The sequence below is a fragment of the Anopheles marshallii genome, chromosome X, assembly GCF_943734725.1.
Source record: "Anopheles marshallii chromosome X, idAnoMarsDA_429_01, whole genome shotgun sequence".
NCBI lineage: Eukaryota > Metazoa > Arthropoda > Insecta > Diptera > Culicidae > Anopheles > Anopheles marshallii.
In genome coordinates this window covers 15,676,250-15,748,338 of record NC_071325.1, presented here as the reverse complement: position 1 = coordinate 15,748,338, position 72,089 = coordinate 15,676,250, and the positions used below count along the sequence as shown (strand labels likewise).

Here is a 72,089-nt window from a genome sequence, read left to right as displayed (position 1 = left end):
TCTGTTGCGGACGAGGTGGAGAGGTTTCAACTTTCGGACACAGCGTTTTCGGTTGGAAGCTATCGAGCCTTACCTTGGGTAGGGGGACTTTGATAGTTCTAAAGACGCGAAATAAGAGACTCGATTTACATGTCTTGACTCAGACAGCTTCGGTCACAGATTCACTCTCGTGCTCTGATTCGGACTGTAGGTCGAGCTTGTGGTTTATTTTGGTTCCTACGTTATTTGCGAGTTTTAGGTCGCCTGATGGGTATGCCGTTACTCTAAACTGTTAGCATATGTTTTTCTACAGATATGCTACAACGGATTTCGGATTTCTTTCTTTCTTTTTTTTAAAGGCGAGATGTAGGATTTAGTTTTCATAATCGTTTATTATGTTATACTGTAATTCGCACAGTCTGGCGAATGCTTCCCACCGACTCAGCTCTCCTACCTTGAACTCATCCAGCATGCGGTTCAGCTCCTCTGCTGAACGTCTGAAGTTCTCTCGAGCTCCTCGGAGTGCCGCTATCAGCACTGTTCCCGCCAGCTCGATTTACTCGTCGCGAGTGGGGCCCAACCTCCTTGGGACGTATTCTTCCCACCTATCTTGCTGGTCTTCCTCGTCTCGTTTCTCGTCACCGACTTCCTCATGGGCTGGAATGACGGCGGCTGGCCCTTCTTCGCCTGGCTGGTCGTCTGTTGACGGATACTCGGTTATTACTGCCCAGCTCATTGCTGCGTCCCAGTCCGCGTCCCTTTCAGCAACTCTATGGTTATTCTGCATCGTGGTGGTCTTCCTGTCGTTATGACGCTTGCTGGTTGAATGATTATTCCAGGTGCCATTTTTATATTGTGCTTTAATCACACACACCCAAAATGATTCATATTAAAATTGTCAACACTACTGATTTTTACCGATTAGTCCAACACTTTTCATATTGTTTTATTTTCACTTTTCGTTCTCCTGTGCACTATTTTTGTACACATATATTTTGGTGCACGCGTATTGTGTATAGGCATATCTGCTGTGGTACGGGTAGTAGCGCTGCATTAATGGTCCGTTGAGTTTCATTTTTTTTATTTTTACACTGTGGATGAGTTCTGCAGCTCTAATGCTCTCAACGTTTGCTTTCTAAGAATTGCTTAGTAGGCTTTCCATGGAGCGAATAAAAGTTGTCCTATGCATGATAGTACAATTAGCGACAACTTCCAATCATGATTATCATGTTCTTGTTTATGATCCTCCAAGATATTCCTTATTTTCACCTCGGCATCCCCGTAAACCTACTTTTTTTAAATGAACAAGACTGTATATGCATGAAACATCTCTCTCGCGTGTCGGTTACACCGCTTTATTGATATAATATCTGATGGTTACTTTTTGTATAATTGCTTAACTTACTTTCAATAGTTCGTTCGCTATTTTTGTTATAGCCAAGATGTTTGTAATTTGTTTTCCGGTGTTTTGTCTATTGGTTTCGTACGATTTGTAGGTTACTATTTCAATTATTTATTCACTCCATTGGTTTGGTTCGTAGTCAAAACAAATTGATTTGTAGCTAGCTTTCTTACACAGTCATTGCATTGTATCCGATCGCGGTGCGCTGTTCGATGCCCACAATTCATTATTGTTATGTCTTACTTTGCGATGGTTACATTTGCATAAATTGTGTCACCTATGGTGCACCGTTCGATCGAGGTGCGATCGATAGCTGTGTGTGATAATGTGTTTAGGTGTTTCCAGCTAGTTTCTGGTCCTTCATGAAAGCCAAACATAATAACAGCTCCAGCCCTTATCAATGCAATACAAAGGAGGAACTGCTACTAGCGATGTCGATATTTACGAAACATTCGCCAAAAGATTTTCCGATGTTTACCAACCGCCAACAACAGACTCCACATTTATCAATCACGCCATCAGCAACGTCCCTTGTAGGTTGTATGAACTTACAGGACCTCAACTTGAGCAAAAATTCAGTTAAAATAGCACTGGCGAAACCAAAATCTTCTAACAAACCAGGTCCAGATGGCATACCGGCAATAGTATTGAAATCTTGTGCAGATGCTCTCTGTCCAATATTGCTACAAATATTCAAGCTGTCTATCGCAAATGAGATTGTTCCTGCGATTTGGAAAACATTATGGATGGTACCGTTGTATAAGAAAGGAGACAAACATCTCGCTTCCAGTTACAGGGGTATTACTTCCTTATGCGCATGCATTATAGTTCTGGAGATAATAGTTCACGAGTCGACCCTGTGTGCTTGAGCCGGCTACATTGCAAAAGAACAACACGGTTTTATACCCAAGCGTTCCACCTCGACAAATTTGGTGAGATTTGTATCTGAGTGTGCGAACTGCATGGACCAGGGTATACAGATGGATTGTATCTATACAGACCTAAAGGCAGTCTTCGATAGTATATCCCATGAAATACTACTCCGTAAGCTCCATGTGTTAGGGTTCTCCATCAAAACCACGGCATGGTTGAGCTCATACCTCCGAAACCGCACATATCGAGTTCAATTTGGTCAACATACCTCTCGTCCTTTCACCAGCACTTCAGGGGTTCCGCAAGGAAGCAATCTGGGACCGCTTCTATTTATTCTGTTTGTCAACGATCTGTGTGCTGTGTTACCCGACGGTTCCTACTTTCTGTACGCCGATGTCGTGAAACTGTTTATATCTGTTAAAACTACCGACGACTGTGAGAGACTACAGCATGCTGTTACTGTTTTCAACTTATAGTGCGTCCAGAATTTATTGACGGTTTGTACGGAAGTGCTTTGTGATGTCTTTCACTCGGACGCGCTCACCTGTGAGGTACGACTATCAGATAAACGGATCCGGTGTAGCAAGAACCAAAGAAATGCGTGATCTAGGCGTTTTGATTGACGAAAAGCTGACTTTTAAGCATCACTATGACAAAGTTCTCAACCGCGTTTCTCAACCTAATAGAACATTAGGTTTACTGTTTAAATCGACGAGGGGCTTTAATGACCCACATTGTCTAAAATGTCTGTATTGCTTGTTGGTTCGCCCGTTATTAGAATACTGTTCAATTGTGACTTGCCCGTATACTATTATATCTATAAAACGACTTGAGACAGTGCAGAAAAGGTTTACAAGATACGCCATTAGAAAGCTAGGTTGGGCAGACGGATTCTCGATACCACCCTATAAACAGCGTTGTCTTCTTCTGGGCATAGAAACATTAGAAGTCAGGCGCAATAGAGCTCAGGTTATCTTTATCGCAGGGCTACTACTAGGCACCATAGATGATCCGTCGTTAGTAAGTAGCATTTCGTTTGCTGTCCCGCGATCGGTATCTAGACACCAACAAATGTTGCATGAACCCCGCACTAACACAGTGTACGGTACTAACGCTCCAATTAAAGCCATGATTAGGCGATTCAATCAATGTTCGTGTCAGTTCGATTTTACGATGTCTATGTCCCAATTTAAAAGTTCTTTGCGTTTATTGTAAGTTCCTCGTTAATGTTCTGTACGATCCTCGTTAAACCGTTCTCGGTGGACGAATTATTTAATAAACATTAAACATGAAACATCAAGTTGCACTTTGAAGTTCAATCTGTCATCAAGTATAACCCCAAGGTTACAAATAAAATAACACTTAAAGAAACATTAGAGAGTTGGTTACTAAAAGAAATGAGAGATTGAGTATAGGAAACGGAGATTATAGAACCTTTATCGGTAAAGAGACGGAGGAAATTGAACGAACACCAAACAGCAAACGAATCAACAAAGCATTGAAGAATGACACAGCCTGGAAATGTAGAAATAGGAAGAAAGGTTTAATGTCGTCAGCATATAGGAGATGACCAGGAGATGACCTTGAAGACACTACAGATGTTGTAGGGTACGGCCTACTCCGGAGAGAATTTTTGGTATTGGAAGAGGATGGGAGAGGTGAGAGGAGTGGTCGTTGGACACGCCGAACTGACCGCCCTGGATAGAGAGGAAATATGGATGGCCGTTGGACACGCCGAACAGACCGTCCTGGGAAGAAGGAAGGAGGAAAGGGTACGAGAGTGGTTGTTGGACACGCCGAACTAACCAAACCGCAAGAGGGAGGAAGGAGGAACCAAAAATACTAGCAAAGATATATAAATACACCGGGGAACGTATATGAGTGTCTGTAAGTCGCTACCCGCCAAGGACTCCTTACAGATTCAAACACTAGGTGTTTTAAAGGATGTAGAATTCAAAATAAACTCAGTCTCCAAATCTTTGCTTTCTATTTCTCTGTTTTTTATTTAATTCGCATGGTCTACCCACTGACCATGGTAGTGCGCTAGTAGCGATACATTACATGCAAATTTCTAACTTTTTGAACCCAACTAGCAATTCTTACATTGAAAACCTTCCAACTGTTTTCTTTAAAGGTGTCGAATCCGACACATAGATGGCGCGACTGTACTAATGAATACGAATACTGAACATTTTGCCACCTTAAAATTGACCAATTTTAATTTCTCCTTTCTAATGTCGGAAGTACGCATATTTTTAGAATGTTTCTCGTCGTTGTGGTGCCTTTACTTGTACGTAATGTAACTACTCTAACACGCCCGTCCTTTCCTGGATGGCATTCAACAATACGTGCCATCGGCCACCGAGTGGATGGTACGTTATCCTCTTTGATAAGAACGAGAGCGCCAGGGATGATTAATTCCTTTCCAGGATTCAGCCATTTGGTACGAGTTTGGAGCTGTTGAAGATATTCACGGTGCCATCGATCCCAGAAACTTCTCATCAGTTGCTGCACGTGTCGCCAATGGTTCAGTCGATGCTCGGGAATATGTGTGACATCAACGTCCGGAATCTGATGTAGCGATGATCCAATCAAAAAATGACCTGGAGTGAGCGCCGTTAGATCCGTGGTGTCGTCATTCATCGGGGTGATGGGTCGAGAGTTCAAACAACACTCGATCTCGACCAGAAGAGTTGCCATGTCCTCGAACGACAGCGTTGATGATCCCAATACTCGCAACAGGTGGTGTTTAGTCGATCGAACAGCTGCTTCCCACAATCCTCCGAAGTGAGGAGCTCTAGGCGGGATGAACTTCCAAGTGATTCCCCTTTCTAAAGTCCACGTCTTTATGGCATGTTGATGATCTGAGGAATGAAAAAGTTTGTACAAATCATACAACACGTGTTGCGCGCCTTTGAAGTTGGTCGCGTTATCTGAGTGGATTTCGGATGGAATACCACGTCGAGATATGAATCGTCGCAATGCTGATAGAAAGGCCTCTGTTGTTAAGTTGGACACTAGCTCGATATGTACGGCTCGGGTCACAAAGCAGACAAAAATAGCTACATACGCCTTTGTGGCTACGGCTCGACGATGAGGACCCTTTACCATTACTGGTCCACAGTAATCTATTCCAGTTATAGAGAATGGGCGTGCTGCTTGAACTCTTCCAGCTGGTAAGTCTGCCATTATCGTTTCTGTAGATGTTGGGCGAGCACGAAAGCACGTATGACACTGATGGTAAACCTTTCGAGCCACATTTCGTCCTCCAATAATCCAGTACCGTTGACGGCTGTAACTCAGCATGAGCTGTGGTCCTCCATGGAGTAAGGAGAGATGAAAATGTTGCATGAGCAAGTTGGCTAATGGGTGACCATTTGGAAACAAAAGAGGATGTTTCATATCTTCATGTAGTGAAGAATGCTCCAAACGACCTCCTACTCGTATGATGTCATCTGATCCTAGTTTTGGATGAAGCCACTTTAATTTTGATGAAGCGGAGACTGGCTTGTTTCGTTGTAGCATTTGTATCTCGGTGCTGAAGCTATCGCGTTGAGCAAGTCTACACAAAGCATCTTCAGCTTCCCTCAGATCTTTTGTGGTCAATCCTTTGCTGTGATATGAACGACGTTTAGCGCAACGGTTCATGAATTGACAACAGTAAGCGATGATTCTTCGCAACTTGGAAAAGGATGAGTATAGACTGAAGATAGGGTTAGGTGTAAAGTTTGTTACCGTACATGCGACCGTGGATGCTCGTTGTTCTGCTTGTATGTCTTCAGTACTTGCTGTAGGGGATGAATTGGGCCAGTTCTCCTTGGGCTGGTAAATCCATGGTGGTCCCTGCCACCATAGGGAATTTTTTAGAAGGTCAAGATTCAAACACCCTCGTGAGGCCACATCAGCCGGGTTATCGATTCCGGGTATGTGACGCCAAGTACATCCTTCAGTGTTTTGTTGTATTTGTGAAACCCTGTTCGCAACAAATGGTTTCCAATTATTCGGAAGAGCTCGAAGCCAGTGAATTACAACCATTGAATCAGTCCAAAAAACTGTAGGAGCCGTTATTGGTACTGATTTCCGTAGCCGTTCATACAACTGACTCGCCAAATGGGCTGCGCACAACTCTAATCTTGGAATGGAGTGTTTGCTCTTCAGTGGAGTAACCTTGGTTTTGGATACAAATAAATGCATGGTTACCTTTCCAGTGGCGTCTTCGTTGCGAATATAACAGCATGCGGCATATCCCTTTTCGGAAGCATCGCAAAAGAAATGAAGCTGCTTGTTTACCGATGTTCGGCCAACCGCTACTCGAGGAATTTGATTACTTTGCAAATGTTCCAACTGAGACTGAAACTTCATCCATTCAATCTGCATCGAAACAGGAAGTTCATCTTTCCATCCCAATGGCTGAGCCTTTTCGTTGGTGAGACTCCAGACTCGTTGCATGAATTGCTTTGCCATGGCTTTAACAGGGTCAATTATTCCTAGTGGGTCGTATATTCTAGCTATGCATGAAAGGACCTTGGTTTTGGTGATGGCTTCAATTGTCTTGGGAATGTTGAACTTAAAACGTAGTGTGTCAAATGATGGATCCCAAACGAGCCCGAGCGTGGCCAAAGCTCCTTCACTGTCAATGCTTGAAAACGGACTGGTTGCCAGATTTTGATCTTCAATTTCTGAAAGTATTACAGGTTCATTAGATGCCCATTTTCGTATAGCAAATCCTGCTTTGTTGCATAGCTGTTCCATCTGGTGTTGCAAAATGTGAGCTGCTGTAGTTGTTTCTTCACCGGATACGAAGTCGTCTACGTAGAAATCACGAAAACGGGTTGCAGCAATAGGAAATTCTTCAGCATGATCTTCGAAGACTTGTTTTAACGATCTAATTGCTAGGAATGGAGCCGATGCTGTTCCGTAGGTTACAGTGTTCAATTCATATTCTTGAATAGGATCATCTGGAGATTTGCGCCATAATATTCGTTGTAGAGATCGATCCTCAGGATGTACCCAAACCTGTCTATACATCTTGGCCACATCTGCTGTAACAGCTACAATCTGTGTTCGAAATCGTAGAAGAATTGAAAAGGCGTCTTCTTGGATGGTTGGCCCAACCATCAACGTATCATTTAATGATACTCCAGATGTAGTGGCACTTGATGCGTCGAATACAATTCGACATTTGGTGGTGGTGCTGTCAGCTTTGAAAACTGGATGGTGTGGGAGATAATATGTTTCCTTTGCTGCGTCGATGGTTTCTACTTTACTCATGTGACCCAAGCGTAGGTACTCATCCATGAATTCAGTATATGCGCTCCGAGTATCTGGATCTCGTTGCAATCGACGCTCGATCGCTAAAAACCGTCGTAAAGCTATTGGTTTAGACTCACCTAGAGTTCCAACTGAATCAGGTTTGCGCGGAAGTCGTACCACATATTTACCATCATCATCTCGTGTGGACGTTTTGGTATAGTGTTCTTCACACAGCCGCTCCTCTACGCTCCAGCTTGGAGAATCACTGATATCTTCAATGGAAAAGAATCTTTTCAGTAGATTATCGATGTTAGTAGATTGCATTGCAACAGCGCACATGGTTGTGGTCGAGGGAAGGACTGTTGCAATTCCACTAACTATCCATCCAAATTTGGTTGCTTGTAATGTAGGTAATCCAGCTCCCAATGATATTCGTCCATTCTCAAGAAGATCGAAGAAATATTCCGCTCCCAGAATCATGTCAATACCGCTAGCAATATTGAACGACGGATCAGCCAACACACATTCTTTGGGTACCTTCCATTCACGAACATCAAACGATTCTCGCGGCATATCTATTGCTGGCTTCGAGAGTACTAAAAACTCTACTACGGTTGAAAATGATGACAATCGGGAACAGATTGTTGCGTGAACTTTATGCTTTACGTTGGTGCCTGTGCTGCCACCAATCCCTGTCAGAGGGATATCAACCGATTGACATGGTAATCGCAATAACTGCGCCAACCTACCAGTTATAAAATTAGCTTGAGAACCACTATCAAGTAATGCTCTTGCTTGAGTTTTAGTTCCATACTCGTCTATTATATATAGCAGGACTGTTGAAAGTAATACAGTCGTAGTTGTCACATTATTCACACTGAATGCCACGGCACCAGAGCTTGGTTCGGTAGATGTTTGAGTTGGTAAGCTATTCACTTGGGTTGGTTTGGCACTTGATTCTCCATGCACCAATGTATGGTGTTTGTGCCGACATATACGGCATGTCCATTTCGATGTGCATCTTTGTGTCTGATGGCCTACACCAAGACAATTAAAACAGAGCTTTAATTCAATAAGTTTTGCCCTTTTGGCTGCATTGGACAATTCTAAGAATGCCGAGCATTTGTGAATATGATGCGGTTCTTTGCACATAACACAAGTGGGCGAGGTTTTAACAACTGCAGCGGTGTATGCCTTGGCACTTGATGATTTGCCTCTAACTTCAGGCACACACTGTTCTAGGACTTCACATTGTCGTAGAATGAATTCCATGGTAGAATTCAGCTCAGGAAACTCACCAGCTTTAATTGTACGTTCCCATAATTTCCGAGTTTCCATGTCAAGGCAGGACACTAAAATGTGCGTTATTATCAGATTACTAGTATTATCGATAGGTTTGTTCATAAACCGTAACCCATCCACGTGGGATTTACATTTTTCCATAAGATCTCGTAAGCTTTTTGCTGATTCTTTTTGAACAGGTTTCAACTGCAGTAGTCCACTGATGTGCTTGTCCACGATTACTCGTGGATTTTCGAATCGATTTTCTAAGATTTCCCAAGCACTTTGGAAATTGTTGTTGCTTATGATGCTTGCATTGAGAATGCCTGCCGCACTGCCTGTCAAAGCGTTATTAAGATGATGTAATTTCACTGCATCTGATACATTGGACCGTTTCATCAGGTCGCAAAATATTGCCTTGAATTTGGGCCATTGTTCATATTGACCATCAAATTTAGGAATGGGAATCGATAGCTGCGGTTGTGATGTCGTAGCAACCTCTCTACTTGTAGTCGGTTGCACATCAAATGCCTCCAATTGTGCGGCAGTGGTGAGATATGCTGATTGGAAAGCTTCACCTTCTTCGATGTCATTATCTAAACCTTCTGGAAGCAATTCGATGATTTCTTGCATGATTGATCTTTGCTCATGCTTCATTTCCTCAAGCGTTTTTAAATATATTCGAGAAGCACCGCTTGGTAATGATGAAGTTTGCACGTCTGCCTTCATCTTCGACAATCTTCTTTGCACCGCCTTATGCTTAATGCGAGCTACTATTACCGCAGTAGGTATAACTTGTGATGGAGCACTTATTGCTGAAGCATCTATAATTTCTTCAAGAAATCCTTTGACGGATTCATCTTCCTTCGTTGGTGAATGTGTGATCGGCATTATGATCTCTGGATGACACTAACAGGTTTGATGCACTTGAAGAATCGGGAATATGACACTTCCCCACACTACGATGAACCCTGGAGATTTTTGGACGATGATACACGTGAAGGGTTACCACGACGGCCCCTTGCTCTGTGATGTACACGGGAGGGTTACAACGACGGCCCCTCGCTCTACGACGCACACTGGAGGGTTATCACGACGGCCCCTCGCTCTGCGATGTACACTGGAGGGTTACCACGACGGCCCCTCGCTCTGCGATGTACACTGGAGGGTTACCACGACGGCCCCTCGCTCTGCGATGTACACTGGAGGGTTACCACGACGGCCCCTCGCTCTGCGATGCACACTGGAGGGTTACCACGACGGCCCCTCGCTCTGCGATGTACACTGGAGGGTTACCACGACGGCCCCTCGCTCTGCGATGTACACTGGAAGGTTACCACGACGGCCCCTCGCTGATGTGACGAACACTGATGACGGGTTAACCAGGCGATCTCCTTGTTGCTCGCCGAACACTCGTAGTTTGATGCCTCGGCACCTTGTTCACGATTACTTAAGGGTTAACACGCTTTTTATTCGACACGCGGTTTACTTGCGAACTATCCGGTTTACTTGCGAGGCGCGAACTATCCGGTTTACTTGCGAGGCGCGAATTATCCGGTTTACTTGCGAAGCGCGAATTATCCGATTCGAAGGACCAAAATGTAGGGTACGGCCTACTCCGGAGAGAATTTTTGCTTTCTATTTCTCTGTTTTTTATTTAATTCGCATGGTCTACCCACTGACCATGGTAGTGCGCTAGTAGCGATACATTACATGCAAATTTCTAACTTTTTGAACCCAACTAGCAATTCTTACATTGAAAACCTTCCAACTGTTTTCTTTAAAGGTGTCGAATCCGACACATAGATGGCGCGACTGTACTAATGAATACGAATACTGAACAGATGTCATTGATAACCAAGACAAACAAAAGAGGACTCAGCACACTACCTTGAGGCACATCCGACGAGCAAATTAAACTTCTGGACAAGCTGGTACCAAGCTTCACTCTATATGAGCGGCCTTTTAAATATGAGGATTGCCAACCAACAATCGAACTGCTAAACCTGTTTTAAATAACAGTTTGAATATTTTGACCAGTAGGAGATCGTGGAAAATACTATCAAAGGCTGCACGATAATCAGTGTTAATCACGTCCACCTGTAATACAGCCTCGAAATTACGAAACACTGCGGAGACAAAAGACAAGTTGTAGTAGTACGACCAATCATAAATCTGTGTTGATTTAAGCTGATAGCAGAGCTACAGCAAAAGTTAAGGACTGGATACATAGAGAGCTCAATAGTTTTTTTTTCCAAAACGCATGTTTGAGTAATACCACGGTAGAAATTAAATTCCGTCGCCTGATTTGAAGATTGGGAAAAGCCAGCAGGTTTTCTAGATAGCAGGAATCTACTTCAGTCGACAGGGACGGATTAAAGATTTTAGCAAGGTATAGAGAGAGAGTTTTACCTGTGGTGCGGAGAGGATGGTGATATTCTTGTTTGTATAACGTTTGGGCAGTAGAATAGTCTCCTATTGCGAATTCGTACCAAGTCAAGTGCACGTGTACCGAGTCTATTGACCAATAGAGATCTTTCAATTGGTGCTATTCTGGCACCGGTACTGTCTTGCAATAAGATCGCTGTGGATTGTTAGTTCTCGCACCAATTCTTTTGTGGGAATTGCATTGATGGATGCATCTACGACGTTTGGTTTTAGCGTACATTTTAGTTTGCATATGTGTGCAAAATTGTATTAAAACCCAAAAATAGTGCGCAAGTGGGAGTGTGAAACGGTGTGTTTGCAGTTGCGCGACTAATTTATAAAAAGTTCCTTATCGTACACTCCGGATCACCGCTAAAGTACGGAGAAAGTAAAAAGTACCGCTTAAGTAACGCTTCGGACCCTTTCCTGGCATATTTCCCGGCCTCCTACTTCGCTCACGGTTAGATCGGCCACTGTTTGTTTGTACATGATTTTGAAGCCTGGGGCTGTTTATTGCAATTTTTGTTTAAATGTCTTTATATGGGAACATGGGAAATCGTCAAGAAGAGATTTTTGATTGTTTAAGACTGTATAGCAGATATGAAACAATAAGACACTGCACTGAGGTTTGAAATTTCTACGAAGCAAAATACCAGTTCGTCGTTCTCAGCTATGTGTGTTGTGATAAATGACTGCAATTCTTCTATGATGTCGTGATGTTCTGTTCTTGATTTTGGAGCATCAGATCGATTTTATAAGTGTGAAACCGTTGAATTGAAAACAGGTTTTTGTCTGTAATATTGATCTCGGTTACACAGTAAAGTTGATCTGTCGGTGGTACGTACTGAAGGAACAGTATTCGAAATGACCAAGTTCATAGAATCTGTGAAACGATACAAGTATTTGTACACAGTTGGGGAAGACATTGGTGATGAAGAAATGCTAAACTGTTGGAAAAAGGCGTCCAATGAAACCAGAAATAGTGTGGCTGACTACCAGCAAACTTTTTTGAAGCGACTCGAAGCATACGCAAGGTTTTTAGAAAATAACAATCCTAGCGATATGGATTGAGCTAAGATGCAAGAAATGGAATTTGTGCGGAATAATCTACCAGAGCTGTTGGAGCGTATGCGGCGCATATGTGGCGGATATGTTTTGGGCACTGAAAACACTCTTCCGATCACTGCAAATAGTGACGAAGCTATCAGCGAGGCGACCAAGCGGGAAATTTTAGAAACGATAACAAATCAGGACGTTCCGCAAACGCCAGTACCTTCAGTGCCGCCGAAACGGCTCCGCTGTGGATGACAAGGAATACGCATATACAATACGTGCAGTTGATGGAAGCTGTCAAACGCCGCAGGACTCATGTTTGCTAAGTAAAGCAAACAACTTTAATCTGCGAACAGAGCAGTGCAATGCCGATGGAAGTTTGGATCATTTGCAGCCCAATTTAAAAATGTTTGGTATGTTTGTATTGTCCTGGCATCCTACGGGACGTTAAACAGCTAGGCTGCGTCGGCCCACCGACGAGACAAGTGACGGGGGAAGAGGCCTTGCAAGCCACCCCCTGTACTACCGCAAGGAACAGTCACCAGTGTAAAATACCGAATGGACCAAACGACGACCGACCTACGCTACGGAAACGGACTAACTATTGGAAACTCGGGACATGGAACTGCCGATCCCTCACGTTCGCTGGGAGTACCCGAATACTCGCGGACGAGGTGAGGGCCCGTGGCTTCGAAATAGTAGCACTTCAAGAGGTGCGCTGGAAGGGAGTGATGGAGCGTCCGTATCGCAGCGATTGTATGATCTACCAGAGTGGTGGAGATAAGCACGAGCTCGGTACGGCGTTCCTCGTCTTAGGTGAGATGCGCAAGAGGGTGTTCGGGTGGTGGCCGATCAGCCAAACAGAATGTGCAGGTTGAGGATACGTGGCCGTTTCTTCAACCTTAGTATCATCAACGTGCACAGTCCGCAACCTTGGGAGCACCGATGACGACAAGGACGATTTCTACGGGCAGCTGGAGAGGGAGTATGATCGCTGCCCCAAACACGATATAAAGATCGTCATGGGGGACTTTAATGCTCAGGTCGGACGAGAGTGGTGGATTTTGGAGCATCAGATCGATTTTATAAGTGTGAAACCGTTGAATTGAAAACAGGTTTTTGTCTGTAATATTGATCTCGGTTACACAGTAAAGTTGATTTGTCGGTGGTAGGTACTGAAGGAACAGTATTCGAAATGACCAAGTTCATAGAATCTGTGAAACGATACAAGTATTTGTACACAGTTGGGGAAGACATTGGTGATGAAGAAATGCTTAACTGTTGGAAGAAGGCGTCCAAAGAAACCAGAAAGAGTGTGGCTGACTACCAGCAAACTTTTTTGAAGCGACTCGAAGCATACGCAATGATTTTAGAAAATAACAATCCTAGCGATATGGATCGAGCTAAGATGCAAGAAATGGAATTTGTGCGGAATAATCTACCAGAGTTATTGGAGCGTATGCGGCGCATATGTGGCGGATATGTTTTGGGCACTGAAAACACTCTTCCGATCACTGCAAATAGTGACGAAGCTATCAGCGAGGCGACCAAGCGGGAAATTTTAGAAACGATAACAAATCAGGACGTTCCGCAAACGCCAGTACCTCCAGTACCGCCGAAACGGCTCCGCTGTGGATGACAAGGAATACGCATATACAATACGTGCAGTTGATGGAAGCTGTCAAACGCCGCAGGACTCATGTTTGCTAAGTAAAGCAAACAACTTTAATCTGCGAACAGAGCAGTGCAATGCCGATGGAAGTTTGGATCATTTGCAGCCCAATTTAAAAATGTTTGGTATGTTTGTATTGTCCTGGCATCCTACGGGACGTTAAACAGCTAGGCTGCGTCGGCCCACCGACGAGACAAGTGGCGGGAGAAGAGGCCTTGCAAGCCACCCCCTGTACTACCGCAAGGAACAGTCACCAGTGTAATATACCGGGACATTCGGGACATGGAACTGCCGATCCCTCACGTTCGCTGGGAGTACCCGAATACTTGCGGACGAGGTGAGGGCCCGTGGCTTCGAAATAGTAGCACTTCAAGAGGTGCGCTGGAAGGGAGTGATGGAGCGTCCGTATCGCAGCGATTGTATGATCTACCACCACTCTGGTGGAGATAAGCACGAGCTCGGTACGGCGTTCCTCGTCTTAGGTGAGATGCGCAAGAGGGTGTTCGGGTGGTGGCCGATCAGCCGAACAGAATGTGCAGGTTGAGGATACGTGGCCGTTTCTTCAACCTTAGTATCATCAACGTGCACAGTCCGCACCTTGGGAGCACCGATGACGATAAGGACGATTTCTACGGGCAGCTGGAAAGGGAGTATGATCGCTGCCCCAAACACGATATAAAAATCGTCATGGGGGACTTTAATGCTCAGGTCGGACGGTAAAAGGTGTATAAACCAGCGATAGACAACTTCAGCGTCCACCAGCTGTCGAACGACAACGGCCAGCGCCTTGCCAATTTCGCCTCCTCCAAGCGCATGATTATCCGCAGCACCAACCTAGCTTCAGCTACTGTTAGTTGGACGACCTATAGTACGAAGGTACTTCGGTCGCGTACGTTTATTGCGAAAACGTATCCCTTTCTCGAGACTCAAAAGATTGTAACTTTCGAGGGTTACTTCAGAGAAGACCAAAACGCAGTGCGTCTCGGGCAAACATCCGTTCTCGAACCCTTGTTGGTTACAACCAATTTTCAACCAAGACTAAACGCTTTAGACAGGCGGAGGTTTCTTTCAACGGATTGCTTCGGAGAAGACCAAGTGCAACTTGCATCGGGCAAACATCCGTTCTCGAATCCTGTCAAGATCTCTACCAAATCAAAGACGAAGTCGATCGTTCTGTGTCTGGTGTGAAAAGGATGATTTATTCTAAAATTTCGTTTCTTCTATACTAGTTTAATAACAATGTATTGGTGAATGTAGTATTGTAACATTCAAACGTGTTGGTGAAGCCGATCGTGACCCTCTTTCCTACGATATTCTCATGTTGATCCTAAACATATAATTAGCCTAAAGTCAAGTGCTATTTCGTTGATAAACGATCAAGGATTCAATGTTTACTTAAACATGTGTTAGGCATACATATCCTGGCCGCTCAACAATTTGTTTAGACTGAACGAGCCTTTTTTTATGGCCGATCCTGAAAACGTTCGTTACCTAGTTTTATGGCTTGACCGATTGTAGCTATTGCATTCGTGTGCATTATTGGTTCGGTTTATTACGTTGCTCTTGCCTTTGCGCTATTTTTCCCATTAACTTATGCTCGTACGCTTGTTTCCGTTCTCATGAATTGCGCCTTTCGATGTTCTTATGTTTATTTAGGCAAACGATAACGATCCCTTCACAGATTACAAGTTGAACGCATTGTTTTCAAATCAAAATGAGTTTCATAACATAAATTTCGTCTCGTTCTCAACATTCCGCCCTTCGTAAAATTACAGTTTTACGCAAATATAGAGACGATGTCCTAGGAGAGGGAATTCTTACTAAGATTTTCCAACTTAATATTGAGATGATAATGCTTATTTTCTGAATATTAATATATATATAAAAAAAAATAAGATTTGATATTCGTCTGCGCGCAATCAATTTGATGATGATTCACAATAGGTTCAGCAGGTGATTGCCTTGAACAACAACGGCAGTTGTTGAATAGCTACTGTCGATGATCAATTGACGATTTTCGCTGAACAGATGCTGCTGAAGGCAGTGACGAATTCACATTTAAAATTTTTTTCAGGGATTCATCTCTTCGTTGACCATTAAAAGCTGATTGATTGGATACAACGCTGTGTCCGTCTTACTTTGAACGATCTTTCCTCGGTACTGTTTCGGGGCGATAATGTCCTTCTCGCTTTCGATGAAAACCGTGCTCTCGTGCAATGTAGTTTCGTTTACTTGTTGTTTCATGTGGCTTCGATGTGACAAGAAATTTGTTAGGGAGACCCAAAATGATGCAAGTAACTGCCATCCAATGCCGTAAATGTAATAAAGAATGCGACCATGGATTATTGCGTCGATAAAAAACTTTGTTGCTCTGGTGAAGATGTAGATTCCTAGGGCTGTGGACGTTATGTTACCCAGCAACGTTGACCACGATATGAATTTAGTCCAGTATTTCGCAAAAGCATTATCAAGTACCTTTTCTGTTACTAATGCGTCGAAAGAAAACCCTTGAAGATTGGGATGTTGACCGGCAATGATCTTGTATAGTACCGATGATGCACTCTTCTTATCGCCTTGTTCGTAGACCAGATTCTTCATCTTTTCGAGGCTTTCTGCGTCGTACACCTCACTTTGCATGAGACTTGGTAGAGGCGTATATGACCAGCTCGTAATGATGTCAGTAGTTAACTGCTTCGGTGGAGTAGTTTCTCGAAGACGTTGATCAGTAGTGTACCATCTCCCTCCAATTGTAAACTTGGCTGGCAGTAGTGGTGTACAATCTATTTGTGTACCTCGTAGTTCTAGCATTCTTGTCACTGGTGCCATAAACATAGAGCGATTGTCGTACCTAACTGGAATTTCTTGCTAGCATTCATGTTTACTCTCGTAGGTTACGAAAACTGGTTTGCATTCGAGAATATATAACACTTCTGCCGCGACTACTGCGGTTTATCCGGAACGTTTTACCAAATTTGAAACGAACTCGCTTGGATTGAGACGGGCGAGAGTTAATTTGGTTTCCATTAACGCCTTATCGATCTTGCACATCTCGGTCATTACAGTTGTGTAAACTTCATTTAGTCGTTGTCCGAGGTAGCTTTCGAAGAGGGTAATTTTGGGGTTAAAATATGTGAAGAGATCGAGATTTACGCCATTGTTTGCTCTTCGTTTAAACGGTGATTGATAACCGTCGAACTCCAGGATGAATATTCTCGGATGATCAGTAACATAGCTGTTAAAACCGCATATCTTTGTTGTGTCGCGTGCTCTTATCGAAAACATGTGTTCTTTAGTCAGCAAGGTGTATACAGCGTTATATCGTTTGTTGAGGTTGTCGTTGTCGAACTCTTGTTCACTGTACCTTCATAGATGACCTCAAATTCTGTCTGCTCACATTGTTGTCTTAGATTCATTGCCCATGTAATATAACCGAATTCATCATCCAAACACCACCCAACTGTGTAGGTGCATATAATCCTATTTCGAAGTGTCACTTGATCGTTCTCGATGTCCGCAGTTGCCATTTAGTCGTACATGCTGATCGCGTACTCGTAATACACCAAAGCGTCTTCCCAAGTGTACGCTGTTGTTCTGTAGACTCCGCCAGTGCAGGATGAACCCTTCACGTTGCCGATGAAAAGCGCCTGCCCCCTGGTAGTCTGATTGCGTCGCAGTTCCCTAACCTTATAATCAATTGAAAGTGAAATTTCGCCTAACGACTGAGATTTTGCATTCATCGGGAGTAAACTCTTTTACGATATAAGCATATCCATTTTTATAATCTGAGGTATGAGATAAAGCTCTGCAGTGTCTAATCGAGCGTCTGATAATTATCTTACATTGGTGAACGTGTACTAGAGATTTTGGACTTCGTTGTAATACCTGAATTCGAGACTCCTTGGTAGTAACATTTTTATTGGGCGGTATGCATGATGCTACGCTCATTAAGAAGTAGCTGGTGATATTAATGTCGTTATTGGCGCAATCATAAACAATTAACCCTTCATAGAGTTTCCAAATGCCTGACAACAAACTAATAATAGTAACATGTAAATGAAGGCCCAGGAGTTTAATGTTATGGATTTAAACTGCTGACTATTATCTCTTATTTTTGTATTCAAAGGTCCTGCTCTCCTTTTACTGGCCATAATATAGTTTGTTGTAGCAGCCATGTTATCGTGTGCCCATGTGCAAGGAGCTATTTTTCTCTTTTTTGTCTGCCCTTTCTTTAAACGTCCTTGAAGAGGATTTGTATTTGTTAGAGAAATGTCATTGTGGTTTCCAACGAAGTTTTCTTTTTCTTTATTTTTTTCAATAGTATTCGTTGTCTCTACTTCTTTAGTATCATCCTTGGACCCCATATTCGTAGATTCGATTTTATTGTAAACATTCAATATTGCTAAACTGGTTACTGGTCCTGCTCTCCTTTTACTGGCCGTAATATAGTTTGTTGTAGCAGCCATGTTATCGTGTGCCCATGTGCAAGGAGCTATTTTTCTCTTTTTTGTCTGACCTTTCTTTAAACGTCCTTGAAGAGGATTTGTATTTGTTAGAGAAATGTCATTGTGGTTTCCAACGAAGTTTTCTTTTTCTTTATTTTTTTCAATAGTATTCGTTGTCTCTACTTCTTTAGTATCATCCTTGGACCCCATATTCGTAGATTCGATTTTATTGTAAACATTCAATATTGCTAAACTGGTTACTGGACGATGATAGATACCTTATGAGGTTTTAACCTTAGCAGATCTTACTTGTCTATACTTTCCTTGGTGTATTTCCACTACACGTCCTTTTAACCACGTACCCTCACGGATCATCATATTGTGATCGGAATGTGATCCTGTAGTATTGTTTAGCTTGCCATAGACTAACCAACCCAATCTCGTTTTCATACCGATTGATTCGTTTGGTTTTCCATACCTATGCTCCAGCCCCATTAGCAAATGATTATGGTTCAACCCTATCAAAATCGTAGGACGAACATTTTCAAAGTTCTGTATTGGAAGCCTTTTTAGGTGAGGGTATATTTTGCTCATTTCGTCGTAGCGTAATGATTGAACTGGCAATTTCAGTTCTCTTATAGTTCTTACGTCTTTTAAACGATAACCCTTTTTATTTGCACCTTTAATAGTCAATCGTACCAATTGACTAGAATCTTGGATGGATTTAATTTCTTGAGCCCAATTTAGCTGAAGCGGTATGTTTGGCCCTGTTAAATTTAACTTGCTTGCAATGTCTGCTTCTATTAATGTTAATGAAGAACCTGGGTCCAAAAATGCGTAAGTCTGAATAGACTTATCACCATTTATCAATCTAACCGGTAAGGTTTGATAGTGCGTTGACCATATCATTCCAACCTCATGATGGTTATTTACCTGCTCAGCTTGTTCAGTCTGTGCAGTTTGTCTTACATGAAGCATCTTATGATGTTTATTAGTGTACCCTTGTATTCTGCATGGCTTAGCGGTTCTACAATACTTGATTGTGTGTTCGTTTGATGACAAGCAACCCAAACACAACCGTTTCTCGTTAGCAATTTTCACTCTTTCTGTAGGAATTTGCTTAACAAGCGCATAACATTTAACCGTCTCATGCGGTTTGATACATATTAGGCATGTTTTATTCGTGCCCCTTGCCTGGTTATTCTTTTGATTCATGGAGCGTTTCTGCGAGGTTCCCTGTTCATGTAAATTAACATTCCCCTTTTGGGTATGAACAGAGATCGTGTTCATCATTTCTGCCGTTTTGGCAAAAGGTCTCAACCATTGGCATAATTCTTCAATGTTTTGGACATCTAATGACGATGATGCGGCTGCCATATGCTCCGCTCTCTTCACTTGGATATGATGCGGTAGTTTGGCCGTTACATCCATAACCAGTCTATGATCGTTCAAGTATGCTGGTCTGTTCATTATGTGTACGTTCTTGACAAGATTTTCCAATGCACTTGTCATTTCCGAAACAACGTTTTTTGATTCTTTTCGTATCCTCTAAAGATCCTTTAGCAACTCGAAGTATACTAAATCTTCCAAAGTCTTCGTTCAAACGTGTAATTATCTCAGGAACATTCTCAGATTCCATCATTAGTTGCTGAACGCTCTTATACGCTACTCCATGTAAGACTTGTTTCAGTCGATTCAAATTTTCTATATTAGAAAATTCTCCTTCTTTCGAAGTATCACCAAAAGTTTTCTTAAAATTCGGCCAATGTTTAGGATTGCCGCCAAACCTCGGCAACTGCATTAGTGCTTGCCTTATTAGAATTATTTCAATGTGTGATGATTCCGGTTTAACACTAACAAGGTTTGAAGCAATCTTTCCAATAGGTTAGCAATCTTTCCAATAGCGAATCAAATTTTTGCCACCTTGTGCTTGACTGCTTTTGAGACGATAAATCTCATAAGCTATTTTTTGACACTTGGGACCAATAGAATACTCACTGCCACTTGGTTTACGTGTTAACTTCACGCAATCAAGGTGAAAACATCTATCACATTATGAACATTCTACCGAAAGAAAGAAACACGATGTAAAGGTGGCTTCGAAATAGTAGCACTTCAAGAGGTGCGCTGGAAGGGAGTGATGGAGCGTCCGTATCGCAGCGATTGTATGATCTACCAGAGTGGTGGAGATAAGCACGAGGTAGGTACGGCGTTCCTCGTCTTAGGTGAGATGCGCATGAGGGTGTTCGGGTGGTGGCCGATCAGCCTAACAGAATGTGCAGGTTGAGGATACGTGGCCGTTTCTTCAACCTTAGTATCATATACGTGCACAGTCCGCAACCTTGGGAGCACCGATGACGACAAGGACGATTTCTACGGGCAGCTGGAGAGGGAGTATGATCGCTGCCCCAAACACGATGTAAAGATCGTCATCGGGGACTTTAATGCTCAGGTCGGACGAGAGTGGTGGATTTTAGAGCATCAGATCGATTTTATAAGTGTGAAACCGTTGAATTGAAAACAGGTTTTTGTCTGTAATATTGATCTCGGTTACACAGTAAAGTTGATTTGTCGGTGGTACGTACTGAAGGAACAGTATTCGAAATGACCAAGTTCATAGAATCTGTGAAACGATACAAGTATTTGTACACAGTTGGGGAAGACATTGGTGATGAAGAAATGCTAAACTGTTGGAAGAAGGCGTCCAAAGAAACCAGAAAGAGTGTAGCTGACTACCAGCAAACTTTTTTGAAGCGACTCGAAGCATACGCAAGGTTTTTAGAAAATAACAATCCTAGCGATATGGATCGAGCTAAGATACAAGAAATGGAATTTGTGCGGAATAATCTACCAGAGTTATTGGATCGTATGCGGCGCATATGTGGCGGATATGTTTTGGGCACTGAAAACACTCTTCCGATCACTGCAAATAGTGACGAAGCTATCAGCGAGGCGACCAAGCGGGAAATTTTAGAAGCGATAACAAATCAGGACGTTCCGCAAACGCCAGTACCTCCAGTACCGCCGAAACGGCTCCGCTGTGGATGACAAGGAATACGTATATACAATACGTGCTGTTGATGAAAGCTGTCAAACGCCGCAGGACTCATGTTTGCTAAGTAAAGCAAACAACTTTAATCTGCGAACAGAGCAGTGCAATGCTGATGGAAGTTTGGATAATTTGCAGCCCAATTTAAAAATGTTTGGTATGTTTGTATTGTCCTGGCATCCTACGGGACGTTAAACAGCTAGGCTGCGTCGGCCCACCGACGAGACAAGTGACGGGAGAAGAGGCCTTGCAAGCCACCCCCTGTACTACCGCAAGGAACAGTCACCAGTGTAATATACCGGGACATTCGGGACATGGAACTGCCGATCCCTCACGTTCGCTGGGAGTACCCGAATACTTGCGGACGAGGTGAGGGCCCGTGGCTTCGAAATAGTAGCACTTTAAGAGGTGCGCTGGAAGGGAGTGATGGAGCGTCCGTATCGCAGCGATTGTATGATCTACCACCACTCTGGTGGAGATAAGCACGAGCTCGGTACGGCGTTCCTCGTCTTAGGTGAGATGCGCAAGAGGGTGTTCGAGAGGTGGCCGATCAGCCGAACAGAATGTGCAGGTTGAGGATACGTGGCCGTTTCTTCAACCTTAGTATCATCAACGTGCACAGTTCGCACCTTGGGAGCACCGATGACGATAAGGACGATTTCTACGGGCAGCTGGAGAGGGAGTATGATAGCTGCCCCAAACACGATGTAAAAATCGTCATGGGGGACTTTAATGCTCAGGTCGGACGGTAGAAGGTGTATAAACCAGCGATAGACAACTTCAGCGTCCACCAGCTGTCGAACGACAACGGCCAGCGCCTTGCCAATTTCGCCTCCTCCAAGCGCATGATTATCCGCAGCACCAACCTAGCTTCAGCTACTGTTAGTTGGACGACCTATAGTGCGAAGGTAATTCGGTCGCGTACGTTTATTGCGAAAACGTATCCCTTTCTCGAGACTCAAAAGATTGTAACTTTCGAGGGTTACTTCAGAGAAGACCAAAACGCAGTGCGTCTCGGGCAAACATCCGTTCTCGAACCCTTGTTGGTTACAACCAATTTTCAACCAAGACTAAACGCTTTAGACAGGCGGAGGTTTCTTTCAACGGATTGCTTCGGAGAAGACCAAGTGCAACTTGCATCGGGCAAACATCCGTTCTCGAATCCTGTCAAGATCTCTACCAAATCAAAGACGAAGTCGATCGTTCTGTGTCTGGTGTGAAAAGGATGATTTATTCTAAAATTTCGTTTCTTCTATACTAGTTTAATAACAATGTATTGGTGAATGTAGTATTGTAACATTCAAACGTGTTGGTGAAGCCGATCGTGACCCTCTTTCCTACGATATTCTCATGTTGATCCTAAACATATAATTAGCCTAAAGTCAAGTGCTATTTCGTTGATAAACGATCAAGGATTCAATGTTTACTTAAACATGTGTTAGGCATACATATCCTGGCCGCTCAACAATTTGTTTAGACTGAACGAGCCTTTTTTTATGGCCGATCCTGAAAACGTTCGTTACCTAGTTTTATGGCTTGACCGATTGTAGCTATTGCATTCGTGTGCATTATTGGTTCGGTTTATTACGTTGCTCTTGCCTTTGCGCTATTTTTCCCATTAACTTATGCTCGTACGCTTGTTTCCGTTCTCATGAATTGCGCCTTTCGATGTTCTTATGTTTATTTAGGCAAACGATAACGATCCCTTCACAGATTACAAGTTGAACGCATTGTTTTCAAATCAAAATGAGTTTCATAACATAAATTTCGTCTCGTTCTCAACATTCCGCCCTTCGTAAAATTACAGTTTTACGCAAATATAGAGACGATGTCCTAGGAGAGGGAATTCTTACTAAGATTTTCCAACTTAATATTGAGATGATAATGCTTATTTTCTGAATATTAATATATATATAAAAAAAAATAAGATTTGATATTCGTCTGCGCGCAATCAATTTGATGATGATTCACAATAGGTTCAGCAGGTGATTGCCTTGAACAACAACGGCAGTTGTTGAATAGCTACTGTCGATGATCAATTGACGATTTTCGCTGAACAGATGCTGCTGAAGGCAGTGACGAATTCACATTTAAAATTTTTTTCAGGGATTCATCTCTTCGTTGACCATTAAAAGCTGATTGATTGGATACAACGCTGTGTCCGTCTTACTTTGAACGATCTTTCCTCGGTACTGTTTCGGGGCGATAATGTCCTTCTCGCTTTCGATGAAAACCGTGCTCTCGTGCAATGTAGTTTCGTTTACTTGTTGTTTCATGTGGCTTCGATGTGACAAGAAATTTGTTAGGGAGACCCAAAATGATGCAAGTAACTGCGACCATACATTATTGTGTCGATAAAAAACTTTGTTGCTCTGGTGAAGATGTAGATTCCTAGGGCTGTGGACGTTATGTTACCCAGCAACGTTGACCACGATATGAATTTAGTCCAGTATTTCGCAAAAGCATTATCAAGTACCTTTTCTGTTACTAATGCGTCGAAAGAAAACCCTTGAAGATTGGGATGTTGACCGGCAATGATCTTGTATAGTACCGATGATGCACTCTTCTTATCGCCTTGTTCGTAGACCAGATTCTTCATCTTTTCGAGGCTTTCTGCGTCGTACACCTCACTTTGCATGAGACTTGGTAGAGGCGTATATGACCAGCTCGTAATGATGTCAGTAGTTAACTGCTTCGGTGGAGTAGTTTCTCGAAGACGTTGATCAGTAGTGTACCATCTCCCTCCAATTGTATACTTGGCTGGCAGTAGTGGTGTACAATCTATTTGTGTACCTCGTAGTTCTAGCATTCTTGTCACTGGTGCCATAAACATAGAGCGATTGTCGTACCTAACTGGAATTTCTTGCTAGCATTCATGTTTACTCTCGTAGGTTACGAAAACTGGTTTGCATTCGAGAATATATAACACTTCTGCCGCGACTACTGCGGTGTATCCGGAACGTTTTACCAAATTTGAAACGAACTCGCTTGGATTGAGACGGGCGAGAGTTAATTTGGTTTCCATTAACGCCTTATCAATCTTGCACATCTCGGTCATTACAGTTGTGTAAACTTCATTTAGTCGTTGTCCGAGGTAGCTTTCGAAGAGGATAATTTTGGGGTTAAAATATGTGAAGAGATCGAGATTTACGCCATTGTTTGCTCTTCGTTTAAACGGTGATTGATAACCGTCGAACTCCAGGATGAATATTCTCGGATGATCAGTAACATAGCTGTTAAAACCGCATATCTTTGTTGTGTCGCGTGCTCTTATCGAAAACATGTGTTCTTTAGTCAGCAAGGTGTATACAGCGTTATATCGTTTGTTGAGGTTGTCGTTGTCGAACTCTTGTTCACTGTACCTTCATAGATGACCTCAAATTCTGTCTGCTCACATTGTTGTCTTAGATTCATTGCCCATGTAATATAACCGAATTCATCATCCAAACACCACCCAACTGTGTAGGTGCATATAATCCTATTTCGAAGTGTCACTTGATCGTTCTCGATGTCCGCAGTTGCCATTTAGTCGTACATGCTGATCGCGTACTCGTAATACACCAAAGCGTCTTCCCAAGTGTACGCTGTTGTTCTGTAGACTCCGCCAGTGCAGGATGAACCCTTCACGTTGCCGATGATAAGCGCCTGCCCCCTGGTAGTCTGATTGCGTCGCAGTTCCCTAACCTTATAATCAATTGAAAGTGAAATTTCGCCTAACGACTGAGATTTTGCATTCATCGGGAGTAAACTCTTTTACGATATAAGCATATCCATTTTCATGATCTGAGGTATGAGATAAAGCTCTGTAGTGTCTAATCGAGCGTCTGATAATTATCTTACATTGGTGAACGTGTACTAGAGATTTTGGACTTCGTTGTAATACCTGAATTCGAGACTCCTTGGTAGTAACATTTTTATTGGGCGGTATGCATGATGCTACGCTCATTAAGGAGTAGCTGGTGATATTAATGTCGTTATTGGCGCAATCATAAACAATTAACCCTTCATAGAGTTTCCAAATGCCTGACAACAAACTAATAATAGTAACATGTAAATGAAGGCCCAGGAGTTTAATGTTATGGATTTAAACTGCTGACTATTATCTCTTATTTTCGTATTCAAAGGTCCTGCTCTCCTTTTACTGGCCATAATATAGTTTGTTGTAGCAGCCATGTTATCGTGTGCCCATGTGCAAGGAGCTATTTTTCTCTTTTTTGTCTGACCTTTCTTTAAACGTCCTTGAAGAGGATTTGTATTTGTTAGAGAAATGTCATTGTGGTTTCCAACGAAGTTTTCTTTTTCTTTATTTTTTTCAATAGTATTCGTTGTCTCTACTTCTTTAGTATCATCCTTGGACCCCATATTCGTAGATTCGATTTTATTGTAAACATTCAATATTGCTAAACTGGTTACTGGTCCTGCTCTCCTTTTACTGGCCGTAATATAGTTTGTTGTAGCAGCCATGTTATCGTGTGCCCATGTGCAAGGAGCTATTTTTCTCTTTTTTGTCTGCCCTTTCTTTAAACGTCCTTGAAGAGGATTTGTATTTGTTAGAGAAATGTCATTGTGGTTTCCAACGAAGTTTTCTTTTTCTTTATTTTTTTCAATAGTATTCGTTGTCTCTACTTCTTTAGTATCATCCTTGGACCCCATATTCGTAGATTCGATTTTATTGTAAACATTCAATATTGCTAAACTGGTTACTGGTCCTGCTCTCCTTTTACTGGCCGTAATATAGTTTGTTGTAGCAGCCATGTTATCGTGTGCCCATGTGCAAGGAGCTATTTTTCTCTTTTTTGTCTGACCTTTCTTTAAACGTCCTTGAAGAGGATTTGTATTTGTTAGAGAAATGTCATTGTGGTTTCCAACGAAGTTTTCTTTTTCTTTATTTTTTTCAATAGTATTCGTTGTCTCTACTTCTTTAGTATCATCCTTGGACCCCATATTCGTAGATTCGATTTTATTGTAAACATTCAATATTGCTAAACTGGTTACTGGACGATGATAGATACCTTATGAGGTTTTAACCTTAGCAGATCTTACTTGTCTATACTTTCCTTGGTGTATTTCCACTACACGTCCTTTTAACCACGTACCCTCACGGATCATCATATTGTGATCGGAATGTGATCCTGTAGTATTGTTTAGCTTGCCATAGACTAACCAACCCAATCTCGTTTTCATACCGATTGATTCGTTTGGTTTTCCATACCTATGCTCCAGCCCCATTAGCAAATGATTATGGTTCAACCCTATCAAAATCGTAGGACGAACATTTTCAAAGTTCTGTATTGGAAGCCTTTTTAGGTGAGGGTATATTTTGCTCATTTCGTCGTAGCGTAATGATTGAACTGGCAATTTCAGTTCTCTTATAGTTCTTACGTCTTTTAAACGATAACCCTTTTTATTTGCACCTTTAATAGTCAATCGTACCAATTGACTAGAATCTTGGATGGATTTAATTTCTTGAGCCCAATTTAGCTGAAGCGGTATGTTTGGCCCTGTTAAATTTAACTTGCTTGCAATGTCTGCTTCTATTAATGTTAATGAAGAACCTGGGTCCAAAAATGCGTAAGTCTGAATAGACTTATCACCATTTATCAATCTAACCGGTAAGGTTTGATAGTGCGTTGACCATATCATTCCAACCTCATGATGGTTATTTACCTGCTCAGCTTGTTCAGTCTGTGCAGTTTGTCTTACATGAAGCATCTTATGATGTTTATTAGTGTACCCTTGTATTCTGCATGGCTTAGCGGTTCTACAATACTTGATTGTGTGTTCGTTTGATGACAAGCAACCCAAACACAACCGTTTCTCGTTAGCAATTTTCACTCTTTCTGTAGGAATTTGCTTAACAAGCGCATAACATTTAACCGTCTCATGCGGTTTGATACATATTAGGCATGTTTTATTCGTGCCCCTTGCCTGGTTATTCTTTTGATTCATGGAGCGTTTCTGCGAGGTTCCCTGTTCATGTAAATTAACATTCCCCTTTTGGGTATGAACAGAGATCGTGTTCATCATTTCTGCCGTTTTGGCAAAAGGTCTCAACCATTGGCATAATTCTTCAATGTTTTGGACATCTAATGACGATGATGCGGCTGCCATATGCTCCGCTCTCTTCACTTGGATATGATGCGGTAGTTTGGCCGTTACATCCATAACCAGTCTATGATCGTTCAAGTATGCTGGTCTGTTCATTATGTGTACGTTCTTGACAAGATTTTCCAATGCACTTGTCATTTCCGAAACAACGTTTTTTGATTCTTTTCGCATCATCTGAAGATCCTTTAGCAACTCGAAGTATACTAAATCTTCCAAAGTCTTCGTTCAAACGTGTAATTATCTCAGGAACATTTCTCAGATTCCATCATTAGTTGCTGAACGCTCTTATACGCTACTCCATGTAAGACTTGTTTCAGTCGATTCAAATTTTCTATATTAGAAAATTCTCCTTCTTTCGAAGTATCACCAAAAGTTTTCTTAAAATTCGGCCAATGTTTAGGATTGCCGCCAAACCTCGGCAACTGCATTAGTGCTTGCCTTATTAGAATTATTTCAATGTGTGATGATTCCGGTTTAACACTAACAAGGTTTGAAATAACCTTTGATAGATCCTCTGTTTGTTCCCTCGAGTGCTGTTGCTGGCCTATTAGCAATCTTTCCAATAGCGAATCAAATTTTTGCCACCTTGTGAAAACATCTATCACATTATGAACATTCTACCGAAAGAAAGAAACACGATGTAAAGATCGTCATCGGGGACTTTAATGCTCAGGTCGAACGGGAGAAGGTGTATAAACCAGTGATAGACAACTTCAGCGTCCACCAGTTGTCGACGACCAGCGCCTTGCCAATTTCGCCTCCTCCAAGCGCATGATTATCCGCAGCACCTACTCTAGCACAAACCTCGCTTCAGCTACATCTGGAGATCACCGCAGAACACATATTCCCAGATTGACCACGTTATGATCGGCGGACGACACTTCTCGGACATCATCGACGTCAAAACCCTCAGGGGTGCAAATGTCGACCCGGACCACTTCCTACTCATGGTTAAGCTTCGCCAAAAACTGTCCGTGGCTAACAGGTTACGGTCACAGCCTACCCCGCGGCTAAACACGGACCGGCTGAAACTAGCTGATGTGGCAGGGGACTACGCGGCAGCCCTCGGGGAAGCTCTGCCGGACGACGACGCAGTCGCCACGATGTTCCCCACAGCCCACTGGCATATACTGGAGCGTTCCACCAGCGAAGCAGCGGAACGACATGTCGGCTACGAGACGCGCAGCCAGAGAAAGGAGTGGTCAGTCTGGAGGCAGATTAAAAACAATAAGACATTGCACTGAGGTTTGAAATTTCTACGATGTAAAATATCAGTTCGTCGTTCTCAGCTATGTATGTTGTGATAAATGACTGCAATTCTTCTATGATGTCGTGATGTTCTGTTCTTGATTTTGGAGCATCAGATCGACTTTATAAGTGTGAAACCGTTGAATTGAAAACAGGTTGCACTGAGGTTTGAAATTTCTACGATGCAAAATATCAGTTCGTCGTTCTCTGCTATGTATGTTGTGATAAATGACTGCAATTCTTCTATGATGTCGTGATGTTCTGTTCTTGATTTTGGAGCATCGGATCGATTTTATAAGTGTGAAACCGTTGAATTGAAAACAGGTTTTTGTCTATAATATTGATCTCGGTTACACAGTAAAGTTGATTTGTCGGTGGTACGTACTGAAGGAACAGTATTCGAAATGACCAAGTTCATAGAATCTGTGAAACGATACAAGTATTTGTACACAGTTGGGGAAGACATTGGTGATGAAGAAATGCTAAACTGTTGGAAAAAGGCGTCCAATGAAACCAGAAATAGTGTGGCTGACTACCAGCAAACTTTTTTGAAGCGACTCGAAGCATACGCAAGGTTTTTAGAAAATATCCTCGCGAAGATATAGAAGAAATCCTAGCGATATGGATCGAGCTAAGATGCAAGAAATGGAATTTGTGCGGAATAATCTACCAGAGCTATTGGAGCGTATGCGGCGCATATGTGGCGGATATGTTTTGGGCACTGAAAACACTCTTCCGATCACTGCAAATAGTGACGAAGCTATCAGCGAGGCGACCAAGCGGGAAATTTTAGAAGCGATAACAAATCAGGACGTTCCGCAAACGCCAGTACCTCCAGTACCGCCGAAACGGCTCCGTAGAAACGCTGTGGATGACAAGGAGTACGCATATACAATACGTGCTGTTGATGAAAGCTGTCAAACGCCGCAGGACTCATGTTTGCTAAGTAAAGCAAACAACTTTAATCTGCGAACAGAGCGGTGCAATGCCGATGGAGGTTTGGATAATTTGCAGCCCAATTTAAAAATGTTTGGTATGTTTGTATTGTCCTGGCATCCTACGGGACGTTAAACAGCTAGGGTGCGTCGGCCCACCGACGAGACAAGTGGCGGGAGAAGAGGCCTTGCAAGCCACCCCCTGTACTACCGCAAGGAACAGTCACCAGTGTAATATACCGATTGGACCAAACGACGACCGACCTTTGCTACGGAAACGGACTAACTGTTGGAAACTCGGGACATGGAACTGCCGATCCCTCACGTTCGCTGGGAGTACCCGAATACTCGCGGACGAGGTGAGGGCCCGTGGCTTCGAAATAGTAGCACTTCAAGAGGTGCGCTGGAAGGGAGTGATGGAGCGTCCGTATCGCAGCGATTGTATGATCTACCAGAGTGGTGGAGATATGCACGAGCTCGGTACGGCGTTCCTCGTCTTAGGTGAGATGCGCAAGAGGGTGTTCGGGTGGTGGCCGATCAGCCAAACAGAATGTGCAGGTTGAGGATACGTGGCCGTTTCTTCAACCTTAGTATCATATACGTGCACAGTCCGCAACCTTGGGAGCACCGATGACGACAAGGACGATTTCTACGGGCAGCTGGAGAGGGAGTATGATCGCTGCCCTAAACACGATGTAAAGATCGTCATCGGGGACTTTAATGCTCAGGTCGGACGAGAGTGGTGGATTTTGGAGCATCAGATCGATTTTATAAGTGTGAAACCGTTGAATTGAAAACAGGTTTTTGTCTGTAATATTGATCTCGGTTACACAGTAAAGTTGATTTGTCGGTGGTACGTACTGAAGGAATAGTATTCTAAATGACCAAGTTCATAGAATCTGTGAAACGATACAAGTATTTGTACACAGTTGGGGAAGACATTGGTGATGAAGAAATGCTAAACTGTTGGTAAAAGGCGTCCAATGAAACCAGAAAGAGTGTGGCTGACTACCAGCAAACTTTTTTGAAGCGAATCGAAGCATACGCAAGGTTTTTAGAAAATAACAATCCTAGCGATATGGATCGAGCTAAGATGCAAGAAATGGAATTTGTGCGGAATAATCTACCAGAACTGTTGGAGCGTATGCGGCGCATATGTGGCGGATATGTTTTGGGCACTGAAAACACTCTTCCGATCACTGCAAATAGTGACGAAGCTATCAGCGAGGCGACCAAGCGGGAAATTTTAGAAACGATAACAAATCAGGACGTTCCGCAAACGCCAGTACCTCCAGTACCGCCGAAACGGCTCCGTAGAAACGCTGTGGATGACAAGGAGTACTGTAGCATATCTGCTAACATCTGTTAAACATTAAACGTTGCATACCCATTAGGCGAACACAAGAACATAACCTATCGCACAGCTCAAAATGTGACACCAAGGTCACACAAGACCATAACCTACCGCACAGCTCAACCTTCAAAACATTTGGCATAACAGACCATAAACAAGCGTTAAGTTACAAGACCCGAACAACCAGGAAACCTTACACTAGGGAAAACGCGCGCATAGGCAAAACACGTAAGAGTTGCGCAGAGGCACAACATGGAAAGTTTGCGCACATGCATGCCATTAAACCGTACTCAAAATTGTTTATGATGCGTCAGTAAAACAACGCATGCCCAAACGTCGCAAGCGCAACCCAATAGAAATCTTCCGCTTCTAGCGTGAGAAAGTAGAACAAGTGAAATTAGGTTCCGCCCAAAGCAGCCACAAAGGCGTCAAACCCATAACACGTCTCATCCAGAAATAATGATATAAAATAAAGCCAAAATCCGTAGGCAGCACGCAGACTTAATCTGGACTGTCATGAGTAAAGTCATACTCGTGTCGTCTTTCATTTCCGATCATTGAGAGTCCCCCGACCCACGGTAAGGCCTCAATGCATCTCTTACTGTTAAGTACGAAATCCGAAAACGCGAAGTCCGATAATATTAAAGTTCGCTGGGTGATGTTCTCGCGAGTGAAAGTGAACAGTTGACAAGCTGGTACTTTACACGGCCAGTACTGGTTTGTCAAAGTACGCATATACAATACGTGCTGTTGATGAAAGCTGTCAAACGCCGCAGGACTCATGTTTGCTAAGTAAAGCAAACAACTTTAATCTGCGAACAGAGCGGTGCAATGCCGATGCAGGTTTGGATAATTTGCAGCCCAATTTAAAAATGTTTGGTATGTTTGTATTGTCCTGGCATCCTACGGGACGTTAAACAGCTAGGGTGCGTCGGCCCACCGACGAGACAAGTGGCGGGAGAAGAGGCCTTGCAAGCCACCCCCTGTACTACCGCAAGGAACAGTCACCAGTGTAATATACCGATTGGACCAAACGACGACCGACCTTTGCTACGGAAACGGACTAACTGTTGGAAACTCGGGACATGGAACTGCCGATCCCTCACGTTCGCTGGGAGTACCCGAATACTCGCGGACGAGGTGAGGGCCCGTGGCTTCGAAATAGTAGCACTTCAAGAGGTGCGCTGGAAGGGAGTGATGGAGCGTCCGTATCGCAGCGATTGTATGATCTACCAGAGTGGTGGAGATAAGCACGAGCTCGGTACGGCGTTCCTCGTCTTAGGTGAGATGCGCAAGAGGGTGTTCGAGAGGTAGCCGATCAGCCGAACAGAATGTGCAGGTTGAGGATACGTGGCCGTTTCTTCAACCTTAGTATCATATACGTGCACAGTCCGCAACCTTGGGAGCACCGATGACGACAAGGACGATTTCTACGGGCAGCTGGAGAGGGAGTATGATCGCTGCCCCAAACACGATGTAAAGATCGTCATCGGGGACTTTAATGCTCAGGTCGGACGAGAGTGGTGGATTTTGGAGCATCAGATCGATTTTATAAGTGTGAAACCGTTGAATTGAAAACAGGTTTTTGTCTGTAATATTGATCTCGGTTACACAGTAAAGTTGATTTGTCGGTGGTACGTACTGAAGGAATAGTATTCTAAATGACCAAGTTCATAGAATCTGTGAAACGATACAAGTATTTGTACACAGTTGGGGAAGACATTGGTGATGAAGAAATGCTAAACTGTTGGAAAAAGGCGTCCAATGAAACCAGAAAGAGTGTGGCTGACTACCAGCAAACTTTTTTGAAGCGACTCGAAGCATACGCAAGGTTTTTAGAAAATAACAATCCTAGCGATATGGATCGAGCTAAGATGCAAGAAATGGAATTTGTGCGGAATAATCTACCAGAACTGTTGGACCGTATGCGGCGCATATGTGGCGGATATGTTTTGGGCACTGAAAACACTCTTCCGATCACTGCAAATAGTGACGAAGCTATCAGCGAGGCGACCAAGCGGGAAATTTTAGAAACGGTAACAAATCAGGACGTTCCGCAAACGCCAGTACCTCCAGTACCGCCGAAACGGCTCCGTAGAAACGCTGTGGATGACAAGGAGTACTGTAGCATATCTGCTAACATCTGTTAAACATTAAACGTTGCATACCCATTAGGCGAACACAAGAACATAACCTATCGCACAGCTCAAAATGTGACACCAAGGTCACACAAGACCATAACCTACCGCACAGCTCAACCTTCAAAACATTTGGCATAACAGACCATAAACAAGCGTTAAGTTACAAGACCCGAACAACCAGGAAACCTTACACTAGGAGAAAACGCGCGCATAGGCAAAACACGTAAGAGTTGCGCAGAGGCACAACATGGAAAGTTTGCGCACATGCATGCCATTAAACCGTACTCAAAATTGTTTATGATGCGTCAGTAAAACAACGCATGCCCAAACGTCGCAAGCGCAACCCAATAGAAATCTTCCGCTTCTAGCGTGAGAAAGTAGAACAAGTGAAATTAGGTTCCGCCCAAAGCAGCCACAAAGGCGTCAAACCCATAACACGTCTCATCCAGAAATAATGATATAAAATAAAGCCAAAATCCGTAGGCAGCACGCAGACTTAATCTGGACTGTCATGAGTAAAGTCATACTCGTGTCGTCTTTCATTTCCGATCATTGAGAGTCCCCCGACCCACGGTAAGGCCTCAATGCATCTCTTACTGTTAAGTACGAAATCCGAAAACGCGAAGTCCGATAATATTAAAGTTCGCTGGGTGATGTTCTCGCGAGTGAAAGTGAACAGTTGACAAGCTGGTACTTTACACGGCCAGTACTGGTTTGTCAAAGTACGCATATACAATACGTGCTGTTGATGAAAGCTGTCAAACGCCGCAGGACTCATGTTTGCTAAGTAAAGCAAACAACTTTAATCTGCGAACAGAGCGGTGCAATGCCGATGGAGGTTTGGATAATTTGCAGCCCAATTTAAAAATGTTTGGTATGTTTGTATTGTCCTGGCATCCTACGGAACGTTAAACAGCTAGGGTGCGTCGGCCCACCGACGAGACAAGTGGCGGGAGAAGAGGCCTTGCAAGCCACCCCCTGTACTACCGCAAGGAACAGTCACCAGTGTAATATACCGATTGGACCAAACGACGACCGACCTTTGCTACGGAAACGGACTAACTGTTGGAAACTCGGGACATGGAACTGCCGATCCCTCACGTTCGCTGGGAGTACCCGAATACTCGCGGACGAGGTGAGGGCCCGTGGCTTCGAAATAGTAGCACTTCAAGAGGTGCGCTGGAAGGGAGTGATGGAGCGTCCGTATCGCAGCGATTGTATGATCTACCAGAGTGGTGGAGATAAGCACGAGCTCGGTACGGCGTTCCTCGTCTTAGGTGAGATGCGCAAGAGGGTGTTCGAGAGGTAGCCGATCAGCCGAACAGAATGTGCAGGTTGAGGATACGTGGCCGTTTCTTCAACCTTAGTATCATATACGTGCACAGTCCGCAACCTTGGGAGCACCGATGACGACAAGGACGATTTCTACGGGCAGCTGGAGAGGGAGTATGATCGCTGCCCTAAACACGATGTAAAGATCGTCATCGGGGACTTTAATGCTCAGGTCGGACGAGAGTGGTGGATTTTGGAGCATCAGATCGATTTTATAAGTGTGAAACCGTTGAATTGAAAACAGGTTTTTGTCTGTAATATTGATCTCGGTTACACAGTAAAGTTGATTTGTCGGTGGTACGTACTGAAGGAATAGTATTCTAAATGACCAAGTTCATAGAATCTGTGAAACGATACAAGTATTTGTACACAGTTGGGGAAGACATTGGTGATGAAGAAATGCTAAACTGTTGGTAAAAGGCGTCCAATGAAACCAGAAAGAGTGTGGCTGACTACCAGCAAACTTTTTTGAAGCGACTCGAAGCATACGCAAGGTTTTTAGAAAATAACAATCCTAGCGATATGGATCGAGCTAAGATGCAAGAAATGGAATTTGTGCGGAATAATCTACCAGAACTGTTGGAGCGTATGCGGCGCATATGTGGCGGATATGTTTTGGGCACTGAAAACACTCTTCCGATCACTGCAAATAGTGACGAAGCTATCAGCGAGGCGACCAAGCGGGAAATTTTAGAAACGATAACAAATCAGGACGTTCCGCAAACGCCAGTACCTCCAGTACCGCCGAAACGGCTCCGTAGAAACGCTGTGGATGACAAGGAGTACTGTAGCATATCTGCTAACATCTGTTAAACATTAAACGTTGCATACCCATTAGGCGAACACAAGAACATAACCTATCGCACAGCTCAAAATGTGACACCAAGGTCACACAAGACCATAACCTACCGCACAGCTCAACCTTCAAAACATTTGGCATAACAGACCATAAACAAGCGTTAAGTTACAAGACCCGAACAACCAGGAAACCTTACACTAGGAGAAAACGCGCGCATAGGCAAAACACGTAAGAGTTGCGCAGAGGCACAACATGGAAAGTTTGCGCACATGCATGCCATTAAACCGTACTCAAAATTGTTTATGATGCGTCAGTAAAACAACGCATGCCCAAACGTCGCAAGCGCAACCCAATAGAAATCTTCCGCTTCTAGCGTGAGAAAGTAGAACAAGTGAAATTAGGTTCCGCCCAAAGCAGCCACAAAGGCGTCAAACCCATAACACGTCTCATCCAGAAATAATGATATAAAATAAAGCCAAAATCCGTAGGCAGCACGCAGACTTAATCTGGACTGTCATGAGTAAAGTCATACTCGTGTCGTCTTTCATTTCCGATCATTGAGAGTCCCCCGACCCACGGTAAGGCCTCAATGCATCTCTTACTGTTAAGTACGAAATCCGAAAACGCGAAGTCCGATAATATTAAAGTTCGCTGGGTGATGTTCTCGCGAGTGAAAGTGAACAGTTGACAAGCTGGTACTTTACACGGCCAGTACTGGTTTGTCAAAGTACGCATATACAATACGTGCTGTTGATGAAAGCTGTCAAACGCCGCAGGACTCATGTTTGCTAAGTAAAGCAAACAACTTTAATCTGCGAACAGAGCGGTGCAATGCCGATGGAGGTTTGGATAATTTGCAGCCCAATTTAAAAATGTTTGGTATGTTTGTATTGTCCTGGCATCCTACGGGACGTTAAACAGCTAGGGTGCGTCGGCCCACCGACGAGACAAGTGGCGGGAGAAGAGGCCTTGCAAGCCACCCCCTGTACTACCGCAAGGAACAGTCACCAGTGTAATATACCGATTGGACCAAACGACGACCGACCTTCGCTACGGAAACGGACTAACTATTCGGGACATGGAAACTCGGGACATGGAACTGCCGATCCCTCACGTTCGCTGGGAGTACCCGAATACTCGCGGACGAGGTGAGGGCCCGTGGCTTCGAAATAGTAGCACTTCAAGAGGTGCGCTGGAAGGGAGTGATGGAGCGTCCGTACCGCAGCGATTGTATGATCTACCAGAGTGGTGGAGATAAGCACGAGCTCGGTACGGCGTTCCTCGTCTTAGGTGAGATGCGCAAGAGGGTGTTCGGGTGGTGGCCGATCAGCCTAACAGAATGTGCAGGTTGAGGATACGTGGCCGTTTCTTCAACCTTAGTATCATATACGTGCACAGTCCGCAACCTTGGGAGCACCGATGACGACAAGGACGATTTCTACGGGCAGCTGGAGAGGGAGTATGATCGCTGCCCCAAACACGATGTAAAGATCGTCATCGGGGACTTTAATGCTCAGGTCGGACGAGAGTGGTGGATTTTGGAGCATCAGATCGATTTTATAAGTGTGAAACCGTTGAATTGAAAACAGGTTTTTGTCTGTAATATTGATCTCGGTTACACAGTAAAGTTGATTTGTCGGTGGTACGTACTGAAGGAATAGTATTCTAAATGACCAAGTTCATAGAATCTGTGAAACGATACAAGTATTTGTACACAGTTGGGGAAGACATTGGTGATGAAGAAATGCTAAACTGTTGGTAAAAGGCGTCCAATGAAACCAGAAAGAGTGTGGCTGACTACCAGCAAACTTTTTTGAAGCGACTCGAAGCATACGCAAGGTTTTTAGAAAATAACAATCCTAGCGATATGGATCGAGCTAAGATGCAAGAAATGGAATTTGTGCGGAATAATCTACCAGAACTGTTGGACCGTATGCGGCGCATATGTGGCGGATATGTTTTGGGCACTGAAAACACTCTTCCGATCACTGCAAATAGTGACGAAGCTATCAGCGAGGCGACCAAGCGGGAAATTTTAGAAACGATAACAAATCAGGACGTTCCACAAACGCCAGTACCTCCAGTACCGCCGAAACGGCTCCGTAGAAACGCTGTGAATGACAAGGAGTACTGTAGCATATCTGCTAACATCTGTTAAACATTAAACGTTGCATACCCATTAGGCGAACACAAGAACATAACCTATCGCACAGCTCAAAATGTGACACCAAGGTCACACAAGACCATAACCTACCGCACAGCTCAACCTTCAAAACATTTGGCATAACAGACCATAAACAAGCGTTAAGTTACAAGACCCGAACAACCAGGAAACCTTACACTAGGAGAAAACGCGCGCATAGGCAAAACACGTAAGAGTTGCGCAGAGGCACAACATGGAAAGTTTGCGCACATGCATGCCATTAAACCGTACTCAAAATTGTTTATGATGCGTCAGTAAAACAACGCATGCCCAAACGTCGCAAGCGCAACCCAATAGAAATCTTCCGCTTCTAGCGTGAGAAAGTAGAACAAGTGAAATTAGGTTCCGCCCAAAGCAGCCACAAAGGCGTCAAACCCATAACACGTCTCATCCAGAAATAATGATATAAAATAAAGCCAAAATCCGTAGGCAGCACGCAGACTTAATCTGGACTGTCATGAGTAAAGTCATACTCGTGTCGTCTTTCATTTCCGATCATTGAGAGTCCCCCGACCCACGGTAAGGCCTCAATGCATCTCTTACTGTTAAGTACGAAATCCGAAAACGCGAAGTCCGATAATATTAAAGTTCGCTGGGTGATGTTCTCGCGAGTGAAAGTGAACAGTTGACAAGCTGGTACTTTACACGGCCAGTACTGGTTTGTCAAAGTACGCATATACAATACGTGCTGTTGATGAAAGCTGTCAAACGCCGCAGGACTCATGTTTGCTAAGTAAAGCAAACAACTTTAATCTGCGAACAGAGCGGTGCAATGCCGATGCAGGTTTGGATAATTTGCAGCCCAATTTAAAAATGTTTGGTATGTTTGTATTGTCCTGGCATCCTACGGGACGTTAAACAGCTAGGGTGCGTCGGCCCACCGACGAGACAAGTGGCGGGAGAAGAGGCCTTGCAAGCCACCCCCTGTACTACCGCAAGGAACAGTCACCAGTGTAATATACCGATTGGACCAAACGACGACCGACCTTCGCTACGGAAACGGACTAACTATTCGGGACATGGAAACTCGGGACATGGAACTGCCGATCCCTCACGTTCGCTGGGAGTACCCGAATACTCGCGGACGAGGTGAGGGCCCGTGGCTTCGAAATAGTAGCACTTCAAGAGGTGCGCTGGAAGGGAGTGATGGAGCGTCCGTACCGCAGCGATTGTATGATCTACCAGAGTGGTGGAGATAAGCACGAGCTCGGTACGGCGTTCCTCGTCTTAGGTGAGATGCGCAAGAGGGTGTTCGGGTGGTGGCCGATCAGCCTAACAGAATGTGCAGGTTGAGGATACGTGGCCGTTTCTTCAACCTTAGTATCATATACGTGCACAGTCCGCAACCTTGGGAGCACCGATGACGACAAGGACAATTTCTACGGGCAGCTGGAGAGGGAGTATGATCGCTGCCCCAAACACGATGTAAAGATCGTCATCGGGGACTTTAATGCTCAGGTCGGACGAGAGTGGTGGATTTTGGAGCATCAGATCGATTTTATAAGTGTGAAACCGTTGAATTGAAAACAGGTTTTTGTCTGTAATATTGATCTCGGTTACACAGTAAAGTTGATTTGTCGGTGGTAGGTACTGAAGGAACAGTATTCTAAATGACCAAGTTCATAGAATCTGTGAAACGATACAAGTATTTGTACACAGTTGGGGAAGACATTGGTGATGAAGAAATGCTAAACTGTTGGAAAAAGGCGTCCAATGAAACCAGAAATAGTGTGGCTGACTACCAGCAAACTTTTTTGAAGCGACTCGAAGCATACGCAAGGTTTTTAGAAAATAACAATCCTAGCGATGTGGATCGAGCTAAGATGCAAGAAATGGAACTTGTGCGGAATAATCTACCAGAACTGGTGGAGTGTATGCGGCGCATATGTGGCGGATATGTTTTGGGCACTGAAAACACTCTTCCTGTTACGAACGATTACGAAATCATGAGCGAGCATGTCGATACCGGGGCCAGTTTGTAACTATTAACATAGTTTACTGTAAATGGCATACGCGCACAAAGATCCTAAACAATCATAATTCAACGTTTAGCTTAAATCGAAGTGTAGCATAAATGCTAAACAGCTTACATTTGGTTACCGGAAAGATTTTGACCACCTCACATCAAACGATATATCATAGTACATTTTAAACCAACATAACAACAACCCGGTCTGTAACAGTGACCCACATATGGCAAACCCCTGAAAGAAATAACAAAATCAGCAATTGCACGGAACTAGTGACCAACGCAAATGAAAACATAAACAATATGAGGCGCTGAAGAATGCTCAGGTGATGTGTTGAGCAAAGTAAGCATTCTTACAAACCCGTGGGAACTCAACGCCAACTTTGAGCAATTATTGCACAATAAATAATCAGCAATTATATTTAGGTCATTTCCGTTCACATAGTTTAACAAATATAATAAAAACCACAATGTAAAATTGAGTATAAATAAAGATGCCGCAGCTCAGAACGGACAGAATCGTTTGGACCGTCTGAGCTAGATATTACTCAACCAAACCTTACGTCTACTCATTTCAAGAGCTTTGAGTGTCCCCCTACCCAAGGTAAGGCCTCAATGTCTCCAACAGTAGAGTTCTGACGAACCACCCTAACGATCGAAGTTCTTTCGTCCGATCGTACGATGCCAGCGTAACTGATCAAGACACCGGAAAGTGTGGCGCGTGTATACAACCCGTTACTCGTTGGTAAGAACTGTGCAGGTAAGCACGTTTACAGTGACGCGAGTGTATCTCAATACCCGCTGGTAAGAAATGTGCGGAAGAACGTTTACAGAAGCCACAACAAATGTTTGTACACCACTGACGATAAATACACATAAACAAACCGTTAACATCCAGCACCCAAAGCGAGGGCATAAGGCATGTAAACGCAAGTAAGGAATAAACAATACGTAACCTTCCAAGAGGCCTAAAATGCGACAAAGATGCAATGCACGGAATAAACAGAACGGACGGGTGGAAAAATTGTTCTATCTCACTTCGATCTTTTATCTCATTTCCAACCACAAATCTTAAGACACTCTGTTAGTATATAAGCAGGAAAAATTGTTAATAAACTTCACTTGTACTTCAAACCTTAACCTGATATCTTCAAGTCATTGGGTTGGCAATCGAGTTGAACGGAGGTCCACATTTAGATACTTGTTCTGAATTTATTCAGAAGAAAAGGCTACTTGTCCGACCCGAACAATTTCGAGCGCCTTCACTTCCGTAGACATTCCAGTGAAAGCAAAGGTCCACCGTTAGAAACACGCCCTGGAAAACCAGGGAAATGCCTAACGTCCGATCCGAGTTGATCTGAAAGGTCAAACGAGACTTGGGGGAGAGTTTCAAGGTAGACCAATCTTCGCGTGGTCGATCCTACCAACGGCGGATCTCGTATCCAGTTTGTTCCCGCAGCAACAAATACAATAAACAACAACTATTGAATATGAATAATAAAACCAACTAAATATAAAATAAATAAATAAATAAACCTTCCTACGTTAGACCCACGCATATCTTCACAACTCCAACATATCGGTATTTTGAAACATAATAGCACAGAAATGAAAGAAGAGGTTGCACCCTTGGATAAGAGCTTCGCAGAACTTTGCGCGATTGAAATGGATGAAAGGAAGGAACCGCATATAAATTACAAACTTACAAAGGAACGAATAGCTACCCTTAAAAAACAATAGACGCTAATTATTTTCACATTCCTTCAGACCAAATTAAGTTTCCTGACCATAGTATGAAAATAAATCTCATTCATGACACACCAATACACTGTATACCACGACGTCTATAATACGCGAAATGGGTTAGGAAAATAGTCAAAGACCTGCTAGATAAAAATATAATTCGCCCTAGCAATTCTCCTTACGCTTCAGCACTCGTTCTAGTACGCAAAAAGAACGGAGAGATTAGGAAATGTGTGGACTATAGACCAATCAACAAAATAACAATTAGAGACAATTTTCCAATTCTTTTAATAGACTCATGTTTAGAATATTTAAGCAATAACATTTTTTTTAGTTTATTGGATTTGAAAAGTGGGTTCCATCAAGTGAAAATGCACGAACACTCTGTAAAGTATACATCATTCGTCACACCAGACGGGCAATATGAATACCTAAACATGCCGTTTGGTCTTAAAAATGCCCCATCGGAATTCCAAAGATTCATTAACTCAATTCTTAGAGAATTCATAGATTCTGAAAAATTAGTTGTTTATTTAGAAGATATCATTATTGCTTCAGTAGATTTTAATACCCATATTCAAGTATTAAGCGAAGTTCTTCGCAAAGTTCGTCAAAGTGGCTTGGAATTGCGTCTTGATAAATGCCATATCGCTCAAAACGAACTAGATTATTTAGGTTACAAGGCAAATTCACATGGCATACGTCCTAGTGATAAACATATTTTGGCGATCAAAAATTACCCTGTACCTAAAGATACTAAACAAGTTCAGAGATGCATCGGACTTTTCTCGTACTTCCGCCGTTTTGTACCTTCATTTTCCATTCTTGCTAAACCACTTACAAATTTACTTCGATCAGATAAGTCGTTCATTTTTGACTCAGAATGTACAATCCCTTTTGAAACCCTTCGGCAAAAACTAATTGAGTCTTCAGTTCTTTCTATTTTTGACCCAACTCGTGAAACAGAATTGCACTGTGATGCGAGCACAATCGGCTTTGGATCCGTATTATTGCAAAAGCAAGAAGACAACAAATTTCATCCCATTGCCTATTTTTCAAAAGCCACATCTAAAGATGAGTCCAAACTACATAGTTATGAACTAGAAACATTATCTGTCATATATGCTCTCAAACGATTCCACAGTTATGTTCATGGTATTCCAATAAAAATAATCACTGATTGCAATTCTCTCGTAGAAACTTTGAAAAACCGTAATGCTTCCGCAAAAATAGCACGTTGGTCTCTTTTCGTTGAAAATTATAATTACACTATGCAACATCGTCCGGGAACTGCAATGAGCCATGTGGATGCTCTAAGTCGTTCATTTTCTGTGAATATAGTAAAAGAAATAGATATTGATAGCCAATTACAAATAACGCAATAACCCGGGACCCAGACATAGAAGCACTAAAAAACGAATTGGAGACTAGACCTGTGAAAGGCTATGTTTTTCAAGATGGCTTAGTTTACCGACAGTCACCTTCAAATAAACTGCAGCTTTATGTGCCTAGAGAAATGATAGATAATGTAATTCGATATACCCATGAGAAAATAGGACACTTAGGAACTGGGAAGTGTTGTGATCAAATGAAAAATTTCATTAAAAATAGCCTTAAATGTATCATTTATACTTCACCTGTAAGAAACAATAATCTCCATAGTATCATCAAAATAGCAACTCCATTTGATACAATACAAAAATATGTATTAGTAGTAATTGATGCATTCACTAAATTTGAAAAATTATACCCAACAGTTTCCACAAATGCACAAGAAGTTTTGCAATGCACTTTCACAATATATGGCTTATTATAGTCGACCTAGTCGTGTTATTAGTGATCGAGCCACGTGTTTCACATCTGCACTATTTGAAAAGTTTTTAAATGAACGAGGAATTTGTCATGTTCTAAATGCTACTAGTTCACCACAAGCAAATGGACAGGTAAAGCGAATTAATAGGGTTTTACGACCAATTTTAAGTAAACTTTCCAACTCTATAGACCACGGAAATTGGAGTTTTCAATTAACCAAAACAGAGTATGCCCTGAATAATACAGTTCATGCGTCAACTAAATTTACACCTTCAGTTATGCTTTTCGGAGTCGAACAACGTGGTCCTTTAGTCGATGAACTGACTGAATTTTTGGAAATGAAAAATGATACACATTCTAGAAACTTTGAAACCATACGTCGCCAAGCTTCTGAAAACATCGTTAAATCTCTGTTGTGGACAGAACGTCGCTCGACATGCCGTCTGGGTTGTCGCTTCAATTGACAACCGTCAGACGTTAGGCTGTCATCGGTCCACGTGCGACGTCAGGGCGCGGCCATATTCACGATCGCGTGTGCGGATGAGCACGCACGGCGACAAGCAGGCAAGCGATCAGCAGGGTACGTTCGGTTAGGCTAGGCTCAGGTTTTATGTTAGTTCTTATTTTAATTAAAAGTGTAAGTAACAAATGTTTTGCGACTTTTGCTAAATTTGTGTTCAACGGACGAAAGAACATAAAAGTGGCGACGAGGATTATTTAAAGTTTCTCATCATTGAGTCGAACCGGGCCTATATATATATTTAAAAAAAAAAATCGTCTCATCATCGAGTGCAGGAACATTTTTGCGAGGCCATAATCGTAAGCTCCTCATCATTGGGTTGAGCCAAAAGTTCGTGTGTAGTTTTTATTTGTTCAGTGTTGTGAAGACGTCACATATAAAAAAAATGAACTTAAGTACAAATGAAGAAAGACGCGCTAGTGGAGTTTTTAGTGTCCATCCATCGACCGCAACGCACCAGCTACAAAATGGTTCCGGGGACCCGCCATTGCAACATCCTCCATCACTAACGCCGCAATTGCCGCCGCCGGAAAATATATCGATGGTACAAATTTTCCAACTGATGCAGCAGCAAATGACCCAGCAGCAGAATATTTTGGCGCAATTGATGCAACAGCAAGGGTCAAGCCAAAATCCTTTTTCATCGCCAGAACAAATTCTGGATTCGCTCTGCAGTCATGTGAAGGAATTCAAGTATGATGCTGAAGCTGGAACCACATTTGCCGCTTGGTATAGGCGTTACGAAGATCTCTTCGAGAGAGATGCAGCCCGCTTAAGTGACGAAGCAAAAGCCCGTTTTCTTATGCCCAATCTAGGAACCCTCGAGCACGACCGGTATGCAAATTTTATTTTACCTAAACACGCACGAGATTTTTCGTTTTTAGATACGGTCGTCAAGCTCACAGATTTGTTCGGCACAAAGGAATCCCTATTACATAAACGATATAAATGCCTGAACACGCGCAAAGAAGGATCAGAGGACTACTTGGCGTATGCTTGCCGTGTAAATCGAGGTGTGGTCAACTTTGAGCTGGGAAAATTGACAGAGGAGCAGCTGAAATGCCTCGTGTTCATCTGCGGAATTAAGGACGAAAAAGATGTGGAAATTCGACAAAGATTGCTAGCCAAAATCGAGGATCGTCCGGAAATTACAATGGAGCAAGTCACAAAGGAATGCCAGCGCATCATCAATCTGAAACACGACAGCGCTATGATCGAGCGTGAGACGACTGAGCAAGTAAACGCAGTGCAGCATAGAGGAAGACGTTTCCAGCATCATCGTCACCATACATCTGCCAAACCTTCATCCTCTATAAAACCTAGCAATCCCTGTTGGCTGTGCGGATCATTACATTGGTCTCGTGAATGTACGTATCGTTCCCATAAGTGCAAAAAATGTGGAAACGTAGGCCACAAGGAAGGGTTTTGCAAAACTAAGACTGGTTTTGCAAGCACCAACAATTATAAAGCGCATTTTCGTCGAAGACAAACCAACACCAGAACGGTTACAGTTAATGTGCAAAACGTCCGCCAGAGAAGGAAATACGTGCCACTCAACATTAATGGTATGAGTCTACAACTGCAGTTAGATACCGCTTCCGACATAACAGTCATCGGCAAAAGCGTATGGAAGCATATCGGAGCACCATCTCTATCAGCGCCATCAGTGGACGCTAAAACTGCTTCAGGAGGAATATTATCCATCATTGGCGAATTTCGAGCAAACATCATCATCGGAGAAAAGCAACGAACAGGAACTATTTATGTCTCTGAGGCAAATTTGAGACTGCTAGGTACGGATCTGGTCGAGGCATTCTCATTGTGGTCAGTGCCTATTGACCAGATATGCAATGCCGTCTACACATCATCATTCAAGGAGTTACAACAGCGTTTTCCTAAGCTTTTTGGAGTTGGAATGGGCCTTTGCACAAAGGGAAGCGTTACTCTGCAACTAAAGGAGCATCGTCGTCCGGTTTTCTGTCCAAAGCGTCCGGTTGCGTACACAATGTTGGATGCGGTTGATAAGGAGCTTGACAGGTTGCAGGAGTTGGGAGTTATAACACCGGTTGACTATTCCGATTGGGCCGCACCTATAGTCGTTGTACGCAAGGCAAACGGTCAAATAAGAATCTGTGGAGATTATTCGACCGGACTTAATGGAGCCTTGCACCCCCAGGAGTACCCGCTTCCATTACCAGCAGACATATTCGCCAAGCTAGGTAATTGTACTCACTTCACACAAATTGACTTATCGGATGCTTTTCTTCAGGTTGAAATCGATGAGCAGAGTCGAAGCCTCCTGACCATTAACACACACAAAGGGCTGTATTCCTACAACAGACTGCCACCGGGGATCAAGATAGCTCCAGCTGCATTTCAACAGCTTATGGACAAGATGCTTGTTGGCATACGTGGAGTCTCGAGTTATATGGACGACATCATTGTCGGAGGTAGGAATCAGAAGGAACATGACGAGGTTCTTAATCAAACGCTCAATCGCATACAGGATTACGGTTTTACAATCCGCGTAGAGAAATGCTCTTTCAATAAGAAGCAGATCAAATATCTAGGGCATATCATAGATGTAAGGAGAGAGATTTGTTTCTTTATTGAAGTTCAAATCGCTACTGATAACAATTTCAATTTTTGTTCTTACCTAACCTATCAACTCCTCTCCGTTCTTTCTCTCTTACTCTCCTGCCTTCGGCCTCTTCTCCTTCTTACATAGATAGGAACGGCATTAGACCCGATCCAGCAAAAAATTGAGGCTATAGTCAATCTGCCTCCACCATCCGATGTCAGTGAGGTTAGGTCATTCCTCGGAGCAATCAATTACTATGGCCGTTTCATACCGAATTTACGCAACTTACGATACCCGCTAGATGCTTTATTAAAAGAAGGGAAAGGGTTTGCTTGGTCAGCACAATGCAAAAACGTTTTTGAAAAGTTCAAATCAATATTGTCTTCAAACCTCTTATTAACTCACTACGATCCACGACTCGAAATAGTGGTATCAGCTGATGCGTCTAGCGTCGGTCTGGGAGCAACGTTGAGTCACAAGTTATCTGATGGTACTATCAAAGTTGTTCAGCACGCGTCAAGATCCCTCACAAAAGCGGAACAAAAGTATAGCCAGATTGACAGGGAAGGCTTAGCCATCATCTTCGCCGTCACGAAGTTTCATAAAATGATATTCGGTAGACATTTTCGCCTTCAGACAGATCACAGACCCTTATTGCGGATATTTGGTAACAAGAAAGGCATCCCTGTTTATACGGCTAACCGATTACAACGTTTCGCCCTAACGCTATTAATGTATGATTTTGATATCGAATATGTGTCCACAGAGATGTTTGGCAATGCCGACATACTATCAAGACTGATAAATAAGCACGATAAGCCGGATGATGACTATGTCATTGCAAGTTTAGAATTAGAGAGGGATGTAAGGTCAGTCGTCATAAGTAATATTTCATCTCTACCAATTAGCTTCATGGAAATTGCTAATCAGACACTGAAAGACTCTATGCTACGCAAAGTACTAAATTATACACAAAACGGCTGGCCACAAAATACTACTTACGCAGGAGAGTTATCAAGTTTTTATACAAGAAGAGAATCTTTGTCAGCAGTCGAAGACTGTATATTATTTGGAGAGAGAGTAGTAATTCCTAAAGTGCTTCAAAAATGATGCCTTCGGCAGTTTCATCATGGACACCCAGGCATTCAAAGAATGAAATCGCTAGCTCGTAGTTACGTATACTGGCCATACATTGATAGGGACATAAGCGAATGCGTTGCTTCTTGTGAAAGTTGTCAGGCTGCAGCAAAAACGCCGGCACACTCAGCTCCCATTGCTTGGCCGAAGACATTGTCTTCATCGTCCGATTCATCTTCAGTGTATACCTCATGCTCACCTTCGTCAAACGAGGAATCTCCTGTCCTGTTAGCTACCGGCAATCCTACACCAGAAGACAACAATGAGGAAACGCAGCTGGTACAAGCACCACGTAGATCTTCTAGGAATAAAAGACCTCCACGTTGGTTGAACCAGTACCAGCTATCTTAAAAGGGGGAGATGTTGTGGACAGAACGTCGCGCGACATGCCGTCTGGGTTGTCGCTACAAGTAACAACCGTCAGACGTTAGGCTGTCATCGGTCCACGTGCGACGTCAGGGCGCGGCCATATTCACGATCGCGTGTGCGGATGAGCACACACGGCGACAAGCAGGCAAACGATCAGCAAGGTACGTGCGGTTAGGCTAGGCTCAGGTTTTATGTTAGTTCTTATTTTAATTAAAAGTGTAAGTAACAAATGTTTTGTGACTTTTACTAAATTTGTGTTCAACGGACGAAAGAACATAAAAATCTCAAAAAACAAACGAACAACAATTTCTTAAGAAAAATAATCCCGCACCAGTATACAACATAGGAGATTACGTAGTCATAAAAAATATAGATACGGCACCTAATTCAAATAAAAAACTAATAGCAAAATACAGAGGACCGTATATTATCCACAAAATCCTACCAAATGATCGCTATGTAGTACGTGATATTGACGATTATCAAGAAACCGAATTACCATTCGACGGAGTCTTAGAATCAGACAAATTAAAACACTGGGAGCAGCCACACTCGTTTCAAAATATCGAAAACTCTCCAGGCAACACGTTGCCGTTACGAATTCAGGCCGTAATATAAATTAAGAGAATTGAGGCCAATTCATTTGTCAGGTTGGCCGAGTTGTAGACGGTTCAAAATTATAAACCTTGACCACTTATGTATATATACTTATCCACTTATCCACCTTATGTATATAGGCCTTGACAGCTGTCACAATGACAGCTCAACATACGCCTGAAATTACGGCACTGAAAATAAATTATTATCGTTTGAGCCTCGAAAGAGTGAACACCTTCAGCCTTCAGTTATACTTCCGTTATTTCAAATTGTCCGCCATCTTTACACTAGGAAAACTCAATACAAAGCTACAACATAAAAAATGGAAGTTGATACATAAACTAAAAGTCGGCTCTCAACCAATAAGAACTTTTTGAATAATTGTTGTGTAAGGTGTTCTATACACCGTGCGCGCAGCGTTACTTGCCGTTACTCGGTCCTGTCATCGTGATGACACGTGACAACTACCGAGGTATGCGGTTGCGTTCGGCTACCTTCGGCTGCGCGCGCCTCCATTTATAAAAGATCTTTTTTTAACGCGGCCACCCTAGCGAGCAGACATGTCCGCAAATGTCATGACGTCCTGTGATAGTTTTAATATGTTGTGTAAACTACAGGTTACGCAGGCGTTGTGATCAACACCAATGGCATCATCACTAATTGTTGCCAAACAGAATCCCAACACCAAACGCATATGGATACACTTGTCCGGACTAGAAAACACCGTTACCGCCGATGATGTTGTCTCGTCAGTAGTAACAGAACAGAAGATGTGATCGCATTGGCTGGGCATACACGGGACGTCCACGTCCTGCCCACGTCCACATCGAACTTCGTGCAAATCCGAACATAAACGCCTATCCTTTACCGTACGCGAATTATCGGAACAACACAGAATCATAGATACGCGATTGACCGGATGACGATGCTGTGTTGGTTTGGGACTGATACCGTTGAACAGTTTTGATAACTAAACTGTTCAACGGTATCAGTCCCAAACCAACACAGCATCGTCATCCGGTCAATCGCGTCCGTACCTGATTCTGCATCCCTACAACGGTATCAGCCCTAAACCAACATAGCATCGTCATCCGGTCGATCAAGCGTCCGTACCTGATTCAGCATCCCTTCAACGGTATCAGCCCTAAACCAACACAAGATCGTCATCCGGACGATCACCGTTATCTACGTCCTTTCTCTATATCCTTCCTTTCATCACCCGATCCCTTTTGAACACGAAACTTATATTTAAATCTGAATAAAGCAAAAGGACGCCACTCTACGTCTAACGGTCAACTGAAACGGTCATAGTTCTCTGCTCCGCAAAATCACGTCCGGACGTCGTAACCCGAAAGAAAATCTTTCGAAAAAGTTAACTGGCGCCCGAATAGGGACCTCCAAGTCTAAAAGTGAGGTGATATAAAGTTATAAGAAACCTGCACGACGACAACGAGGAAGACGTGACCAGCAATTCGTGGACAAGTCTCCCGAACAGACGCCGAAGGGTCCTCAGTAGGCAGTGCCAAACCGGATCAACCCAGAGCATCGAGCATCGGTCATCGGACGCAGCATGAGATTCAACATTGGCGCAGCATTGTTGATCGTATCGTGAGTCACAAATTATTATTCATAAGTGAGGAAATTAAAGTGAAAGTTAAATTTGATAGAAATCAGTTAAGAGTTATAATCAGTGTTTAGATCAGTGAAAAAAGTGAAAAGGGAACAAAAATTAATATTATTGTCATATGGTGAACGATAGGAAAGATAGAAGGTTTAATTGTTTCGAAAAAATAGAATGACTACTTCTGCACCTTCTAGTACTATGAGCTATGACGAGTTTGTTAGCATTGGGAAAATTCCCGACTATGTACGAGATCTCCCAACCTTTGAAGGGAAGGCGAATGAATTAATGGCGTGGGTCATGGAAGTAGAAAAGGTTCTACATATGTACGCTAGAGTCCCACGAGATTCCACCTTTTTTCATATAATCGAAGGAACAATAAGAAGAAAAATTAAAGGCGAAGCAGCCGAAGTTATTAATACCAATGGAATAGCTGGTGATTGGTCATCCATTAAAAGCACTCTTTTGCTCTACTATAAAGACAAAAGAGAACTGAAAACACTTGATCACGAACTTACTGGGATCAGTAAAAAAGCAACAGAGCCATTAAGCAGCTACTTCAGTCGTGTTAACGATTTGCAAAGTGCAATTATAACCCAAATATACACCGACCCGAAGTACTCTATCAATGCTGAAGCACACGCTTCTTACTTTAGAGAGAAAGCGTTAGAATGCTTCATTAGAGGTCTAGAAAGTCCTCTTTGCTTTTTATTAAAAAATAATAGTCCACCCAACTTAAATGCTGCTTTCAATTATTGCCTAGAATACTGCAATATGAACATGAGATCGGCACCATTTAAGGGTGAGACTCGTTCGAATCAAATACCTAGACCAAGAGATCTACACGTACCATCTCCCCAGCGGCACAGTTACCATAACAATAATGTGCATCAAACACCACCACTACCCCCAAGATATCGAAACTTCCAAGGAAACCATTATCAACAGAGGAATCATTTTCCTACAACTACCTATAATCAACCTGGTCCAAATCAACCTCGATACAATCTTCCAGAACAGAATCTTAAACCGCAACAGAAAATTAACTATCCTCAACCGATGGAAGTCGATCCATCCCTACGATCGAATGCTATTAATTATGCCAATCGACCGGTATATGACCAAAAAGGAGCTCAATCTTCTCCTTGGCAGCAAAAGCAAACCTATTCAGTGGATGCTCCGCTTGAATATGTCCAAACGGCACCACCATTAAATGAAACAAATCTAACAAGTGTAACCCCTGCTGTCAGGAACGAACCAGAAACTAATTTTTTACACACATTAAACACAAGGAGAATTTCCCTTTTTAATAGACTGTGGATCAAATATCAATTTAATTTCACCCAAATTAGCTTTAGCCTACAAAAAATCTAAACCATATGATTATTCTAGTGGTACCATTAAAAGTGCTAATGGAAATTTTAAAGTAACCTCAGCAATTGACATAGCATTTTTTTAACCAAAATCAAGCCTGAAGTTTCAATTTGTTATGTATGATTTTCATCCATTCTTTCTTGGCATCATAGGCACCAGTATGCTTAAAACACTCGATGCTAACCTTTGTTTCAAAACAGATGTTCTTACAATAATAACGGACGAAGGTTATCCTTTCAAAATACCGTTGCTTACCTATGAAAATAAAAAGGAAAATCATTTACTTGATTTTCGTACCAATCATTTAAATGAAACTAACAGGAAAATGCTGACAGATGTGCTGTGTAGGAATAAGCACGTTTTTCATGAACCAGATTTAGCATTAACCTGCACTACAAATGTCGAATGTACAATAAACACCACCGACAGTATTCCCGTCCATCAAAAAGTGTATCCTTATCCTGCGGCATACACAAGCGAGGTAAACAAACAAATAAAAACTCTTTTAGAAACGGGACTAATTAGACCTAATTAGACCAACTAATTAGACCATCCCGATCAGCTTGGACATCCCCAGTCTGGATAGTACCAAAAAAGGAGGATGCGTCAGGTCAGAAAAAATTTAGAATGGTAATTGATTATAGAAAGATAAATGAAAAAACTATTAGCGATCGTTACCCTATGCCCGAAATAACATATGTCCTAGAACAAATGAAAGGGCAAAAGTATTTTTCAACTCTGGATCTTGCCTCAGGATTCCATCAAATAAAAATGAATGAAGATGACATTGAAAAAACTGGATTTTCTATAAATAATGGTAAATACGAGTTCGTAAGAATGCTATTTGGTTTGAAAAACGCTCCAGCTATATTTCAGCGTGCTATAGACGATGTTCTTAGAGAACATATTGGAAAAATATGTTATATATACATGGATGATGTAATCGTATTTGGTAAGTCGGTAGAAGAACATCTACTGAATTTAGAAAAAAATTTGAAAACTTTAGATTCTGCTAATCTTAAGGTTCAGTTAGACAAATCAGAATTCCTCCACAAAGAAATAGAATTTCTAGGCCACATCATATCATGTGATGGAATAAGACCTAATACCAAGAAAATAGAAGCCATCAAACTGTTTCCAATTCCCAAAACTGTTAAAGAGCTAAGATCTTTTTTGGGATTAATGGGCTACTATAGGAGATTTATTAAGGATTTTGCGAAAATTGCCAAACCACTTACTAATATGTTACGAGGTGAGAAAATGCAATCCAGTAAAAGAATATCGCTTGTACCAGCGCAGATCGTATGTTTTGAAAAAATGAAAAATATTTTATCCTCTTCTGATGTTTTGATATTTCCAGATTACAGTGAACCATTCATTTTAACAACGGATGCTTCTGATTACGCCATTGGAGCGGTTTTATCGCAAGGAGAATTAGGAAAAGATAGACCTATTCATTTTGGATCACGATCTTTAACCAGAGCCGAAGAATCGTACTCTGTTCCTGAAAAGGAAATGCTTGCCATTATATGGGCACTGAAAACATTTAGAAATTATCTGTATGGAGCTAAATTTAAGATACTGACAGACCATCAACCGCTCACATTTACACTTTCTTAAAGAAATACTAATGCCAAGTTAAAACGATGGAAAGCATATTTAGAAGAACACGATTACGAGATTTTATACAAGCCAGGGAAAACTAATGTAGTCGCGGATGCCTTAAGTCGAATGGTATACTCCATGACAGCAACGCAACATTCAGCTAATGACAGCGATGATTTCTTCATTCCATCAACTGAAGCGCCTTTGAATGTATTCAGGCATCAAGTTATCCTTGAAGAGGGAATTGGAGATATTCAGACAACTGAACCATTCCCGAACTTCAAACGAATCAAAATAATGATTTCAAATACAAGCGAACAAACATTACTCAATGTCTTAAAAACTTATTTCGATCCTTCGAAACTTAATGGTTTATTAACCAGCGAATCTATGATGGGGAAACTACAAGAGGTATACAATAAAAACTTTGGAAGACAAAATATGTTAAAAATCCGATATACTCAAAGGATATTGGAAGACGTACCAAACGTTAAAAAATACGATACCGATTCATAGAGCCAAAAGATGGGACACAATAGGAACTGTTTGGAAATTCATTGCAGGAAGTCCTGATGCAAATGATTTACGCCTGATAAATACTACATTGAACGGGTTGATTACGAATAATAACGTTCAAGTGAAAATAAATAAGGATTTAACGCTTCAGCTAACAGAAACTTTGAAAACAATCAAAGATGCGCTTAGACTGTCACGAGATTCTTCAATAGAGTTCTTTTCCCTCAACATTCTCCTTAATCTCAAATACTTGGTCGATAAATTGAGTTTGGTAGCAGATAGTATTACTCTAGGGAAATTAGGTATAGTAAATCCTCGTATATTAAACCGAAGTGAAATAGATTTGTTAATGAACGATTTACAAAAACAGAATATTCCGTTTCAAACAGTTTCAGAAGCGCTATCATATGTGACTACGAAAATAGCAACAAATAACAATGAACTGTTATTTATACTTAGCTGCCCGAAGCTGACGAACGATTTATATAAGAAAATTGAATTGTACGGTATAACGCATAAAGATAAGAAAGTTCATGTTCTCAACCAATTTTACCTATCCTTAAAATCACAACTTTTCATCGTCCCGAACTTTAACAAGAACATTTACGGCTTAGAACAACTACAAGAAGATAACGGAAAATGCGTACCAGCTATACTCAGAGGACAACAAGCAACATGTGACTTCATAACAAACCCAGCAGCGATGGAAATTCTCCAACTCGATAGGACACACATTCTGATCAACTCAGCGGCAGAATTCACTATTAAAACAACATGTGGTATTAAGAAGAGAAACTTGACAGGCTCTTTTCTCCTATCGTACCAATCATGTGACATATTCGTTAATGACGAAGAGATTTATGGTATAAACGTCACATCGAAAAACCACATGCTGAACCTTACTCTAGAACATCTACACACAATGCATATGGATTTAAGAAGCGAAATGCATCAAATACGGCTAGAAGCCAAGAGCTTCACATGGAACAATTGGTCCATAACAAGCGTTATGAGCACACCTGTAATGCTGATTATTGCCGCATGTATTTACTACATTGTGAAGACCCAGAAAACGAAAACAGTGATCAACATAAACGGACAGAAACCGGCCATATCACCGAACTCAAACAACGACAACGATAACACTTGCGAAGAGAACGAGCCAAACACCCAGATAAGTCCAAACTTTCAACCGCCCACAATGATGGAAGTTTTTCGTACGGAGCCTCAAATCTAAGGAGGGGCAAGTTAACAAACGTTCAAAACAAGTACGATCACGTTCAAGCGATCCTTCACTTCCGCCGTCCTAAACTAATAATTATTCATATTCCGAGATAAAACCGTTATCGCCGTCGACCCTCGGACCATCAACGATCCTTCGCTTACCTGTTCTTGTTGTTTTTCGTTTCCTTCCACATCCTTACTTCCCGACCCAAAATATTTTGTAAAATCTTAGAAATACACCACTCTACGTCTAACCGCCAACTGAAACGGTCATAGTTCTCTGCTCCGCATAATCACGTCCAAACGTCGTAACCCGAAAGAAAATCTTTCGAAAAAGTTAACTCGCGCAAGCGAGACACAATAGTCGTCCGATCAGCCCGTATGATCCGTACGCGTCATTCTAATAGAAGCATACGCAAAATTCAGAGAGGATCTAGGATCTTACCCCCTAGTTCCTTTCATAAACATTTTCTTTGCGTTTTGAACTAAACGAATACGTTTATATGCTGACGTTAGACAAAAAAGAGTTGTAGAAATCGATAAACATTTTTCTGTGAAACTAATGGTTGTTTTGGAAATGGCTTATGATAATGAGCAAATTAAATCTTCTATTTCTGCCGGTAAATGTAAAAAAAAAACAGTACTATCGAGCATTTCCGTGTGCTTATTTCGCGTAGTCTAAAATTTGTTCATGTAATTATATTTTTTATGTAGGTTTAAGATAAACCATTGCAAATATTGAGTTCTTAAAAAAATAATATTGTTTTAATAATATCGGGAACCGCTTCGCAATGTGTTTGTGGTGTTCAAACATTCCATCACAAAAAAAACAATGCTTTTTTTCCTAGTTCTCACAACGGTTCGATCATAACACATCTGTTTGCAATCCATTCTTTTCACTTTACAAGAGCAAGGCTGCGTAAGCGGGTCGTAAGAGCAAGCCCGCTGATCTGCTCTCATGAGAATTATTTCCGATTCCTCTTTCACTTCGTGCTTTGTGGACGCCTTGTGGACGCGTCCAAGGTAGGACCTATTTTTTTTTTAATTTTTGTATGACTTCGTGGATTTCGGACGTCCAGTGGACGTACGTGTGTGACCAGCCATTCACCCTACTGTGAAAGGGCACCGTTCCCAATACAGTACGAACGCAATCTTTCAAGGTTAGAATTCCCGCTACATTCCGTGATAATGCCCTTAACCCCAGTACTTGGCCGGCTGGTCTGTATGTAAGAGATTTTATATTCGATGAACGGCATGCTAATCCGAAACCGACAAACACAAACGCTACTACCAGGAAATTCAACATGCAGCACACACCACGGCAAATGGAATTCCCACGACTACACGCACCGAGCACCATTCGCACGCAGCATCCACTACTAACACACAGAACAAGCCCGACGCACTGCCAAAGACAAATCAACCCACACTAGAGCACTTCCTTCGTAAGTAAAGACTGTGTTTCGAAAACAATACAAATGCCACTTGATGTTTATCATACGACGTTGAAACTAGCACAAAACTGCGATTCGCAATCTATCAAGTTTTACTACCAAAACACACGTGGACTTAACACAAAGATGCATGAATTTTTTCTCGCTATTTCGCTGCACGATTACGATATCATCGCATTAACGGAGACTTGGTTGGACACTTCTACACCATCTGGCTTATCCTTCGTTAACAAATACTCTGTTTATCCCACACATCGCAACATTGTTTTAAGGTTCGATATACACTTCTATTTATTCTTGATCGACTGTCTTTTCCGAGTGTCAACCAGTCAACTACCCAAGGGAAACATTTAGACCTAGCGCCATACAGAACTCAGAAGTGCTCGCTCTCTCGCTCACCGATGGGTCGACCGTTTTGAGAGAATTCTCTCACGCTTTGCATTTCTCCTGCGTCATTCTCGCACACTTGTACACGTAGCGCACATCGGTCTTGTAGGTATAGGTGAGTTTAATGAATGTGTCTTCCTTGCACATGTCTTTCTTCTCCGTCACACATAGGCGAATCGTCCAGCTGAGCGTTTTGTGACTACGAATGGGGTAGATCACGGTCTAAGCCAGTTTTTTTGTATGCGTTTTGACGTTTCCAGGCTTATCCGCTTACAGCTCGCCATACAAATGGCAAGCCAAGTTAAGCCTAGGAAGGAAGGATTAGATTGGTTTCTCAATGAAAGTACCCAAGTACCCAAAACCCAAACTCGACAAATGTCAAAACAAAGAATTTTGCTAGCTGGTCTGAGCCAGGTTAGGCCATGTTTCCTGTGTGCGAAAAAGGTAAACAATTTTTTTTTTAACGAAAAGAACTGAAAAAGGATTTTTTTGATAATCATACTTGTATATTATTTCAAATACATTGAAATTAAAATTAAATTATTAAACTTAAATCGATTTTCCTCAAATTGTAGTTTACAAAAATGATCCCTTGTGTCATTCTTTATGTCAAAATGCTATGTCCTTTACAAATCTGTACAGAATGATACAGCCCGGTACCTGGATTATTTGGCAGATACAGGCTTAAAGCTTATGCTTTCTAACTTTTGGGATGATCTACCCCAATAAGTGTGTGACCCCATGTGACAATGCATTAGCTCCACACGATTTGCCTTGTTTTAACCCAACTTTTTGATCGTGGATTAGCCTGCACCAATGCATCGCTAACAAAAAAATATTTGAAACTATGCAGTGCAGTCAGAAACGGTTCACGCACTACGCAAATTAATCGGTCCTGGAGGCCTCGAGGAGCAAGAGGCTCTGAACATCAATAATACCAACACCTAATTTCAACTAATTTCCAAAGAGCATCATCCGCTATAGAGTGTAATTTTGCTCACTTAATGCACTTAAGATTTTCACGCATAGTGAGATACTGTGCGTATCAGCCATTATCCGTCCGAACGTTTTTGTTTCCTCTTGGTCCTTCATTGCCCAGTAAAAAATGCTAACACTTCTCGAATAGTCGGCTTCTATCTAGCACACAACAGCGAAATTTTTGTGATTTGTGATAAAAGTGATTTTTTAATAAGGTTTTGAATAACTGCCAGTTAGCTTTTGAATACAGTAGGTCGCCGCTTTACGCTAATGTTTGAGACCGAACGTTTTAGCGTATATCGAGTTTTCGCGTATAACGAGTTTCCTTTGACATATCGTTTATACTACACATTGAAGAGGTGAAGAGTTGAAGAGTTGACATAAATAAAACACCAAACAAAATTATGTATTTAATCAAAGCAAGTTAGATGTTCTTTCCAGAATAATTATGACTACTTCATTAGATCAAACTATGATAAAGAAACTAATAACACATTTAAATAATAATTTATAAAACATTCCATTTATTTCACAAATGTTCAATGTTGTACGTTAAGACAAAGCTACGATGTTTGAACAAAATTATCCATTAATAGTTGTTTTTAATCAGTTTTCTTTTCATTGTATATGTTTTTATAAACCTCTATTTCCTTCCTAACTCGGTTGCTTACATTTGTTGACCTTTCTTCGTCTTCAGCCATCGCTTCAAATTCGGATAAGGCCTTTTCAATGTTTTCAAAGGCAACCTCTAACCTTTTTGAGTTGAATTTGTTTTGGTTTGATTCCTGATTTTTTTCATCGTACTCCTCGTTATATTCGTCCAGTACTTCTAAAGTATGCATTTGAATTAAATAATTGGGTGTCCTGGAGCGTTGTCTAGTAGTAAAAGTGCCTTAAATGGAATGCCATTATCTCTGCAATACTTTTTTATCTCTGGCACAAAGTTTTGATGAAACCATGTATTAAAAATGGAACGAGTTACCCATGCTTTCTTGTTTGATTTCCATATTACCGGTAAGGACGCAATTTCGACGTGTTTAAATGCTCTTGGTTTTTGCGAATGGTACACTGCTAAAGGTTTCAGTTTTAAATCACCCGTCATATTGCCTCCAATCATAATCGTAATTCTTTCTTTAGATGACTTCAAACCAGGCATTTGTATCATATCATTGAAAATATCGCTTTTTGTTGGCATCTTTTTCCAAAACAATGCAGTTTCATCAACATTTATAATTTGTTCCGGAAGAACCCCTTTTTCTACAATTATCTTTTCCAACAAATAAGGAAAATTACCTGATGCTATTTCGTCAGCACTTGCAGCCTCACCATGAATCTTTATGTTCTTTAGGTTTGCACGTTTCTTAAACCTTTTGAACCAACCTGTACTGGCTTTGAAAGAACATTCCGAATTTTCCGAAACTTCAGTACAGCCTTCTATAATATCTTGGTACAAAGATTTTGCTTTGATTTGGATAATTTGTAAACTGATAGGAATTCGCTTATTCATCATATCTTTTATCCATATAAGTAACAAATTTTCCATTTTTTCTATTGCGTCATTGCGTTTCCGAGTTGCCATTGAAAATCTGTTCGCAGAATTCCGCAAAGTGTCTTTTGTTTGAATGATGGTCCGCACAGTTGATTGTGGACGTTTTGTTTGCCGGGCTATTGCTGCATAATTTTTTCCTTCCTCGAACATTTGTATGATTTCGAGCTTTTCTGCAATGGATATCGCACACTTTTTTCATACATTTGTATTGTTTGCTGCCATTTCCGACGCTACAAAACTGCTGCTTTGAGACACTAAACTTTTTTTAAAAACCAGTACAGCTCGTGTGTTGATCGGAAAAACAATCTAAAATTTCTTTGAAATCCAGTTCGTTACAGGCTCATTCGTTTAATCATGCATGTTGAAAACTTCATCCACCCAAAACACAGCAAAATTGCCCGAGTAGAAATCAAACAACAATGGTAAACGCTATGACCTGTCATGTTTTCAAAAAATCCCGTATTGCGAAATCGCGTATATCGAGTATGGCGTACTGCGGCGATCTACTGTAGTTAAATACTTGTCTGTCAGGTTAGTTAATGGAGGTTTTGTTTCTGATTTGAAAGGAAACTGGAAGATGATCGGAAGTTAGTTCTGTGAGTGTAACTGGGTTGGAAATATCGAGGTTGTTATTTGTTAAAACTACATCAATCGTCTATGGTGAGCAGTTCGAATTTAGGCGAATCCGAAAAGTATATTGAAAATTGACCTTTTTGAATTTCCTCAAATAGGGATTTTTCTGCTTGATTAGCAGATACGTAGTTTCAAAATCTATGCCGTGCGTTAAGGTCTCCGGAAACATAATAATTATTAGCTGTATTAGTTAATTTTTTTATGTCTTTCTTGAAGTTAGCGATATTGGAATTACCACCCGGGTGATATGCGGAAATTATTGTTACAGGAGTGTTCAGAGTAAAAATCTTTACTCCGATGGCTTCAATTACCTCCAACTTAAATCCAGGTAACAATTGTGCTTTATACAGCTTCTTACAAGCAATAACGTTCCTCCTTTGGGTCCCTGAAGTCTATCAAATCTATAAACTTGGTAGTTTGGTATACTAAAGCGTTGATCAGGTTTTAAAAATGATTCTGTTATTGCCATCACATCTATCGAGTGAGTGGTAAAAAAATTAAATAAGTCTAGTTTTTTGTTTGTAATGCTATTAGCATTCCAGTATGAAATATTGATATTAGCTGTATTATTCATTTTAAGGGAAAAAGAGTTTTTGAACTATTTTAAATACGACCATGATTTGGTCTTCTTTGGATGAACATCTACGAAGATTGGCAAAAGTTTCGGTTTTTATTACCGCGAGTTCGTCGGGTCCAAATAAATATTTTTGGCTAGTATTTGTGACATCTGCGTACGATGCCGATTGAGGAATTTGTGTGAAGGAATGCGAATGTTATCTGTTTTGTGGTTCTGGAACAGGGAAGAGGTTGGGTTCATGAGGAGAGGAAAGTTATTATTTGAAAACGTTACCTGTCTAGTTTGCGTTTTTCAGGTTCGTTGATTTCCCTTTGTTGCTTCTAACTTATTTCGATTTGGATAGCCGGTGTAATTGGCTGTGTGGTTACCTCCACAGTTCGCACACTTTAACTTGTGCGTTGGTATAATCCCATCGGTACTTTCTTTCGCTAATGGGCATGATGTAGAAGTGTGATTGTCACCGTCAATTTGATACATTTTGGCTGTCTAAAGCAATAATCCCCGCCGTGGCCGAAACTCTGGCAATTTTTGCACTGCATTACACCGCTTCTATTGGAGTAATACTTCCAATTCACTTTTCGATGGTCGAGTGCAGTTATCGTGCGTAGCACGTTAACTGCACTCGACCGTTCCTTTGTCGAAATGTTACAAGTACGCAGTTTGTTCGTCGTAGCGCTTGTGCTTTACTGCTAACTTTTTAATTGTCACTGGAGTCAGTTTCTCATCCATTAGAATTTGTTGTAAGTCCTCGATTGGCATGTCCATTAGTCCAAGCAGGACGATTTTCGTTGTCTTATCTTCCTCAAGTTGATAAGATCCACTCTTATCAACTGAGGTTTATTTTTTTGAAGTGGTTGAGGAGCTTTTTGTGGGTTCGATGGAACTCGTACGCACTACTATTCCTTCAAGCGTTACGTTGGTCGTGTATCGCACACCAGAAGCAATTATCTTTTTATGTATAGCCGCACCGTTGGTACTGGCCACAGCTATTGGTGGTGGTAGTTTCATCGTTTTCGCGTATCTTATGTGCGTAGTCGTATTCACATCGATTACGTCGTCGTCAATAGATTCGAGGATACTAGACGGATTCGTATCCACTTTTTTTCACTGATTTGGACGGAAGGCCTACCACGGATTTATGGAATGTGCCAAGAGGCAAAGAAGCAAGCCTCTTAGATATAACACTTCTAGCCCGGCCCATGATGGTCTAAGCGAAAAGATGTTTTGTTCAATCTAACCCTGTATATGTGTTAGGTGTTCCTCGGGAGCTAGCTGATGCACGTCCGTTCGCTATCGACAGTGAAAATGTTCTGATTTTGTCTTGTTATTGTTCAAATGTTGTATAAAAAATCATCTTCTCATTCTTGTCGAAGATAAAAATCATTATTGGATGCACAATTAGATTGTCATCACGCAGTTAGTTGCTGCATTTGCATTATGGTGCAAACAAGTAATATATTGATGATGAATGGGGATTGCTACTAAAACATAATTCACAAAAAAGAGGCTAGGGTTGTTTACGCTTTGCACATCACACACTGTTTGTTTTTGTTGTGACGTTTTTTGTTGACTGTCCCCACACCTGTTCTTAATTTATGAATATTTTCACTGGAGCAGCGTTATCGTTATTTTGGCTGCGGTAGTGTTACGGCCATTTCGGATGCGTGAAATTACCATCGTTGTACAACGAACCACCGAGAAATAAAGCTACACGTACGCCAAACGGCCAACCCGGAACAATCATTTGAACATTTCACTGGTTTTGACAGAAACACTAAAACACAACGTAGGGATCGATCGCGAACAACACATACAAAAAAACTTACTTGCAGCATGATTCCGGCCAATTATGGAAATAATTGTATTTTATTTTAACTTTAAATTCCCCGAATCAAACATCAACACTCCAACCCCCCTTTCCTTCGTCAGAGATCAAGGATCATTCGTTCCCATCCGATCTCGGTATCGTATAAATTTACACAATCCCAACTTTGGGATCATTTTCCATCACTAATCAGGAGCTTGTGTATCACCGGCTAATATGCCAGTCACAGGTGGCATTCGATGATCATCTTCAATAATTCAACGCGGGAATCGAAACTTGAGCTCTAAGATGGTTTGCTAAGGTGCATCTTATCCTTTTTGTCTAATCGTCTCTATATTGTTCGTGTTGATAGTTCAGGACATAGAACAGTTATTGGTCTGCCTGGTGTACTGCAAGGAAGTGTCCTTAGTTCCCTTTTATTAATTTGTATTGGATACTTGCGTTATGTAGGCGATTTCCAAATATGTCTTCTCTTATCTTCGACTAACGATAATTGTTTGCTTCAGTCCTATTTTCACTCTTTCTCTTCGAGATGTGCGTCTAATGGCCTACACCTTGCGCACTAAAATGTTGCTCAATAAGGTCGGTTTTCTGTGATAAATTGTCTTGTCTTCTGTTTGTATTGACTGTTTGAGCAATGCGCTTTTACGAAAGGCAAGCTTTCAAACACATTATCGGGAATTTGTATTCTCCAACCCAAATGAAGACTCGTATTTGTCAAACTGTTTTCCGTCAACTAATTGTTACGGAAAATTTCCTCACTCCCTTATTGTTTAGTGCTTTTGTTGTGCGTTTTCTACCAAAATGTACATATTTTATTTTAGAGCGAATTTAGAAGTAAAGAGTGATACGAGTGTGCTAGTCGCTGGTGATAGCTGTTACAGTTGATTCTGCTGTAGCAGGTGGTGTTATTGCTGCTACTTTAGCTAGTTTTGCAAAGCTAGTGTGGATAATGTGGCCGTTGTGAATGGCAATAGTACGATAACATGATGCATTGTCAAGCGCATCCGTTCTGCGTACAACAATAACAGCAGCGGGCTTCAACCAGCAGCGTCTGCGATTTCTTCGACAGTCAATAGTAGCAGAATCGATTTAGCAAAGTCTTATTCCACGTACACGTACCTTACGATAACGAATCACGGACCGGATCAATCGGTTGAACTTATGATTTCTGTCCTCTACTAGAAATCGTACGCAGCAGCCAACAGTTGGCAGTTGGCCTTTGGCAGTTCCAACAGTTCCACAGTATCTCCTACAACTTACTATCTCTTTGGAACCTTCACTTGATAAGTTTTTAATTTAAATTTCAATTATTTCTGATCACTGAATTTGAAATAATACCCCAATTATATGTGGAATAAATACATGGCCAGAATCAGTGCAACCCCGAAGGTTTGCAATTACCCGTTCTATGCGGTGTCCTTACTAGTGTTGTGCCTAATTCATTACATCGTTGGCTCAGGCTTCATTTATAGCAGGCTTAATACTAGGGACAATTGATGCGCTATCGTTATTTGAAAAAACTCGTTTCTCAGTCCCACGCTCGATATCTCGACAACAAAATTAGGCTACATGAAACTAGGCACACATACGGCACACAAGGCACACATACGGTGGGAACGTACCTATGAATATAATGACGCGTCGATTCAACGAGTATTCGAGCCACTTTAAGTTAAATCTTTCTAAATAAACAAAGTGAAAGTGGCGATCACTACAATAAAAATCAGTTCGATCTGTTTAAGCATTCTTGCTTTAAGAATGCTAGCAGTGCTAATAATAACTTCATATGTATAAAATTTCTTATTTTGGACGCAAAAATAATTAAAAAAAGTCTCAAATTATGTTTCCGAATGTTATTATGTTTTTTGTTGTATTATGTTTTTGTTTATGATGTATGTTATGTTTTTCTCAAATTATGTTTGTTATATGGACCTAAAGTTGAACCGGAAGATCTTATTGGTTTTTAACAATAAAAAATTTTACGAAAAAAGGAGTTCCGTGTCAGATGTGACCAATAAACTGTTAACTTCAAAGAACAATGTACGCACACGAAGAGCAAACGACGTCTTAGACCGATTCCTGATTTTGGTTAAGTTACGCTAGAAATTTTTCATGCCACCTCAAGGCTAAACACAGATCGGCTGAGACAAACTGATGTGGCAAGATATTTCCCGATCGCGCTTGAGGAAGCGCTGCCGAAGGATCCCACTACCGAATCGATAGCGCTCAGAGGAGACCACCACTATGACAGCCAGCCGGACGATGAAGAAGTGCCCCTGCCATCCTTGGACGAAGTCATCAGCGCCATCAAACAGTGGAAATAGTGCCGAGCTATTCAAGATGGCGACGGAGAGGCTTGCTTCTATCATAAATCGGCTGATTGTAAGGATTTGGGACCAGGAAGAACTATCGGACGAGTGGAAACTGGGATTCATACACCCATTGTACGAAAAGGGCGGTTTGGATTGTGCTACATTCCGAGCCATCACTGTCCTGCATGCTTCCTATAAGATCCTGCCCCGAATATTCTTCTGCAGATGTGTGCCCCTTGCATCAGATTTCATTGGAAGCTGCTAGGTTGGGTTTGTTGGAGGTAAATCGACCACCGATCAAATCTTTACTCTACGGCAAATCCTTCAGAAATGCCGAGAGCACCAGAACAAGGCGGCCTATGATTGAAGGCGGATATTATATAGATCGGATCGAGCTATGGAACATCATGGAGCAGTACGGATTCCCTGGGAAGCTGGTACGACTGTTGAGGGTCACTATGGACGGGATGCAGTGTAAAGCGAGGTTGTCGAACATGGAATCGTTCGAATCTCAACGGGGTCTGAGGCAAGGGTCGAGCTCTCGTATTTACTGTTTACTGTCTGCATCAAAACAGTTTACTACAGCATCGTTCGTTCGATTTTGTTGTAGCCCTACCACTATTACTCGCCTAGAGAGCTTTTAGCGCAAGCTAACTCGGTTTGCCCCCTGGTTTCTATACTGACGAGATCGTGCAAACCTTCCATGTTATGCTGCACGTGGCCGGCTTGTAGGTCTTGAGCCTTTCGTCGTCAGAAGACGTAATGCTACGTGCATGTTGACCTGCTCAACAATACCATACTGATGTTCCTCATTGACACCTACGCACCCTACCGACGTCTCAGGACTAGGGATTTCCTGCGATTATCCCAGCCCCGTACCAGTGCTGGTCGGTGCGATCCGATACTTCAAATGTTTGCTGAATTCAATGCAATCTCTGATCTTCAATGCAAATCTTTGAATTCTGCATTTCATCGCATCATTTCAGAGATAGACTTCGTCTCCTGCCATGACCATCGAAACTCCACGGCTTCGTCCTCATTCTTTCTTTGCTTCATTAATTTTGCTTAGTAAATTCTGTAAACAAAATGTACATCTTAATTAGGCCTCGAGGCGCGTTCAAGATTAGTAAACACAGTATATAATTAACATCGCTCTGGAAGGTGTCATGCGTTGCGTGGGCTTCGGCATCCGTGGTACGATTTTCACTCAATCCCTGCAATTCCTAGACCTCGCGGAAAACATCCACATCATCAGAAGGACATCTGCGGCAGTGTGCGAGGCATACATCCGCCTGAAACGTAAGGCCAATAGGATTGGAATGAGGATCAATGCGACGAAGACAAAGTACCTGCTTGCCGGGAGCTCTGATTGTGATAGAGCCCCACTCGGAAGCAGAGTATCAGTGGACGGCGATCTCAAGGTGGTAGCGGAGTTCTGCTACCTTGGTACGATCATAACTTCGGACAACAATGTAAGTAGCGAAATCCGACCTGCTTGCCGGGAGCTCTGATTGTGATAGAGCCCCACTCGGAAGCAGAGTATCAGTGGACGGCGATCTCAAGGTGGTAGCGGAGTTCTGCTACCCTGGTACGATCATAACTTCGGACAACAATGTAAGCAGCGAAATCCGAAGGCGCATTGTTTAAAGAAATCGTGCCTACCACGGGCTGCACAAACTCCTGCGTTCCAGAAGACTCCAGCAACACACGAAATGCATAACGTGTTTCACACTGATACGTCCGGTAGTCCTCTATGGGTACGAGTCCTGGAATATGGTGACGGAAGACGCCAATGTACTCGCTATTTTCGAACAGTGGGTGCCAAGGACTATCTTTAGCGGTGTGTACGAGCAGGGCGTGTGGAAAAGAAGAATGACCCCGAGCTCGCTGTGCTATTTAATAGAATTGATATCCTGACGGGAGTCAAAACCAGAAGGATACGATGGTTGGGACACATGGCATGCAGCCTGCAGTGGAGGAGGGCAGCGTTGGATCGAGATTCCTGAAATCGGATCGGTGACCTGGCCATGTCAGCACGATGTGCTCAACTGTGAGCAGATCAAGAAGAAGAAGAAGTCGAAGAACAACGTTCAACATGCCATAGCAAGGATCCATTTTAAGACCTTTAAGAAGTAGATAGAAAAAACGAAGTGACAAGCAGGCCACGTCCGTTAAAGCGCAAGCTCGAAAGCTGTATCATAATCTACTGCGTAGCAAATCCGTATGTGTTGTCGTGGACGATGAGTTAAATTCGACTACAAGACGCTTCTGAGAAGTCAATATTGCACGATGTGTGAAGGCCAGGATGTCGATGATGCCGATAAATCAATAATTACTGAAAAATTCGGTTAACAGAGTATGTGTAATGTGGTCAGAACCATTTGTGACATGAACGAAACTGCGCTCCAAAGAAGGACCAATCGAAACCAAGGGATACCTCAGAAAACTCGTTAAAGTAGCGGAAACAATCGAAACTTTTGCGAAAGATTTGCATAAGGTATTCAATATAGTTGCGAAGAAGTCTGTGCTGAGCCTGAGCAGTAGCGTTAAGGCAAAAGTGCGGTCGTTGGCACATGATTGACATAGTTGTTATTTCTTTCTATGCAATAAACTAAGAACACGATAGTGACATGATTATTAACTAAACAATACACATTTTGCCAAAAGTTGTATATTTTTCCGTATTTTTTATGGTGCTTATACTGTCTGGGGCATCCTATACATGGCCAGAGAAGCGCTCCGAAACTGAAACTACACCATTGTTTGGTGATTTTGTGCAGAAACGTGGATTGGAGCGTTCTCTTGCAGTCTCTTACTCTTGCTTCAAAAGATGTAATACTTTGATTCGTCACTAAATAACCTTACTTTGCACTCCAAGAAGCGTGATATATCGAAAGATTTAATTTTTTCACAACTAATATATCTTTTTCTTTTTCGCCGGCCATCGATAGTTTATCCATTTTTGTATAATCCGTTGTCTGACTATTAATAGGTCAATGTTCATGGACATTTGGTTCTAGATTTGGTCATTCATCAACTGAAGATATGAAAGGAGTTTTTTACGATGTTAACAAATAATGAAGTCTCTCAGGTTGTTGGTATTGACTTATATCGTGTCGCAGACATATATTAGGTCAACAAATGAAATTGTATAATCCTCACGATAAGGGTTAGTTATACGTTAGTGTACATATATGTTAGTGTACACGCATGATCAAATGTTATTAGAATTAGCAATGTTAAGCCTTATTTACACGTTATCAAGGCATTAGTAGTACACGTGATGTTAATAAAATCGCTCATCGCTTTTCAAATCAAATAAAGAATACAAATAAAATATAAATAAAAAGGAAGCGTTCGTAAGAATATGATTAAAAAAATATGTGACAACATTGTAGAAATAGCTTGCAGTACGTCCTTTATACCTTTTTCAAACTCACTCCGTATTTGGTCCCAATAAATAAGATTTCAATCAGCACAATCTAATAAACTGGTTCAGTAGCACTTGTTTGTCCGTTAATCGTTCTTCATGCTGACCCATTTTGTTTTTGAACCAGGATTATAAATGATAGAAAAACCTTCTTTAACTAGTAATGAAAAAAAGTTCAAATTTATGAATTTTTTCTCACTGTTCACTACGAGTTGCACTTCTTTTGTCGGATACTGAATATAACACTCGCCTTCTCTGCTTATTCCATTTTGCGATACCACGGCCTACCTACGGCCAAAACGATCCGTTTTGCGAGTGAAACAATAATTTAACAGCTATGCTCTCTTTACTCTTTTCATAACGATAGTTGCCCACCGTACAACTACTCATTTTTACTTTTTAATATTAGATTATAAGACTATAATTGCTAAGCCTAATGAGTGGACATATATTTCTTGAATAAAGGAGTATACGAACGATTAAACTTGTTTAAAATAATGAATGTTGTGGACTGCATCTGCATTTGATGGAAGTTTTGAGTTACTGTGCAAGGAGGAGTTCAAATGCTTTGATTAGACAAATTACAAAATGAATTGTGACCAGCTGAGACATCAGTCCTGACTATCAACTTAAATTGAAAGCTTTTCCCTATCTACCGCAATAAGGCCGATGTCGATTTCTTTCGGCATTAGATCGCAGTAACATTTTCGATGATCATCAAAGCTGGCAAGTTGTAGCTTGTAGACTTGTGGTTGGAAGTTTTGAAACTCGCATTGCTATTGGCTATATCTATAGCAGATTTGCCATGGAGCACTTGCGCAATTCATCGTCTGCTAGCGTGAGTTTACGGGTCGCATAGGCATAGCGAAGGGTAGCCTGTTGCGCTTACGTCGCTGTGTTGCTGCGTTTTATTGTAGCTGTAAAAGATAATTAAATGTCTTATTCATGTGTTTAGCGCTTGTGTTATAGGATTTGTTTATTGATCTCACATCACCTTGACACATTTGAATAATCGAGCTCATTGACGGATCTCAGACACAAAGGTTAATACGGTAACCCCTCACGTTGATTGAATCCTGGGTCGCTTCGTAGGTTTATATAATAGGATATTTCCAGCTGCAAACAGATTCATTCATTGTAGTTTGTAGGTCGACAAATTGTTAAGTACACTACAATAACAATTTAATGGTCTAATGAGAACACTCACCAAACTCCACTAAATACACACAGCTATGTCCATTATCACACTTTTCCGTACAAAACCTTCCTAAATACTTGCTTTTTATCGCCTTGTTTTAAGTAATATTTTTTTTTTCTTTTCAGGACTACATGTCACGAATTGTATAGATTTCAAATCTTCCATCTCCATTCTGTTCCAAACGCTTGCGATTTATTTATCTTCTCATCACGTCGAAGTTCTGCGTATACTTTCCTCAGTTGCACAACATAGCATTATGTAGGCAAAACTTAGCAACCTTCGGAAATCAATTGTCCGATTTGCTTCATGATTGGCTCTACGAAGCAAATCACTTGCATTGGAAGTAAAAAAGTCTTTTCTTTCTGAAGGTAATTCAGATTCGTTCACAATTAGCCATACTATCACTACCACCAAATGGATAGCGTTTTTCAATATATGGTTCAGATTTGCATTCAGATTTGCATTGTTAAATGCCCTTCTCCTTCTGTTATTCGCGTTCATTGTTCAGGACTTCAAACTCTTTCACTTCAAAAAGGGTTAACTTTAACTTGCACTCCGAGGTATTGCTTGCTGTTCCCTGTGACTGTTCACTCTGGTGGTGCGTTCGCTAACTCGGTTCACTCACGCTTAGTAAATAATCACGGCTGTTCGCTTTGTCGATGAAACAAAGCTTCATACCGCTCGATGCGGTCTACGCTGCCAATGCACAGTGTCGAGATATAATTTTATTTTTGGTAAATAACATAACAAAATTTGAAAATTCCACGATACATGATACACGATGATTTCTTCTGAATAAAGAATATTACCAGTTGACAATGGTAAAATAGTAATTTTGATTATTTTAACGATAGATACAGATTCAAAACCAAATAATTTGTATCTAATAAACGACTTTGAAAACCGGTAACTTTTGCTATCTTTTAAAAAATAAATTAACTTATATGTTGCAAATAAACTTCGACCATTCAATAGCATACCTATTACAAACTTTTTTCGAAACGTCATCGAAAAGCCAAATAAGCCAAATATGTCCGAAGAAGATGCTCAAACGTCGAGCTATTGTCAATATTGAGCAACTGTCGAATTTTGCGTTTGAATTTAATGACAATAAATTATCTGCTTATATGTTTGAAAATATAACTATATTCATATGACACAAACAAAAACAGTGAATCTGTAGATTTTATCTTGGTTTAAATGGCTTTTAACACAATATCAAAGCTTAGATTTTTGCCACGACATACGCCCATCGTGCGAACAAAGTCGACTGCAAAGCACGTAGTGTTGGAAACGTTGCAAATGCTGATTCATGTGTTGAAATTCTCTGAAAAATAACGCAAGTGTTCGAAGGACGGATTCCTCAGTTGACGGGAAACTCAGAGATGGAAGTTTCGTGCGTGTGTCGCGTAACTGTATGTAAAGAGTAGTATCACTCAATGATGGCTTTTGGTTGTAATTTACTTTCCCTTATGCCACTCGCTGTCCACTCCACTCATCGGATCGCTCAACTTCACTGATCGCTCAAATAGATGACTCTCGCTCGGTTGGATTCTTTGGTTAGCTGTTATTCGTTCCGTTCCGTTTCCGCATCCGTCTATGACGTTTGATGGACAATTAAATGCAGTTTTTTTTTAATATTCGCTTCTTTATAATCAATGTATCGCTGTAGTTTCATGTAAAAAATGTGTCAATATGAGTGTAAACGTTATACAATACTCAATAGAATTTAATATCTTTTATGAACTAACAACAAGTGTTCTCAACACTTCACCATGATATGACATTTACCAATCATAGTTCAGATGGCATCATGAGTTAATTATAGTGTAATATATGTAGGGATTATATGAACCATTAATTTTGCGCGTGGAATTCCTGAGCCGATTTAAATGAGTGGAGATGCCCTTCGATAGTGGTAGGTGATGGTTATAGGTGGGTGAAACATATTCTGAACGCTATGACTCAGTGTGCAGGTTCCTGCTACCCTTTGTGTCGGCGAGTTTATCGTCGATTATGGTGTTCACTGTACAAATGCCAAAGAGTGTCCCGGACATCCAGCTTCCTTTAACACTAGAAACCCTAACAGATTCGGCAAAATAAATAGAACATACATCGGATTGCTAGATTTAGAGCAAATATGCATCATTTTGTTGGATATTTGTTCCATGCTCAAAATAGTTTCATGCTTCCATCATAGCAGTCCTGGTCCTTACTAGCCACAATCTCGAGCAATCTTTTGATTCCAACTTCTTATCGCTTAGAAAGTTTGGTAATGCGAGGAAAAGGTGATAATTGCTTGATGCAAGGACGGCCCTATGGTGTATACATTCAAACTTTGGTCTCAAGCGCCCTAGGCTTCTGGTGAGAATCTACAGACGCCAGAGATCTGGTTGAAACACAATTTGGAACATTTTGTTATGTCGCTTACAGATTGACTTTAAGAATGAAAAAGGGAGAAAATAATTTGGCAGTCAAGACAACCGGTAAAATGCCCCCTTGACTGCGGTCAGCGTGTGTAATAACGCTCGATCTCGTGTGCGTGGCCGAGCGGCCCGTGCAAGCGCTTTTGCTATGAGCGGGACGATCGAACCTCCGGCTTAAAGAGTAGAGTCCGGGGAAAGAGTGAACATTAATAACACAGAGGCGCAATGATTCCTAGACAGGTGAACCGCAGTAGGAGTAGAAATGAAACCGACAGGGATAGTAGGGACAAACGGAAACAGTTGCGTTATCCATCGCTAGCGCGGCGCGTCGTAGGCGCACGTCAACGCGTTGTAGCTAAAATAAAATCGCCTTTTTACTTCATTCAAACAAACGTTGTTTTCGTTATTTATGTTGTTAACATTGCGAAAATGATCGGTCATCAAAAAGGAGTAGCCTTCCTCGTTGCAAGAGATAAAGTGAAGCAGGTTTATTGCCCGTTTCCGCTACATGTCATGTAGGCCAATTTTGGTCGTTTCTGGTCAGTCGCTAACTTCATATGATCGAGTTGTTGACAGTAGAGATCAGAATATAGTGTTTGCCCGTACAAAAGAAGGCAACTTAAACTAAACGATACCCTTCCAGTCCCACCAACACTGAATGGAACCTTTTCTGTGCGGTAGTGATGGTTTGGTCCCCG

At 41.9% G+C, this 72,089-nt stretch overlaps 1 protein-coding gene across 1 annotated transcript; it reads left to right on the top strand.

Annotated features, from left to right (window-relative positions):
* Positions 1–45,600: 45,600 nt before the first annotated feature.
* Positions 45,601–54,632, top strand: LOC128710639 (uncharacterized). The gene is made up of 2 exons (XM_053805580.1): positions 45,601–45,814; positions 53,347–54,632. Exons 1-2 carry the CDS (start codon positions 45,601–45,603, stop codon positions 54,630–54,632), a joined length of 1,500 nt encoding a protein of 499 aa, XP_053661555.1.
* The last annotated feature ends 17,457 nt before the right edge of the window (positions 54,633–72,089 follow it).

Bases quoted from the DNA above. Each gene is read 5' to 3' on its own strand.
- LOC128710639 (XM_053805580.1), top strand. From the start codon at position 45,601: ATGTTGGATGCGGTTGATAAGGAGCTTGACAGGTTGCAGGAGTTGGGA. The intron at 45,815-53,346 runs GTAATTGTACTC...ATATACTCAAAG, and splicing joins AGACATATTCGCCAAGCTAG to GATATTGGAAGACGTACCAA.